Source organism: Rhamphochromis sp. 'chilingali' (genome assembly GCF_963969265.1).
Source record: "Rhamphochromis sp. 'chilingali' genome assembly, chromosome: 12".
Classification (NCBI taxonomy): Eukaryota; Metazoa; Chordata; class Actinopteri; order Cichliformes; family Cichlidae; genus Rhamphochromis; species Rhamphochromis sp. 'chilingali'.
Window position 1 is genome coordinate 16,814,574 of NC_137939.1, and position 72,089 is coordinate 16,886,662.

Consider the following 72,089-nt stretch of genomic DNA (forward strand, 5'->3'; position numbering starts at 1 on the left):
AGCAGGACAGAGTTCTTTTAAAGAAAGATTTACTTATATTCTCAAAAGTTAAGCATGACAGGCTTCTGTTTAAGAAGGAGACCTGTTTTATTGTGTTAATGTTGTCATTTTGAGCTAAAAATAAATGGCTAAATGATCATTTGTTTCACATGTGTTCATATCACAAAGAATACACATCTACTTAAATCAAATTCAAGTCAAATGGTTAAAAAAAGTCATTTCACACACACAAAAAAGAGCTAGAAAATTCACCACACTGGGAAGGGTGAAGACAACTGGGTCGCCCGGCCCTGGCCACGAGGTGTCCCTTATTTATTTTTCAGGGAGTTGGCAACCCTACATACACGTTATGGGTCTGTGAGCGCGAGGAGGCAGAAAAAGGGGAGTGGAAAGGTACAAGTTGTCATTGAGGAAAAACGGGAGCTGGAAGCATGTAAATATAATAATAACCACTGCAGCCAAGAAGAGAGCCTGACGAGCCCAGTTGTAAGTGAGCTATTAAGGCTCAACTGTACACCGTGTTCGTGTTTTCCTCCGAAAACAATAAGTTCCGTTGGAGCAGCCTTTCAACGCCTCTCTCTGTCTCTCGCAAGAAAAGTTGACCCACACGACAAAGTAAAGCTATTTTTCCGCTACGAGCCGACAGGGACCCCGCCGTATTAGTCAGAGGTCCCTTTACTACAGTTCGGAGTCGCGGACCTTCAGTAACAGTAATAAATCACACAGCAATAGTACATTCACGTTGTTGTAGAAAGCATGATAATATATTAAGTAATCCAAAGTATTCAGAATACGTTACTGTCATTGAGTAACGTAACGGAATACGTTACAGAATACATTTTGGGGCATGTATTCTGTATTCTGTAATGGAATACATTTTAAAAGTAACCTTCCCAACACTGGTTGTGGAGGATTAATTTTGCCTAATACTCCACACACATGGAGTGTGTGGTACAACAACTGTGAATGAATGTTTCTAAGTATACATTTAAAGTATACAACATTTTGGAATGAAATGACAATGTCTGCTGTTTTCTAGACTAAAGAAGGGCAGAATTGCTTTTATGTTCAATATAAAATGTAATTGTCTGTAAAATTAAATTAGTGTTTACCAGTGAATGATCACACTGAGTGAAATGCACATTCAATTCAATTCAATTCAATTTTATTTATATAGCGCCAAATCACAACAAAAGTCGCCTCAAGGCGCTTCATAGATACAGAGAAAAACCCAACAATCATATGACCCCCTATGAGCAAGCACTTTGGCAACAGTGGGAAGGAAAAACTCCCTTTTAACAGGAAGAAACCTCCGGCAGAACCAGGCTCAGGGAGGGGCGGCCATCTGCTGCGACTGGTTGGGGTGAGAGAAGGAAGACAGGATAAAAGACATGCTGTGGAAGAGAGACAGAGGTTAATAACAGATATGATTCAATGCAGAGAGGTCTATAAATACATAGTGAGCGAGAAAGGTGACTGGAAAGGAAAAACTCAATGCATCATGGGAATCCCCCGGCAGCCTACGTCTATTGCAGCATAACTAAGGGAGGATTCAGGGTCACCTGGTCCAGCCCTAACTATATGCTTTAGCAAAAAGGAAAGTTTTAAGCCTAACCTTAAAAGTAGAGATAGTGTCTGTCTCCCGAATCCAAACTGGAAGCTGGTTCCACAGAAGAGGGGCCTGAAAACTGAAGGCTCTCCCTCCCATTCTACTTTTAAATACCCTAGGAACAACAAGTAGGCCTGCAGAGCGAGAGCGAAGTGCTCTAATAGGGTGATATGGTACTACAAGGTCATTAAGATAAGATGGGGCCTGATTATTTAAGACCTTGTATGTGAGGAGCAGGATTTTGAATTCAATTCTGGATTTAACAGGAAGCCAATGAAGGGAAGCCAAAACAGGAGAAATATGCTCTCTCTTTCTAGTCCCTGTCGGGACTCTTGCTGCAGCATTTTGGATTAGCTGAAGGCTTTTCAGTGAGTTTTTTGGACATCCTGATAATAATGAATTACAGTAGTCCAGCCTGGAAGTAATAAATGCATGAACTAGTTTTTCAGCGTCACTCTGAGACAGGATATTTCTAATTTTAGAGATGTTGCGCAAATGGAAGAACACAGTCTTACATATTTGTTTAATATGTGCATTGAAGGACATGTCCTGGTCAAAAATGACTCCAAGGTTCCTCACAGCGTTACTGGAGGCCAAGGTAATGCCATCCAGAGTAAGAATCTGGTTAGATACCATATTTCTAGGCTTTTCAGGGCCGAGTACAATAACCTCAGTTTTATCTGAATTAAGAAGCAGAAAGTTAGCGGCCATCCAGGTCTTTATGTCTTTAAGACATTCCTGCAGTTTAACTAATTGGTGTGTGTTATCTGGCTTCATGGACAGATAGAGCTGGGTGTCATCTGCATAGCAGTGAAAATGTATGCTATGTCTTCTAATGATACTGCCTAAGGGAAGCATGTATAATGTAAACAGAATTGGTCCTAGCACTGAACCCTGTGGAACTCCATAATTAACCTCAGTGTGTGAAGAGGACTCTCCATTTACATGAACAAATTGGAGTCTATTAGATAGATATGATACAAACCACTGCAGTGCAGTACCTGTGATACCTACAGCATGTTCTAATCGCTCTAATAGGATATTATGGTCGACAGTATCGAATGCTGTACTAAGGTCTAGCAGGACAAGCACAGAGATAAGTCCACTGTCAGAGGCCATAAGAAGATCATTTGTAACCTTCACTAAAGCTGTTTCTGTGCTGTGATGAGCTCTGAAACCTGACTGAAACTCTTCAAATAATGAAGAGTGAATGCAGAAGTTGCAGTAAGTTGATGTAAGCTACAGTAACAGCAGACAGAGTTATTTTTATTTCAAGCTAACTTGAAAATAATAACAGGAAAGTGTTTAAACAGACATTATTAACACATTTATATATATTGACACAGTGGACCGGCATGACTATACAGGTTTTATCATGATACTCGGTTGGAACTCCAGCTTTAGGTCAACTTGGGTAATGCTTTTGTAAGGCTCCTTGGGTTAATGGTATTCTTCCTGGCAGATCCTCAAACTCTGTCAGGTTGGATAGAAGCGATTCAACAACTGTCAAAGATCCATCCCAAGACCATTGCAGCATTTTTAGCTGCATTCTTTTGGTCACTGGGTGCTCTGTAAAGTGAACTGCCATCTGTAAGTCTCCTGTATGGAACTGATTTTCTCATGGACTTTTCTTGCTTTTGCTTCATTCAGTCCCATTTCATATTGTCTCATACACATACCTGCCATAGCATAAAATCAGTTTGCTTTAATAAATGACATCATTTTCTGACCAAAGTCCAGAGTTTTTATTTCTGTCTGCTGCTATAATGTTGCCTACTAGGAAAATATCCAATTTAGCAATTCTTCTGCATGAGATTGATTTAACTTCACTTCAAAAATCCTTCCACCTGAATTCTGGACAGCATGCTGACAGGAATTGTGCAACCGACATCCTGCTGGTCACTGTGAAGCTGAGTTTGGTACACTCTACTTTATGTTTGTTGGTCAGCATTCAACCAAATGTGCATTTTCACATTTCATATTCATATTCAAGTGTGTATTTTATCTAATTACACAGCAAGAAATCATGGTTTGAAAGATTGTGTGCCTGTTATTATCAACTAGCAGGTACTGCCCCCTGGGTTTAGGTACTTCCTATCCATCTTTTTTCTGCAAAGATTAAATGTAAAACAACTGATATTCACAATTTTATAAGTCAGCAGGGAGATAGCTAGCTACTTTTCATCTAAGGATGATATAACATATTCAGACTGAAGTATTTCTAAAGAAAAAGAAAAGAAACACACACACACACGAAACAAATAAACAAAAAATACAGCTCTGTTATTACTTTGGACATAAAGATGGAAAACTAATTAGCAGCACTGTCATATTTTGAGGGTTAGTGAATTTGGACTAGCTGACATATAATGGTGTGCTACCTGGTGGCTGTCTACAGAGCTATGGTTAGGCTAATATAAACACATTAGCACAGGGAAGATGTAGATAGGGGACAAAACTTTAGCCTGGAAAGCATTTGAGAGTCATCTACAGCACAAGGTTAGTTGTTAATATGTTGCTGCACAACTCTCTATGACAAAGTCCTGGTGAACATGATGCCCGCATTGTGAGCCTGCACTGCAGTGTACACCATGAGCTTTTACTTAGCATAAAGTTGTGCTGTGATGAACAGTGCTGATAACAAATCAGAGAGGCTAAGAATGACCACTTGCCTTTCATAGGTCTTTTTCTACTAAAAAAAACAAGACACAAAGATTTACAACATGCTGGTACATCACCACTCAGTAAGCGGATTCATCATGCCCGTGTGCCACTGTTTATTAAACATCCTATGTATTCCTTTGCCTTATAAGAAGAGACAGAGAAAAGTCAAATCACTTCTCTTGCTTTACCGAAAATCTCACATGAAGCCATTCTGAGATCTGACTACATGCTGGGTTATAGCTTTATAGTCACTCATCTTTATCCTTGTCCATTTACAAGAAATAAGCAGGATATTCAGAATATTACCATGGTAACTGAGGCTATGCAAGTTCGTGTTTACTGGTTTATCTTTCGAGAGTGAGGGTGAGTCATTTTAAAGGATGGATATATAAAGAATAATTGTTTGGAATGCCATAGTCTCATCTAAAAGCCAATTTCCTGGATGCTAAGTATTTTTCCATTATTGCTATTTAATGTGGAAATAAAGTAAAAGCACATTGAACGTAAACCTGCATGTTACTGCTTGTGCATTCCATGTCCACACTGATAAGGATGGCTACTGTATTATTGTGGCTTACCACCCCCTAGTGGGCATAACTGTGAAAACAACAGATACCAGCAAAACCTGTAAGAGACACTCCCCACATAGCAAAATTGGTATGGCCTGGATCTGTCCCACACAATGTGCTTACACATGGCCCACATACTGCAAAGAATGACAGCCCTTTGGTGGCCCAGACCAGGTTTGCCAGAGGTAATCCACATATGGGCCAGCACAAGGCCAGTTGCAGACTGGCCCAGAACAAGTTCAGCTCTGGCCCCAGATGTCAGCCTAATATGTACCTTAATCAAGCCATGTAATAACAACATGTGCCGGAACATGATAGTGCAAAAGTAACATGACAAAACTCTGTTCAGACAGTGAATGGACTGATTCTTATATAGCGCTTTTCTGCTCTCCTGGAATACTCAAAGTTCTCTATACAACATGCCACACGCACCCAATCATACACTTTCTCTAAACTGAGTGCTTCTTAACTACATTCATACTCTTGACATGCAGACTGAAGGAGCCAGGGATCAAACCACTAACCTTCTGATCAGTAGGTGACCTGCTCTACCTCCTGTGATACAGCCACCCATTGCTTATTTCTTTCAAAAAAAAAAACAACAACATTACGCACCTATATCACAGTGTTATTAGAAAATAAACATTTTCTCTTTTGTTTTGAAAAAAAATGTACTGTGTCCATCTTAGACAAAACTATTATTCTTCATTACAGTTATATGCATGACATCTTAACATAAGCATAGAATAGGCATGTCAAGCATATGATAACCCTTTTTAAACTGAACACAGTCCAATCTTCCCTCTGAGATACTCAAACTTTTGTCTAGGCAGTGGTTTGGTTAACATGTCAGCCTTCATGTTTTCTGTACAGCAGTACTTCAGCTGGATTTGTCCATTTTGCACACATTCACGAATGTAGTGGTAACGAATGTCTATGTGCTTTGTTCTTGCATGATCGACTGGATTTTTTGCTCCTTGATTGTCCTCCAGGATCACTGTTGCTGTGGTCTCCATTCCAAGCTCAGTTAGTAGTCTTCTTAACCAAACTCCTTCTTGTGCAGCTTGGCTCAAAGCAATATACTCAGCCTCTGCAGTTGAAAGTGCAACTGTTGCTTGTTTCTATGCCAACTGACTGCACCTCCTGCAAGTAGAAAGCTGTTTCCAGTTGTAGAACGTCGATCGTCCTGATCACCTGTCCAATCAGCATCTGAATACCCAACCAAGGTTCCTGTTTCTGTCCTTTGATATTTGAGCCCCAGGTTTAGAGTTCCTTTCAAATATCTTAGGATTCTTTTCACAGCGGTCAGGTGTGTAGTGTTTGGGTTTGCATTGAACCTTGACACCACACTCACTGCTTGTGCAATATCTGGTCATGTGGCCATGGCAGCATGCAATAAACTTCCAACCATTGACTGATACATGCTTGGGTTTACAGGTTGACTGACATCATCACTCTTTCTTAATTTGACATTTGTGTCAGCTGGAGTTGCTGGATTGGCACTGTCCATTCCATACTTTTGTAGTATGTTTTCAATATACTGTCTCTGATGAAGCATAACATGGTTTTTGTCCTTGTCTTGGATCACTGAGATGCCCAGAATGTAGGATAGCTCACCCATGTCTTTAATTTTGTAGTGTTTCTTCAGAGTATCCTTTAAGGTCTTCATGCTCTCTGCTGATTCTGCAATCAAAATCAGATCATCAACATACACAGCCAATATTTCCAACTCCTGACCTGTTCTAACAAACACACACTGATCTGAAGTACTCTGTGTAAAACCAATACTTTTCATGAACTCTGTAAAAGCTTTGCTCCAGCAACGTGGAGACTGCTTCAGTCCATATATTGACTTGTTTAGTTTGCACACTAGATGTTCCTGCCCAGGTTTGATGTAACCCTCTGGCTGCTCCATGTAGATTTCCTCTTCCAGGTGTCCATTCAAGAATGCAGTCACAACATCCATTTGATGCACATTTAGATTGTTTTGCACAGCAAATGACAACAATGTACGAATTGAACCAAATCGTACAACTGGAGAGAATGTTTCATCATAGTCTGCACCATAAATCTGTGAATAGCCTTTGGCAACAAGTCTGCACTTGTATCTTTCCACTTGTCCATCACTGTGATGCTTAACTTTAAAGACCCACTTTGATCCAACTGCTTTGCGATCCTTTGGTAGATCCACTAAATCCCATGTGCCATTCTCTAGCAGTGACTCATATTCCAAATCAGCTGCTTCTTTCCACTCCTTTGCATTTGGACCTGACATAGCCTCTTCGAGTGTATTTGGTTCTGTGACACAACAGATGTTTGCATAATGATCAACTGTAGTTACATCAGCAAACTCCTCAAATCCATATCTCTTTGGAGGTCTTCTGATCCGCTGATCTCCTTTTGCAGCTTCACTGGCGACAGTCTCCTCAGTACTTGTTTGTCTTTCACCCGTGTGTAGTATCACCTCATTCCCCAAACCGAGATCTTTTTCACTTTGTTTGCATTTAAACTCTGTTTCATTGAAGACCACATCTCGTCGACTCAGTATTTTTCCTTTTTCCTCATCCCACAGCCAGGTAGCCTTTTGCATTGGTTGCATATCCCAGGAAACGAACTTTCACTGCCTTTTTGTCCAGCTTCTTTCTCTCTGTGTCTGAAACATGAGCATAAGCAATACAACCAAATACTTTCATAGGGCTAATGTCTGGGTTTTTTCCATACCATCTCTGATAGGGTGTTTCGTTCTTTAAAGCAGATGTTGGGAGCCTATTCTGTATGTAAGTTGCAGTAGCAACAGCTTCTGCCCAGAATATGTTTGGCAACTTTGCATGTGACAGCATGCTTCTAGCAGATTCCACTAGAGTTCTGTTTTTTCTCTCTGCAAACCAATTTTGCTGTGGTGTGTGTGGTACAGTCATTTCATGGTGGATGCCTTGAGCTTTCAAATATTCTTGAAACTCTTTAGATGTGTATTCCCCACCATTGTCAGTTCTGAGTCTTATTACTCCCTGTCCACATTCATTTGAGAAGGTTCTTTCAAACTCTTTGAACTTGCTCGGGACTTCCGTTTTTTCTCTTATGAAATACACTTTACAACATCTGGAGTAGTCATTAATGAAAGTTACAAAGGACTTTTTTCCTCCTAGTGACTCAGTTTGAAAAGGACCACAAACGTCACTATGCACTAATTGCAACTTGCGTTTTGTTCGTATTTCTCCCACTGATTTGTAAGGTTTTCCTGATAATTTGCCCTCAACACAAGCTTCACAAAAAATGTCCTCCTCTTAACTCCTTTTACCAAGTTTTTGACTTTTTTCAGATTTGTAGTGTGACCTAGGCGCTGATGCCACATACTTGCTGGAACTGAAGCAGTTGACACTCCATGACAGGTTGTGCAGTTTCCCTCAATATCCAGCTGATACAAGCCGTCACATCTTTGTGTTCCCATTCCATGGAGAGCTCCATTCTTTCCTCTTATGTAGCAATGAGTCCTTTTGAACTTCACTGTGTTTCCCTTCTTGGCAGCAGCTCCCACTGAGAAAAGGTTCATTGATAATTTGGGAACATACAGCACATCATACATTGTGGCATCTTTTCCATTACTAACTCTGAATGACATTTTCATTGTTATGTTGCCCAGACCTAAAGCCTCAACTACTCTGCCATCACCGAGTTTTACTGTTTGTGGTTCTGAAAACTCTTGGTAGTCCTGTAGAGCTTCTTTATTTCTTTATTTCTTTAGACCGATGTGTGTTCTCTGATCAATAATTACCCATCTCTGTTTGCTGATACTCCCTCTCGCACTTCTGTCCTCGAACATGACATAGATGTAGGTGACCACCCTCCGATCAAACAACACGCTTATCGTGTGAACCCTACCAAACGTGCACTTTTTCAGCAAGAAGTTTCCTACCTGCTGGGAAATGGTCTTGCTGTCCCTAGTTCGAGTGCCTGGAGTTCCCCATGCCTTCTTGTGCCGAAGGAAGACAAAACTCCACGTTTTTGTAGTGATTTTCGCAAGGTGAACAGTGTGACCAAACCCGACTCCTACCCTCTTCCCCGCATGGAAGATTGTGTGGATAGGGTTGGCTCCGCAAAGTTTGTCACCAAACTGGATTTATTAAAGGGTTATTGGAAAGTTCCCCTCACTCCGCGTGCATCTGAAATTTCTGCTTTTGTCACTCCTGATCACTTCCTCCAATACACCGTCATGCCTTTTGGCCTTCGAAATGCCCCTGCCACATTCCAACGCCTTATGCACATTGTCTTAGGTGGTGTCACAAACTGTGAAGTGTACTTAGACGACATTGTAGCCTATTCAGAGACTTGGTCAGATCACCTTGGAACACTCACGGAGATTTTTGAAAGATTAAAAGAGGCATCCCTTACCCTAAATCTTGCCAAATGTGACTTTGGTAAGGCCACTGTGACTTATCTAGGGAAGCAGGTGGGTCAGGGACAGGTGCGCCCCCTGCTGGCTAAAATCCAGGCTATCCTAGATTTCCCTGTGCCTCGCACTAGACGTGAGCTTCGCCGGTTCCTTGGTATGGCCGGCTATTATCGTGGCTTCTGTAAGAATTTTGCAGATGTAGTTGCACCTCTCACCAGTCTCACAAGTGTATCAAAACCATTCGTATGGTCCCCCACCTGCCAGAATGCTTTTGAGTCTGCCAAAGCTCTTCTCTGCAGCACACCAGTACTTGCCGCTCCTGTTTTCACACATCCGTTTAAACTTGAGGTGGATGCCAGCGCCAACGGTGCAGGTGCGGTACTGTTGCAGGAGGATAGGCAGGGTGTTGATCACCCAATTGGTTACTTTTCGAAAAAATTCAACTCCCACCAACAGAAATACAGCACCATTGAAAAAGAAGCTCTCTCCCTATTGCTTGCTCTACAGCATTTCGAGGTCTATGTCGGTTCCAGTTCAGCACCTGTCATTGTTTACACAGACCACAACCCCCTCGTGTTTTTGACCCGAATGCGAAATTCTAACCAAAGGCTCATGAGATGGTCCCTCTTAGTACAGGATTTCAATCTGGAGATCCATCACAAGAAAGGGACAGAGAATGTACTGGCAGATGCGCTGTCACGTGGTTTTCGGAACCCCTAAGCGCCAAACATCTTTAGGGGAGATGTTTGGTCTTGGGAAGGGGGGTGTTATGGCCCTGTCCATAATCTGTTTTGGTGGCTGTTGTTGTCTGTTCCTTTAAGTCTTTGCAGGTCCCGGAGTGGATGAGCTGACGGCTGCTGATTGGTCCCCTGGCCATGTGATCTTCTTCAAATCCCTCACCAGCAGTTGTCCCGGGGCAGCCACTGACAGCAGCAGCAGACCTGACCCTGGCCTCCAAAACTTGAGACTTTTGTGCTTGTGATTTGTGCGGCTTCTCTGAGTTTTGTATATAGTGTGTATATTAGCTTTCATTGTACATAGCACATTGTAAATAGCACTGCAACAGAAGGGGTGAGCTGCTGTATTGTTTTTCCTTGCACTGTTTTCTCCTGTTTATTTCAGTTAGGGAGTTAGGTGTAGCGCTTGTCTTTTGTTTGATGTTTGATTTCACATAGGGTTTTAGATAGCACCTCCTCCTGACTTAGCTTGTTTTGTTTGTTATTTTGGCCTTTGTTCACCCTGGAGCTTCATTTTTGCAGTGTAGATAATAAAACACGATTCACTAAGGAATTGGTTTCCCTCTGTGTATGGTTTTGGGGACCAGGGCGGGGCAGTCTTTTCAAACTTATGTTGCGTTCCTGTACCCCTAGACTGGGGCGTAACACATGTCATGTGTTTTGATGCTCCTGAATCAATTAACCATTCTTCTTGTTGTGCATCACTTTTACATGACTCATTTACAACAAAAGCTCCCTCATATGAGTCCTCTTTGTCCTATACACCATGCTTTTAGCCTTGTGGGCCTTGTATTTCTTTTTAATGCTTGGACAATCACGCTTGATATGTCCTTCCTTCCCACATTTGTAACATCTCCATGAGTCGGAGCTGTTTGCTCCCACTGTTTTTGATCCACTCTGTTCATTTCTATGCATCTGAGATGACATCGCTGATACACTACTGGACACAGTGGTGTTGTCAGTAAGCACTCGCTTTTGTTCCTCATTTATCAAGGCTTGTTGAACAAACTGTAATGTCAGACTGTCCATCTTTGTCTCCAAAGCAGTAACAACAGTTGCATAGCTGGGTGGCAAACTACCTAGAAGGGTGACAATTTGATCTTCCTCTTCAATTACAGAACCTATTGCCCCTAGCTGATCAGTAAGTTCCTTCATCCTCTTTAAATGATCATTGAGATGTTCTCCTTCCTTCATTTCACACCGGAAGTACTTCTTCTTCAGAAATAGCTTGTTAGCAACAGTATCTCTTTCAAACTGTGCTTTTAGCATCTCCCATGCTTCTTTGGGGGTCTTACAGTTTGTTATCAAGTACAATTGGGGTGTACTTACATTCAGTACCAGCACTGAAAATGCCTTTTCTTTCTTCCGTTCAAATTCAGCTCGTGCTTGGGCATTAGAATCAGCAGCTAACTGCTCTATCTCCTGTACCATAGTACCCACAGTCCTTTTGCCTTCAACAGGTGCTCCAGTTGAAATTTCCACGTTGCCCAATTCTCCGGTCCGCTCAGCTTGTCAATAAACAGTCTATCTTCCATTGGGAATCCCACAATTCTGTTTATGACTCCCAAAAGAAAACGTGTTAGCAGCTTCCCTTGGCGACCTCTGGGCCCATAACCTGATGTTTTTAACGAACACCTTTTATTGCTTTGCATTGCACAAACACACCAACAGAGGGCAATAATATCCCTTCAACATACATTGTAAAATTACTATTACAACAGGAATAAAACTTTCAACGGCTCCACTTACCAGAGTTTTGTGTGTGATGAGTCCTCTCAGGTTCTGTGCTTGATGTTCTCTGTACCATGAACGTTACTGTGTTTTTCCTCATCATGTAAATGATTTTCCCACTCATCCACCACAAGACAGGCCCCTCTGCTTAGCAGCTTGCCTGCTGTTTCTCTAGTTTTCCCTTGAGCACCTGCTCTCTCATAATAAACCCAGCTGTTGATTTTGGCAAAGCTGCACTTGGTTTTTTGCCTTATTGTTATTCTCTTCATGGCCAGTACAAGTTTTAGTTGCTGATAGAATGTCATTTGTCTTATCTGACATTACTCATTAATGAGAAATAAGAAGCAAAACAATATGTCAATCAAGTTAAATAATCTAGACTATATTGAGAATACCAGGCAAAGGGCAAAAGGTAATAGCAAAAATAACTAAAATCGAAACTGCAACCTTGTACAAATCAAATTTGCTGATTATTTTAAACAGCTTAAAACAACTGATGGGAGAAATGAAAAAAGGACATTTTAGTAACTTAAATTGGGATCAATCTGTAATCACAGGAGGGCTTAAGTAGAAGAAAATGGTTAATATCTCATACTGTTTAATTGTCGCAGTTTTGTCTTGGAGAAACGGAATAGTTAAAGATTTTTCTCTGTGTGGTCGCCTATTTAATCTTCAGACTGTAAGATGGCCCCACTTCATTCCAAATGGTAATGCTCAGCTATCAGTTTATTAAGGAGACACCATTTGAAGAAACTCATCACATATAAATGGTTTTGAGTAATAAAACACTGCAATGATGTAACATAACAGAGGCGAGTCTCAGGGTGGTGGTGGAAGTGAAGAAGATGAGGACTTGTGGTTCTCTGAGTGACAAGAATGAACTGACTGGGAGCGAGACTGAAAGGCAGAATAACAGAACAGAACTGAGATTTAAAGGACAAGGAATAGAGGCTTATTGATTCACAGAAGGCAGGCAAAAGCACTGTACCAGAGTGATGATGGCAGAGTTTCACATTATGGGAAAGACCAGGTGACAGAAAAGAAAGGATTATCAGCCTGAATGCCCAGGGATGCAAGCAAACGAGTGAAAAGACATATTCCTTATTTAACTTAACAAAAACTTTAATCCTGTAGGATGGGAGTATCCCTAACCGCAAGTCTACACTATCACAGTTACTGCTCATCGTTAGCGGTGATTTAGACCCAGTGTCTGTCTCTGTGTCCTTTTTGGGCAGTTAGCATAAATTAACTTTCATTTTAATAGTGACAGGGATAAAAACTGCATGTGTGGAGCCAAACCAGGCAAATATTAAAAAAAAAAAAAAAGCAAAACCAAAATAATCCTTAAAAATGTTTTTATGATTTTGCCCCAAAATATGGTTTTATAAAGGCTTTTCCACTAGAAGCTACACTTCTAGCACCAGCTTTGATGTCACATCTCCATTTCATTGTCTTTGCTTAGACCTCACATGGTCTAAGCAAAGTCAGGCTCTGAGCCACATCTCCAGGAGTGTGGCTCCGAGCCTGACTAGCAATGAAGCAATGGCTGAGTGTTTTTGCACTCCTGTCAATAAATATCTGTGGACTGTCCGCGAATACAAGTTACTCAGCTACCAAAATGACTTTCTCAAGCATTACATGCACTCTGAGTTCTAAGTGAACTGAATGAATAAAACATGGACCAAATTCCAGGTATTTAATATAGTCTGTTGCCAAAAAACAAAATATTTATTTTTTATATATGAAATCAACTGTGCTCTAAGAGCAGTCCCAGAGCAGAACAGATTTAGACTACTTAATTAGATTAGATTACAGTTCTATTTTGAATGTAGCGATTCTGACTGGCGTGGGTTGGTGTTCACAGGTGAGTCTTAAGACAAGGCAACCAGTTGTCTTATGAAAAAGTAGTATTTATCTATTTTTTTCAAATTTAAAAGTACAACTGCTGTGAAGAAAAGACTACTGAGACAGAAAAATAAGCAGGCAGACCATTGGAAATTCACACTTTGCTCTGCTCTGTCTTTGTGACACATGGAGTAAATGAGCAGATGGTTCTCTGTGTGTGGTGTTCTCACTGTAACGCACAGAGGAACCTTGTGATGGGGATACAGTTTATGATTTATACTGACTTTATTCAAGCTGGTTATCACAACACCCTGCATTGATATGTCATGCTACATAGATTTATGTAACTATTGTTTGTTCTTCTGCAGGCAAGTGAACCAAAACACACCTCTGGATGTTTTAGGACTCGAATGATAGAAAGCATCAGACCTTCCTTCCACAAACCTAAACTAAACTAACCTAAAAAGAACAAGCCAAATGTGCTTTTTAAGCAATCAAAACTTGTGCTGTGGCACCTTTTTTAATTCTATGAGTTATTTTTATCAGTATTCTCTCTCCCCAAGCATTCGCAGCAGATGGCCGCCCTTCGCTGAGCCTGGTTCTGCCAGAGGTTTCTTCCTGTTAAAGGGGAGTTTTTCCTTCCCACTTTTGCCAAAGTGCTTGGTCACAGGGGGTCATATCATTGTTGGGTTTTTCTCTGTATGTATTATTGTACGATCTACCTTACAATATAAAGCACCTTGAGGCAACTGTTGTTGTGATTTGACACTATATAAAGAAAATTTAATTGAATTAAAACTAGTGGTGATACTGTTTCCAAACCTTAATTGATGTGTGTTATTGTAGAGTTTTTACCTCACAGTATAAAGATGATGTGACTGTTAATGTGATTTGGCACTAAATAAATAACATTTAATTGACCAACATTGAATCTCTCTCACACACACACAAAATACTTGAGACATAAAATAATCAGCTGTTCAGCTTTTGTAATTAGAAGAAAAATGACATCTATGAATCAGTCCATAAAAAGATCATTATAAAAGAAAGAGAAAAAAAAAACAGTACCAAAAGAAAAAAAAGACAATATGAATTTATAAAGTTGTCAAAGATTGAGAACTGATTAAAGAGCACAACAAGCAGGATTGCATATATACATTTACATGACAGCCACACTCCTCAACATCAGCAGAGTACATAACAACAATGCTATCAGAGAAAAGACACAGACAGGAGGAGAGTTTGTTTGTGTAGAAAGGGCAGCATTCTTGTTATTCATTTCAAAATTAATGCAAAAATAAAAATATGAGTGCTGACATATTATAAATAAATAATGAATTTAATGTCAGTGAATAAAAATTAAATACAAGAGTTTTTATGCAACGCTGCTTTGGCACATTTACAGACAGTATTGTGATCATTAGATTCAAATCAGGGACATTTTTAAAAATATTGCATGTTGTGCTAATTGAGCATCACCCTCAACATCCCAGTGTTCAACTTACTCTGTAAAAGGCTCTGTCACACCAGCATCTAAAACAGCCAAATGTGGGAGTAAAGAGTCTCCACAGAGCAAGGGTGGTTCTAGTTCCTCAATCAGTGAGTTTCTACATCTACATAAAGGTACAGTGTGCAAAATATCACCACTAGATGTCAGTAGATTGCAGGAAATTGTAATCAAACTGCTGATCAGATGGAAAGTGTGATTTTTAAGACATTTGAGCCTAACATTAGCGAGCATAAGGTTAGCTTATAACCAGCTGCTATTGTTTAGCTGACTTGTTTTTACTTGATAAGTAATTTAAAGAATTTAAAAAAAATAGCATTGTGTATATTTATTTCAGTGTTTATTTAAGAATTAAACATTCTTTTTTTAATTAAATAACTTAAAAAATTATGGTGCCAAAGTCACTTCAATCAGGTAAATCTGCAGAACTTTTGTAATGGAACATTTGGCTTTGAGTTTAGATGCTTTGATTTCTAAATGTCTATATGGTATTAGAAGTCAGTATTGTAAGCATAGTTTGATCCACAAACTATATATTAACGATTAATGTAGTTTACTGGTCAAAAAAGTACATCCAATGTGGATGTAGCTGCATTATTTTTAATTACCACCAGGGGGTGACTCGTGTGGTTGCAAAAATAAGACTAGAACTCTGTGGGGAAAAGGGTTCTTTTCTGCCTGGATCTTGATATGATCACAATAATGACTTTTATGACTTTTATGCTTTAAACATTAATTTAACTTAAATTTAACTTTAACTTTTATTTATTAGCAGGGATGGGCATTTACATCAAAAATAGAACTTCATATTTACTGGTCTCCTTTTGACGATTCGTTGACAACTGCCAACCCCAATCTTCTTTCACATGATTGTGCATAGTTGTAGTAGACTTGCACCATGCTAACTTTACCTTGTGTTTGCCCTGGTCCACATTGATGTTTTAGAACATTTTGACAGAGTTTCTAAGTAGTGATGGGATTTCCAGCTCTTTTCGGCTCCGAACCGCGCCTAGCATCCTGGAGCACTTCTGTTGTGTTTTGTACATTTTTTGGAGTTTTTACGTGTTTTGGAGTTTGTACATGCTTTGTCTCTAGGTGCCACCGTAAATATACACAGCAAAATCTCCAGTGTTAAATTAACACTAGAGAGTGTCTATATGGGTCCACACCTCTGAGTGTTAAATACAACACTGTTGAGTGTTAAATTAACACTTTTGACAGTGTTATATGTTTAAAAGTAACCTAGTCAGTTTTGAAGATTAACAATGGCTAACACTGAGCAGTGCTGATTTTCTAACACTGGAAAATAACTCAAAATGTTAGAAATATTCCAGTGTTAGCAAACCAGCACTGCTCAGTGTTAGCCATTGTTAATCTTCAAAACTGACTAGGTTACTTTTAAACATATAACACTGTCAAAAGTGTTAATTTAACACTTTTCAGTGTTGTATTTAACACTCAGAGGTGTGGACCCATATAGACACTCTCTAGTGTTAATTTAACACTGGAAATTTTGCTTTTATTTATTCACTCCACATAAAATGTAACAAATAAATCATATAATACAAAAAACAACTATTCACATTTCAACTTTTAACTATTTAAATTTTCAGCTTTTTCCTTTTAAACAAATTTAAAGTGAAACAACACAAAACACTGCAAACCACAACACAATTAAATACAAATTAAAATATGAAAAAAAAGAAGATGCACATTCTCTGTCATATGGGCCTGCATGAATAAACTTTCTGAATCCTTTATCATCTGCAACTGAAAATAGTTGTGGATGATTACTACACCTTTCTAATGTGACGTTGTTGTCTCTTTCTCTCTCTCTCCCTCCTACTCTGTTCCTGTGCGAGTGTAACTACCGCCCCTCCCCCCTCTTCCCAGCACAAAGCACAAGGCTCCCGTGCGGAGTGAAGTGGGAAAAAAGTGCGAGAGAGAGGGTGAGAGAAAGAAAAAAAAACTTATGGCTAGTGATAAGGATCAAATGATCCGGCTCTAAGAGCCATTTCTTTCGCGACTGAAACATCACTAGTTCTAATCCACTAACGCCACCTTCTGGTTGTAGAGGTGCATTGCAAATTGAATGGTAAATGGACTGATTCTTATATTGCGCTTTTCTGCTCTTCCAGAGGACTCAACGAGCTTTATACAACATGCTACGTTTTTAAGTGCTTTCTAGCTAACATTCAGCTCCACATTCATACAATTTAGGATTTAGCAACTTGCCCAAGGATATTCGACATGCAGACTGGGGCAGCCGGGGAGTGAACCACCAACCCTCCAGTCAGTAGATGACCTGCTCTACCTCCTGAGCTACAGCGACCCCATGTGCTGGTAAAAACAAAGGATTTTAATAACTAATAAGTGCTTTTGCTTTAGGTTTCTAGCTTTCATGTTTTACAGGGATGATCAATTGTGCTTTTTGTGCCTAGACAAGTCAACAGGTTTTTGTGAAAAAGGTCTGTTGGTCATGGCACAAATTCTTGTGGCAAAGTTCATCATATCTGAATAGGTTACAGATTTTAAATGCTGCCGTTAACACACATTTTCATTTGTTTTAAATGGGCAGCCAAGCAATTTCCATGGGCAAGAAGCATTAAAGAAAATATTAATTAATTGGCAAACAGAGCAATAATCTCTATACAGAACTCTCTATTTCATCTGAAATACATCATAGTTTTGTCTTTCTTGTTTTATTTCAAACTAATCTTTATTATAAGACCATAAGTGGTGCAAATCTTCTTTATGCACGTCCAAGTAACTATATAGATATGCATGTGCTTTTCTAATGGAAAATACATTTGTGCTGCTATACTGGTGTGGTTATATTAATATATATAATATCCTGATAGTATACTGCACCTTCAGCTTCTTAGACATTTTATTGTGTTTTGAAATAAATCTGAACATTTAAGTGGCATTAATCATCAGGTTACCCTCAGTAACCTACACAGACCTAATGTTGTTTTAGAATTTACCACCAGTAATTAGAATATATCACTTAAAAAGGGCATTTGGGTTGTTGCTATGGCCCTTCAAACTGTGATTATCTTGTTTCCTTTATTTGCTCTTAAGTTGTAGCTAAGAGTAAATAAACTGCCTCCAGTCTGCCTGCAGTAAACTGATTTTGCCTGATAGATTTTAGAAAGAGAGAAAAAGAGCTCTGCGTCAGTGTATGTAACTCTCTGGTGACAAGGGCATAAAACTGTTTTTAGCACTCTGAACGTGAATGTGACCACAGCAGCCTTAATTCCCGTGAATAGAAACAAGTTTAAAACAACCAAAACTCAAACTGAGAAAGTAAACAGAAAGTACCTTGGACAGCAAGGTGACTATAATCACTGTAAGTGAGGATGGAGGATGATCAAGCATCTCTGAGGACACGCCCACTGAAGCAGCATTTTATTACTCTACTGTTTATTGTGTAGCTAATGGAGTGAAGGGAAAAAAATCAAGCATAGAGTAATTTCAGTAAAGTCATGAAGCTAAGGTTAGTTACTGACATGGCAGACCACAATGCTGGAATCCCTTCAGGACAAGACCTGTGGATAACTGTGGTGATAGCATTGCACAGATCTTTCTATCTGCTGTGACATATCTTAAAGTGATTTACCAATAACTGTCCAAATCCAAGTATCCAAAACCAGAAGAGATTTACCTAAGAAGACTGGAGGCTGTATTTAATCTTTAAGAAGTTCATTGAAGTAAAGAATTAAGGTTCTAAATAGTCTTACATTTCAAAACATCAAAAATGTGTTGTGCATTTGTTAATGTGGGATACTGAGTGAAGATTGATGAGAAAAATAAGGCAATATTTCCCTTTTGAATGTCTAAAAAGTGAGTGTAGGTATGAGCCTTTTACGACTTTTGGCTTTAAATGACTCAAGCAATATGAAGTTAATTTGGTTTTATTAATACTGGCTGTGGGATCTCGTAGAGTATAACATGCCATTGCTTTGTCTGTAGGAAAAAAAAACAAAATATGTAATTTTGTTCCAGTAATGTGGAAAATAACCGACCGGTATAAATGCTTTTTTTTTGTTCATACTGTAAACGCTTTGTATACCACAAAGGTCTGAGGTGTTTCATTGGTTCTTGAGGATTATTGAATTATGAAACACAAATGTCATGAACCTCACACTGTATGGAGTCAATTGAACTGATTATAGAGATCTGTAGAATTTTAGTACATAAAAAACTACATAAAAACCTGTGTGGCTTGGCCCTGCTACGAAACACTCACACCCACGCGTTCATAGCAGGGTTTTCTGTCAAGATAGCAGCATGTTAGACGTCATCACGTGCCATTGTAAGTCATGGTGTTTTTTGTGTGTGCATGAAGGCATTCTGGGGGTGTTTGTTACATACACATACACAAGATGATCCCTGCCATCATAGCCTGGCATGCAGGTTGACAATAACGCCGTCCTCAGGGAGATCTTTGACAGGAAGGTCGCTCAAGTGTTCCATGCTATGGTCGGTGTTCTCGCAGCTGCTTTGTGGTGACTCTGGGGGAGGCTGGTACAGGATACTGGCTACCAGGAAAAAGATGGTCCCCAAAACCTGAAACAGAGGAGGAATAAAGATGTGAAAGAGATCAAAATATGACAAATTTGCACAACTAATTCAAAGTTACTGACATACAGTCGGTCACTGGAATGTCAAAAAATTAGCTATAGCATAGTAAAGTGATATCATTTTAATTGAAGACGTTTAACAAAATATTACACTAATCACTAAAGAATTGTCTGCTATGCCTCCTCTGTGCCAATAAAATGAGTGGACAAAGCAAAAAATTAAGAATATTAATTAAACTAAAAAACAAACAAAAACAAAACTGAGAACACTGAAATGCTAATGTTGGTATAGTCAGAGGTTTATATACACTCATGGCTATGAATGTCAAGGAAAATTTGGCCTTTTAATGATTTCTTTAAACTGTTCTTTTTCTTTATTTAAGAGGATGATTCTGCAGCATACATATTTAAAGACTTTAAAAAACAGGAATTGGGTGGAATACATATACATAGATTCGCTTATTAAATCACGCAGTAAGTGTTGCTTACAATGTATTTGAACTTGTCAAGGCCAATACCTATTAATATCCTGTTAGTGATTTTGATTGATTGAAAAATAGAAACTGTTATGAATAGTATTGCATGCAAAGTATGTTTGTTTTAAACTTAGCTACTTGGTTATCTTGGAAAATATTTAGTAACCCTATCTGGTTTTATATTTCATTTAAAAAAAAAAACACTATAAAAAGATAAACGGTTAAAAGACATTTGGGAGTGAAAAAAATCCGTCAAACAACCTGTTCGCCTATGAATCATTAATACCTTATAGAGGATTCCAGCTACTAGTGTGTACTGGCTCATGGCTGAATTGTGATAAAGGTAGCAGGATCCCTGCTCGCCACACTTATCCTGCCACATTAAGCAGGATAGGTCAATCACTGAGCCAAAGGCTATGGGTCCTGGAATACCACCTGCGAGAAGAAAAAAGAGACAAAATGGCAGAACATAAAGCATTTTGATTTTGCATGGGCATCTGTGTAAAAGTTAATCTAAATAAAGAATGCACTTGGCCTACCAAGTGTGCGCACTACAATCCACTGGATACCAAGTCCAAAGGATCTCTGACTGTCAGGTACACACCTATGGAGGGCAGGGTTAGCCAGACATATTAGAATCAGAAACAGAATACTTTATTAATCGCTAAGGAAATTATGTGGTTAGAGTTGCTTAGAGAGAATAATAACAGTAGCACACTGAACTAAACAAATAATACAATAATTTATTAATTATCAATTTTATTTATAGAGTGTCTCAAGGTGCTTAAATGTATTATTAAAAATGTATTGTTTATTTTATTCACCAATTCAAATTATACTAGAATTTTGTTAAAGATAGACAGTTTAAGAAATACTTTGAAGCTTAGAGCTCAAATGAATGACATTAATAAATGAAACAGAGTGTGATACATATTTAGTACATTCAGAGGTTTAAGTGTGGCCACCTACCTGAGTGTGGCAGTGAGTGCTGGGATGCTACAAAGGAAGGTGAAGCTGATAATGATGAAAAGCAAGGAGAGGAAGGCTGGCATGTGATGGCAAGAGCTGCCACACTTCCCTGCCAGAGCGAAGCCTTCCTCATCCCATGACACATTACCCACCACACAGCTACATCCAGAGTACACCTAGAGGCGAAAACATAAGCCAGATATAAATGTATAATGTATAACTACTGAAACACACTTCAGTCTCTACATACAGTGGGCTATATAGTTATTGAACACGTTGCCAGTTTTCTAAGTTAATTTCTAAACATAATATTGACATGAAATTCTCCCCAAATGTTGATAACAACCCAACCAAATTACACATGCAAGAAATCAAACCATATAGATGTCCATAAATTAATATATGTGTGTAATAATGAGAATGGACACAGTCCATGAACATGCTTACTACTATGTATTTAATACTTCATACATAAGCCTTTGTAGGTGATGATGGCTTTAAGACACACCCTGTATGGAGAAACTGGTCACATGCATTGCTCAGGTGTGATTTTGTAGTTTTCGTTAACTTTATCTGTATTGTTATTTTAAGGTTGGAACTGACTCTTAAAGAGCACATTGTGACATTGTTTCCCTTTGTGTGTCCCCTCTATGTTGTCTTGCAGGTCCCTGGTAGGAACTGGACAATCTTTGCTTCTATCAACACCCGGCCTGTCTTCTCTTTCTTTTTGGGATATCTTCTGATGTATTACTTTAGGTAAATAAAACCTTATATTTACTCTATCATTCAAACACCTATCTGACTGCTGATAGCACACAAACCAAGGTTAGGTAAAGTATAATGTTAAGGTTCTTTTTGTAGGCAGGTGGATATTGGTTAGGCTTAGGCACCAAAGTTACTTTGACTAGTTCAGAGAAAGATTGTGGTTTGAGTAAAAATATAACAAGTTGGAACCCTTTTAACTGTTGCATCACAGGAACACTAAAGAGCATCTTGTGCACATCTCTGGGACACCAGTGGATTTGACTAAACAGCAGAGAATTTTTATCATAAAAATCAGAATAATCATTTATAAATATATTATGAAGTATATAAAATCTTGTATCTATCCATGTAATCAGTATGCAGTTATTCTCTTTTAAGTCTCTTCGAAGATATGATATAATCCTAAACATTGTACATAATTTCATATTTGCAATATTTTTTTTGCATCTCTGTCAATAAAATGCACTTTTTGCACTGCAGTAAGTGGCTCTGCTGCAAAATTCAGCTTTTATTCTAAAATGTATCAATGAAAGTGAGCCACAGAGGATTGTGCATTTTTCTGCTCCTGAGTTTGAAATAATTGTAAAATAACTCAATATTTCAAAACAGTCAGATTGCATCATTTCTGCAAAAGAAAAGATTTTAGCTTATCAGACACATGTGTATCACAAAGCCATCCCCTGTAAAAGCTCAGGCTTTCTGCTATTTCCCAATCTGTCTAAAAAATATGGTGTAATTTCCCCTGTGAGCAAAGTGTGAGCGATACCTGTTTGCCCGTTGAGAGTTGGGTGTGGTTAATGGAGGTGCAGCCAGCATGGCAAGGGGAGTAATACATCACACCGTCTGCCCCACACACTGGGTTGTAGAGCTCTCTGACACAACTACAGCCTGCATTACAGCCCACATCTAAGGAAGAGCTGCAGTTAGGAGGGAGAGAAAGAAGGACAGAAATGAGAGGAAACAAATGAGGGGAGAGCGTGATAGAACTGATGAGGATACATCACTAGAGCTCAGTATTAGAATGAACCACTGATTACTGTTCCAGTGATTGATGCTCACAATAAACAAAGCAAGTTAAATTGCAAAGTTTTTCCTTACACCGAGCCAAAAGAGAAAGCCACAAAGTCTAAACGTTTTCTAAACTCTTGGTTTCAGATTGTTGTTCTACTTTTTGTTCTATGTAAAAGGATAAATGTCATATAAACAGCTCTGTCTGCAAGCACAGAAGACTTCCAATCTGCTGATCAAACATTCTGTCAAGGCCAGTGAGAAGAAAGCTCGCTTACAGGAGCAATGTGCCCATTGATAAATGGGTGTGTGGAGATTAAGTAAAAAGAAACTGTTAACTACAACTAGTGTTTCTGCATGTACTGAAGCCGCACACATGCCCAGGGTACATTAGTCTTGGCCTTGTGTCCATCTGCAGAGTACAATACATCCTAAGTGGTAAAGCACAAATCCCCAATCTAATTAACCCTATAAGTTCAGAGTCATCATTGGAGTTAACCTGAACCTAAGAACACTTTGCAATCAGAAAATGTAATTTTACTTTTGATTAAACTGTTCTCCTAAGTCTTGGCAATCAAGGGACAAAGAAGATAATCATTCTAATGTATCTGCCTGACATCCTTCTCATTCAGATCAGTGATTATAATGGTTGGACTTGGATTTTTTTAAAAAAGGCCTATCAGAATGTCTGTGGACAATATCCCAATGCTTTGCAAAGGTATCTTACTTTCCTGGAACTAAAGCAATACTTATATTCACTGGGTGAGTAGGCAGCAAGTGCAAGAACATCTAAAATAATCTCTGATATGGCTGGATGGCACTGAGAAACATTGGCACTGAGAAACATTGTGGTAAAAGATATCCAAATGAAATATGATTGGATTTATATTTAATTCAATTTCAATTCAATTTTATTTATATAGTTGCAAATCATAGCAACAGTTGCCTCAAGGAAGGTGAATCCCTGCAAAAAAAGAGAGGAAACCCCATCAGACGACGCCCTAGGAGCAAGCACTCCATTAAGCAGGAAGGGAAAATCTCCCTTTTAACAGGAAGAAACCTCCAGCAGAAACAGGCTCAAGGAGGGGGAACCATCTGCCATGACTGGTTAGGGGTGGGAGGGGGAAGTTTTATGGATTTATCGTAACATTTAATATTATATTAAATGCTTTTGTTAATATTTAATAATTTAATATTTATTAAAAGCAGTAATACTATATAACAGCCTTTTATTTTAAGGTAGCAATTTTTGTTTCCTTCTTAAATCTAAAGGGTAGCTGGCTTATTCCACTGCACTGCAGCTCAACACAAACAAAGTCCCTGTTTACATTTACACTGATATAAAACTTTTCTGCTCATTTGAAGCTATAACATGACAGTGAACACAATTTACCACAGTGCACCAATACTTCAAGTGTGACTTAAAGTCCAAAGTAATTTCTGGCCAGATATAATTAATTTGGTATTTTCTGGCTTGTGTTCACATGACAGCAGTAAAGAGGAACCACGAGGGAGGAACTTCAGAGAAAACATTACCTAGCACAGAGACTGTGAGCTGAATGTAAAACTTACCTGGTCAGATCTGACAGACAGGTACATTAACCTCTTGTAGAATAAAACTAACAACAGTCAGAACCAATTTAACTTAAAGAAATCATAACTAAAATAACGAGTTCTATACACAGCTTACCTGTTTCTGAGGTACAGTTTACTTGGGCTGTCATACACATTTTTGTACAGGTCCAGTTGCTGTTTAGTCTTCAGACCAGACTGGTAAGGCACTGTGACACCAGCCATGGGCACATTGGGGCAGTGGATGACAAAGATGAAGATGGCGAGCAGACTGACCATGGCACACATCATGCAGAAGCGGATGATACCTCGACACCGCAGGTTCAACTTCTTTACAATGTAGCCACCCAAGAAGGTGCCCCCACCTCCTGCTGGTACCACCATATATCCTGAGAGAAAAAGAATAAAAGCATAACGGATCAATGTTGTTGATATATGAAAGAGTCCCATCTGTCCAAAAGAGGAGCAAGACCTCCAGACTTAAAGAGGCATAAAATGATCCCAAACCATGAACCATGTAATATTTATGTCATCTGTAGTTTTTTGGGGGTATCAGGGAGAAATGTGATCATGTTGTGCTGCTCGTTGTGGAGGAAAACTGATTGATGATAAGCATTGACAGCCCGGGATTAGTAAAGAGGTAGTGAGGGCAGCTATGAAGAGGATGAGTGGAAAGGCAGCCTGTGGAGGTATGCAGATATGAAGGAGAGAAAGCAGTGGACTTTTTTATTAGATTGTTTAACGCAATACTGGAGAGTGACAGGATGCCAGAAAAGTGAAGAAGAAGTGTGCGAGTACCAGTTTTCAGGAACAATGTGCAGAGCAGGTGATGTGCAAAACTGCAGTAATGCTGATGATGATCAATGAATAGCAGTAAGCAGCAGTAAACAGATTCATTTAAATGTCTGGGGTCAACCAACCAAAGCAACAAACAGTGGAAAAGAGAAGTGAAAAGGAAAGAGCAAGCAGCGTGGAGTAGGTGGAGATGAGTATCAGGGTGGATTTGTGACTGAGGATAGCAGCAAAATAGTGAAACGGTGGCACTGACAAAAGGGTGTGCAGACTGTGATCAGCTGACCTGTGCTGCAATTTCCATAGTCAGGGGTCTACGTGGATTTAGTCAACTGAATTCAACTAGATCTAAAGAGATCTTTCACTAGCTTTGTGGCCGATTTCCAGATATTACAAAAAGGGAGAAATGGTAAGTGAATCAAATCAGCATCATCAATTGATGTCTTCTAACCTTGATGTCAGCCAGCGACAACACCCTAGATCAGGGGTGTCGAATTCCAGGCCTCGAGGGCCGGTGTCCTGCAGGTTTTAGATCTCACCCTGGGTCAACACACCTGAATCACATGATTAGTTCATTACCAGGCTTCTGGAGAACTTCAACACATGTTGAGGAAGTAATTTAGCCATTTAAATCAGCTGTGTTGGATCAAGGACACATCTAAAACCTGCAGGACACTGGCCCTCGAGGCCTGGAGTTCGACACCTGTGCCCTAGATGCAACCAGTCCACCACAGTGCATCACTGTAAACTTTGGCAGTAATTAGTTTGTCTGGTATTTTCATGCACCTTTGAATAACACAAAATCATATACATCAATTTGGTTTGTACGACCTTTCAGAATTGTTTTTTTTCTACCTGGGAGATACAACAACTATACAGTTATCTCCAAGACACATTATGTGACAAACTACACAAAAACTATTGATGTGTTTGGTGACATTTGTTAGGCTGTTTGGATGCTGGAACGCCCTTCTGGATCATTCTGACCTACTTTAAACCCTGACAATACAGTTGACTTGAATGTTGGAAAGCTACCAATGCTGACACAGGTTTACTAGGTAATTAATAACTAGTTGGCTAACTGCCCTGTACTATAGACAGTAAGTGTTCTACATTTTGACCTGTGAATCATACACCGTGAGTATCATACCATTTTATATTACGTGATTAATATTCTGAATCACATTCTGCAGTAATTTAAAAGTAGAATGAAAAATATGCAGCTTTTATATTCAGATATGAGTTTGCCAAGAAAGATACTCAAAGTAATTACAAATGGCTTATTAAATTATGAGATTAAATCTAGAATTAATAGCTGACCTTGTTTACTAAATTCAGTATTTTACTTTGTGAGAAACTTGCAGTTATAGTTTCAGCAGAGGTGCTAATGTTAGCTAACATTTCCCAAAGGTAAGATTGGATTTGATCGCCAAAACCAAACGATCCCTCCATGATATCATTCTATCATTCTACAGCAGGTGACAGTAGTTTTCCCTTTATTGTCAAATTGCTCTTTAGCCTAGCATATTACATTCAGCAGAACAGTATTGTTCCTTGTTTCTCTTTAACATTGTTACTAGCATAAACTACTATCTGACCTATATGATATTTTGGATTTTTTTGTATTCATTTTGTATTCATGTAGAGGTTGTGCTGCATTTGTTGACCTTCTAGACTATGATTATCTAGTATCCTCTCTTACTAGCAGTTTATGTATAAACTGCTAGTAAGAAATCACCAGCATAGGAGGCACTAAGGGAACGGTCTATGATTGAACAAAAGCACCTAAAATTTCAAATTTTCACAAAAAAATAGATCCTCTCTTTTAGATCAGTGTTATTTCACAAGCTGTTGTGAAGATTTTCTAAGGTTCAATAAATAAAGTAATAAAATGAGTTAAATGCATAGCGAAAGTTGCCCATGTGATGGGCCTCTTTACTTTTCACTCACCAAACCATGTGGCAGCCTCTGATGCACTGAGACTGAACTGTGATTCCAAGAACTTTGGACCAAAAGTGGACATGCCAGCAATGAGGGTGGCCTCAGTAGCCCCAGCCAAGCACAGGAACAGGAAGGTGGGATTTTTTAGGAGAAGCAGCACAGATCTGGAAATACACAGTAAGAGAGAGAGGGTGAGAGTCAGGGGGCATCGATGTGTGAAGCCACTGTGACTGAACAAACCTGAGCTTCCTTTTTCATTAATGCACCCTGCTCTAATCGCAAGATGTTCTTAATATAGAGCAGATACACACTGCTGTAAATCCAAAGACATATAATCAAGTTACATAACGTATCATGTAACTCTCTGTAATCTCCACAGAGACAGAGTAATAGATGCGATCACAGTAAGCTCATAGTATATATGGTTGTGAAATGGAAAGGAGCAATACTGTCACTCATTTGTGCTGTTCTGCATTCATAGCTGCCTGTCGTTGCTTTAGGATGACAGTAAACTTATTAACATTAAGGTTTTCTGTGACATTTTAGAGGTGAATTTGCATGGTGAACTAATCCTTGCATAAGCCACACTGATAAACCTGAGCTACATAATGCCAATGAGAAACAGCAGTAAAACCAGTACCAATGGTAAGAGAGCCCACATGTGGTTTGAGATGTCTGTCTCCCAGAACAGCAACATGGGGCTTAGGTTGAAAGCACTGCAGGCTTCATTAAAAGTAATAATTGCTACATGTAACAAACTAAAAACTAAAACTAATTAATCTGTATTCTCTAAAGAAAACAATATGTTTCTGATTTATCTAACGCATGGTTCTTTTGTTAAGCCAACTAGCCACTTTTCATGTAAAGAAACAAGGAGATGCAAACAATAGTTTGCATTGGAAAAAAGTGGAGGCTCTTTGCAGCAACAAAACAGATTTTACATTAATCCTTTTAACAGTCTAGTTATTAGTTTTTAGCCATTTAGAACCACCATTCCCAAATGGGATTTGTTTGTTTATCAGGATGATTAAGCTAGAGGTTATGGATGCATTTGCAATATTCTTTTTTCTGTACCAGGGGTCGCTTAGAAATTATTAATCTTAGTGCTGATCAGTACATTCCTAAGTGAAACAAACTAATCAAGATACAGATATCCTTCGGGATCCTGCTTCTTAATCACAGCACTGTGAGGACAGAGGTTTTAGCCTTGGTAGAGGTTTGTAATAGTGAACAGTTATTTATTTAAGTGGTTAGTATATTTGGGCGTCATCAGTGTAAAAGTGGGAAGCTGTAATACAGAAGTGGACCCAGAGGTAAAGCATGTCACAGGTCAGTGAAGCAGTGTTAGAAGAATAGTTACCAATGGTGATGGAAACGTACAGCTCAGGGTAGTACTAAAAATACCAATACATTACTCCGGATGATGAGGCAAGTGAGATCTTGTGGTTAAATGCATCAAATGCAGCAGTGAGATCCAGTAATATGCATGCAGCAGATTCATCAGCATGAGAAATGGCAATGGAAATTATTCATACAGCATTTTTCATTACACATAAACTCAATGTGCTCAACATAAAAGATAAAAAACAAAACAATGAAGCAAACTGTACAAAGTAATAAAATGCAATTTAAAATAGAAACTAGACGAGGTCGTGAAAGCATTTATTTCTTGAAGCTCTCTACCTTGGCATGTCTTTAACTGATTTGCCAAACTGAGGGTCGGAGGCAGTGGTGTGGCTTCCATCCTTAAGCTGGTGGGCCTCAGACACACGCATGGTCACATACTCCTGAGAGCCTGCAGGAAGACACAGAAAAGTAAGAGTGAGGCTGTTTCGAAAATATATGGTATTTTACATACCAGAGTACCACCTAATGTATTAGTCAGTGTTTTTTTTAATGCCCTCGCTGTTATAAAGAAGACTGGCCATGGCCTTTGCTGGCACCTGGTAGTTGCCGTGGGTAGCCCAGGATGGGAAATGCCACCAGCAGAGCGGCTGCTCCTCCTGCTAAAAAGCCAATCCACCAAGCCCCAACCCAGTGAGGGTTCTCTGGCGTCATCTCAGGCCTGGAACATCACGCACATATGATTAAACACATTTATAGAATCAGAATCAGAATATTGTATTGATACCCGATAAATTATGTGCTCACAGTTGCTCCAAGACAGTAAGAATAGTACCTGACTAAACTAAATTAAATAATACAATATATTACAAAGTTACAAAATATAACAAAATAGCTCTAATATATACAAACAGCTAAAATATAACATTCCCAGTATATAACACTAATTAAATATATATGGTTGAAACTGAGATGCCTCTCTTATCAAACTGTAAAACGTTTCTTATTTTCTCTGTAGAGGATCTGCAATAAAGGTGTGCAACTGCTGCAGTGCGCACTTGTGCATTAGCTGGAGGAGTTGTATGAGAGATATGCACAGGCAGGAATGAACCACTTGACCTTTAAAGAGGCAGATCTCTAAAGCATCTTGTAATGAGACAGTATTGTTCTATTGTGTATATTTTTATTCTACATTCTCCCATTGTCTATTTCATATCACAATATTTGACTCTATTCCACATTCTGCATGTCAGCTTTTGTTTATTCCCAGTTTAGTAATCTGTAATTGGTTTTAGTGCATTGCATTCTAGTCAGTGGTTTTCTAAATCATTATTTTGGCCATTTTAGCCTTTATTTATGTATTGGAAATGACAGTAAGGTAACTAGGTGAGAGGATAAGGGGCACTCTCCCTAGTCTTGCCCTGTAGACTAGAACCCAGGCCCTTGCAGGCCTTACCTATGTGAGGTAAGCCATAGCAGTGCCCCGACTCAGTTCTATTCTATTATACTGATCTCATTTCTTTTTGAGTCAGTTATCCTTGTCCATGGTACCAACCAAAGCAGACTCACGTTAGATGGATCTCAGTGTACATGTTGAGGAAGTAACCACCCAGCAGGTAACCGGCTGCTGGACCCACAATGGCTGCTGTGTAGAAGATCCCTAAGGGGAGGGGGGGAAGACCATAGACACAGAGCAAGGGTGTGTCAGTACAATGACTCCAGCGTCTACCTCCTGTTTCCTACTTACTCTTCCTGTCCTACAGGTTAAAAGGGCCATTGTTCTTTATATGGGCTCTGCATCTAGAAAATTTCCTGTTGTGTTTGTGTGTTTTCATAAAAGCAATGTGCTCTGCTGTTATTTGAAAGAGAATGATAGCTAAATGCTGAAAAGGGGTCATGACAGGAGCCTAGAGGGTCAAATTTACAAGACTTGCAGTAGATGGCATCAGACAATGACAGTGCTCAATATGTACATTTGAGGCACATTAGCTGCGTTTACCAAACAAGCCCTTTTATCTATATCCAGTTCCTTCTTAATAGAGATTATACTGGATGGTTGCTGGTAATAAAATTATTCTGTGGAAGAGGGACAGAGACTGATAAAAGAAGGTAGACAGCTGGTGAAAGAAGTCGTGCTGTAACCGTGAGAGTATATATCTGTTCATGCACCTGCATTAGCATGTGATGCTCAAACAAAAGTCTACATTTACATTGAGCTAAACAACAGATATATTTGAGCCTGCACCTGCAAAAGAATTATTGCTAAAAGACACAGCTGGGATTGTGTTCAGTGCCTGCTGTTTGCATATGCATTCTCACTATTCTATTTAATCAAAGCTCTGTCAAAATAATTAATCTTCAGAGAGAGTTATCACTGTCCAGCTGACAAAATGAGCCAAGCAGCACATGAATCAGCACAACTATGGCCTTAAACCTTGTATCATTTAAAAAATGCGGGAATTTAACAAAGAGTCATCAGTTTAACAAAGATGATGGAAGATCAACATAGAGCTGCACAACTGATGGAACATATATCATTGTGATTTGATGTTTAATCAGTTGATTCATTTATGAAAAAAACTAAACAACAACCAATCAGTTAATAAGCTAATAAATTATTCAAATAATTTTTCAGAGAGAGTAGTGGTTTGAATTTTTATAAATTCTCAAATTTTGATGGTTTAATATATCTATTAAATAATCAATTTATTATCACAATTTCAGTCCCATATTTCTAAAATGACCAAGTCTCTCTAGAAAAACGTCTTGGCACTCATCTTGGCATGAACTCGCATGTCGTCCCCCCCCCCCCACCCCCCCCCCACCCCCCACAGATAGGAATAAGCACCTGTCTAAATGAATAAGCTGGCCACTGAAATATAAAATGTAGGTATGGTACATTACATTTTAGTTTCTGGTAAGCTACTACTGCTACTACTACTTTACTATTGTAATTAATAGTTATCCCCACTACCTAACAGTTGAAGCTATTATTTAACTGATGAATGACTTTCTGGGGTAATCCCAGGAATGCTGCATCTTTACTATTTTTTCAGGGACTATAATGTCAAATGCTTGGCATGAGATGAGAGAGGTGACAACAGTATGTTTTTTTTTAATTTTTTGGCATAAATTATCATCAATCATAAATAAATGAATAGGGTTATAGTAAATAATCAACTGCAAACAAAACAGATAAAGAAGAACAGTCTGCTTGCTGCCATTTCTGGTGACTGTTACTAGTAGGACTCACCTATATAAACTGGTGCATAGTTGGAGTTGACATTCTCATCCAGGTATGTGACCCCTAATGTGTAGAGAGGCGTAGCGCCCATACCATGCAAAAACTGGCCAAGCATGAACACAAAGCGATAGCTGGACAGTCCTCCTGCCTCTTTGTTCTGACATGGGCTGGTACGGTTAGTAGAGCACATTCCTGTTTGCTCGGGTAAACTGACCTGGTAGGGAGGTGTAGTAAAGTGAGGCAAGGCAAACATCAGAGAACCCAGTGCCATGATAAGTACTCCCCATCCCAGCCAACGGGGCTTGTGACCTGTACCGCCGAAGTAACTGACAAAGGCCAGGCAGACGCATGCAGCAATGTCATAGGAACTGGCGATGAGGCCAGCCTGGTAGCTGCGCAGATCAAAGCGTCGCTCGATTGAGGTGATCACTGTGTTAATGAAGCCATTGATTATCATCCCCTGGAGGAAAGAGGCCACACAAAGGAAGAACAACACCCACCGAGGAGTGTTGAACACTTGGATGTTTTTGGGGGTCAGAGCTCCCCAGCCACACAACTGATCTGTGTTAGTAGAGATTAACTTTAGCCCAATCTCTGCATTAGGTCTTGTTTCCCCCCCATATATTGGCCCAGGGAGTGCCGACGCCCCGGTGAAAATGAGTGGCTCATTAGTAATGGGACTGTCAGGGTTTCTGAGACCAGAGCCTATGGGGCTGCCTGTCTGGGAATCCACAGGACTAGGGGTGTCCAAAGAGGGGCCTCTGCTGAGAGGACAGTCCTGCAGGTCCAGGAGCTCCTGTTTGGAGCTAAAAGAGGCGTCGGCATTTAGCAAGACGGGCATCGCCCCTCTGAGGGGCACTGTGAGGATCCTGTGAAGTGGATTCTATGAACTGAGGCAATAAATCAATTACCTCAACAACAAAAAAAGGAAATCTGAAGTAATAAAGGGTCAAGAAGATATTGTGGTAAGGCCAGGTTCTTCTTGGAAATTATCTATTCTTGCTTTGTAGTTTGCACCTCATGTGTCCACGGCTCTTCGTGTGCTCCTTTTTATTTGCACAAGGTTGCATATGGTGTAAAGATGGCTTTGTTACTGTGATGAGTAATAGCATCCTGAGGAGAGAAAAGAAAAATTAGATAGATTAAATAAAGAAACAACCAACTTTTGTAAAGATTTAATGCATAAAGAAGTCATCATTAGAATTTATGTACAGGCCACAGACACTGTGACCTAGACCGATGCTTCATATTTTACCAAATGTATAAAAACACATACATACATATCTCTACATGGGCATTAAATAATTCCTGGCATTACCACCGCATTGTTTAAAGAACAGTTTTGCCTTTTAACATTATGCTGGTACAAAGACTCCTCTAACTGTGAGTCGATTGAAGCATTAGTATCAACTGAATGCAGGAATAGCTTCTGAGCATGATCTGATGATGCTAACCTCTGAATGTTGGTTTAGTAGCACATCAACAAGTTTACTCCACCTTTCTAAGTTGTCATTATTGTGTCACTTTTATGTATCGTCAGCCTTAACAAGTGAAAGATGAAAAGCCATTTTGTTCAAGTTGTGAAAAGATTTATAGAAAGAGAACTCTTTAAATCTAAATTTGATTGAGCAATAAAAACACACTCAATATCCTTGCCAACTCCTCAGATGATGACTGGTAAAACCAAAAGCCTCCTCGTTATGTAGTGACTGTACTTACCACTGTACCAGCGCTATGGAAAAGGAAAACGTGTTTCCCTGATCTCAACCAAGAATGAAGAATTGTGTTGCAATGTTCAAAAACACCTTGTTCATAAACTTCTACATACAGTTATGTAACTGTGCTAAAAATGTAAAAGAGAGCACTTCCCTCTATGCCAATACTGTAAAAATCTCTAAAATACTCGCTAAAAATCTTTTAAAAAAAACCCCAAAACATTTCTATTGCCAACACCTTTTAATCACCTTTTAATCTTTAAAATATTTACAACGTATCACACACAAAGCAGTTAAAATATAAATTAAATTAAATTATAAATAGAATCAGTTTACCCTCCTACCTCTATTCCTTCATATAACAGCCAACAGGACTGCTAACAGTTGTTAATCTGGGAAAATGAAAACATTTGACAGAGATGGAATAAGAGCGGCAAATAAAGATGAACAGTTACAGAGAGGTATATCCATGCTAGGTCCTAAGCCCATTTCTCAAAGCCTCTTATAACTGAAGGACTACATCAGCAAATTCCTACACAACAACCCCCGCCCCACATGATTGGAGTCCTGCAGGCAGCCTGCAGGGAGGAAAGGAGGGAAGTGTCACCAGCCCACATAGTCCACCTTTGAATTACTGCTCACCAATGAGCAGCAAAATTGTGAGCAAGGAGAAATATAGAAACAGTCATTTCAAATGTGGCTATAAATAATATTTGAATGTTGGTTAACAAGTTTTTGTGTTTTTTATATAGTTTTTCTTTATTTTAACAAGTGCACAAAGCTATTATTCACTTTATGTCTATGTAGGTTCTCAGTCATCCAGGTCATGGTAATCTAAGGAGCTTCCAAAGAAAAGTGACTGGACTTGTTTATGCTTCTTGAAGACAGTTCACCTTTCATCCGAGCTTCTTCAGTTCTAAGACTGAATGGTGGAGAGACCCAGGTTTTTAAGACCTATTGGAGCTTAAAAACGAATACCTTATCTGAATCTGAGGCAGAGGTGCTGTGCTGCCTCAGCTGCTACCAGGCAATTTGTCTTATTTCAGCCACGAAACATTCTGATAAACTCCCCATCACAGAATAGTTTACAGTTTTGTTTTGTTTTTTAATTTTATCACAATACAACTTAGTTGATTATATTTGTAAACCAACTGCTATTTTTTTTAACTTGCAAATTAAATCACTTTGATCACTTAAAATGTACTGGAGCCAATGTTTATGAGAGATTTGCTAGCCCTGGAAAATGTTAGTTCATATTAAAAAATAAAAAAGTCTAATGCAAAACGTACAGCTTTTAACAAAACGTGGACTTCTATGTATTTATTTACTGAAGTCAGAGGTAAAGCTATGCACTTAGTTTGCGGAGAAACAGGTTGATGTGTTTAAGGATTGCAATTTGAATTGCTATTACAAGATCAAACACACTGAGAAATCAAAAAACTTGACTAATGCAAAGTAGGAATGGATATCTGAAACTTTGTTAGCAAAATTTCAAATGCAAAAAGGACTTTTGATCAGTCTGAATGCTGAATGAACAGCACTATGACAAGGAGTAGTATGTCCATGCAGTTAGTGCATGCTTGAAAAGGCTTGGACTGAAATGGGCTAAAATGACCGGAGCTAAAAATTAACCACGTTGTTGATGTTATAAATAAAATAGTTAACTTAAGTAGGGCAAAAGCACTGAATAACAAACGGTTTGGTGCACATCGAGGATTATGAGACTGAACATACTGATGTAGGAAACAGGTCGCTTGGCCTGGGCAAACGGCTAAAAAGAGTATGGGGCCTCATATGCATACCATATAGCACATCTTAACCTTTGGTAAAATGGTATTCTTTTATATGATTCTTATATAGCACTTTTCTAATCTCCCGGAACACTCAAAGTACTTTATACAAAGAAAGCGCACACAAGCATTTTCATCTATGGTTTTCAGTGCTTCCTAGCTAACATTCACACACATTCATTCTCTGATGGATGGATCAGAGAGCAACTCGGGCTTAGTATCTTGCCCAAGGATACTTGTCATGCAGACTGGGGGAGCCAGGGATTAAACCACTAACCTTCCGATCAGTAGATGACCTGCTCTACCCCCTGAGCTACAGCCAATATCTTTGAGATCTGGTGTTTTCATTTCTGATACCACAGGTTATAATAGCCTGCTCAAATTCAGTGAGCCTTTTAAAATGTCCCTTCTCTAACAAATGTTTGTAAAGGCAGACATTGTTGATTTATTTTTTATAACACCTGTGGTAGCTGGACTGACAATACCTGAATTCAACAACTGAGATCTATTGTCTGATATTGTTTATAAAAGACAGAAAATAAGAAAAATGTATCCTCTTTAGGAGAGCACTGTCGAATTTCAGACAAAAACAAGTATACATGCACCAAGGCATATATAGGCAGCCCTATGGTTTAGAACATGTACATAAAATCCATAAATACTGTATAAATACTGTATTTATGTGTAGAAAGTAAAATACTGTTTCATTTTTGATTTAACAAATGACCACTTTTTTTTATCACTAAAACTCAAATGCCTAAAACCTGTCCACTTCAGCTCATTACTCTGCATTAACATGCCTTAATGTCTGTGAAGGTTCTCAGTCATCCAGGTCATCGTAGTCAAAGGAGCTTGCAAAGAAAAGCGTCTGGACTTCTTTAAGTTACTTGAAGACGTTTCACCTCTCATCCGAGAAGCTTCTTCAGTTCTAAGGTCAAATGGTGGAGAGTCCCAGATATAAACCTAGTGGGAGTAACCCCCCACAGAGGGACAAAAGGACCCCCTGATGATCCTCTAATCGCCTGAGCCAAGGTGGGAAACTGGGTGTGGGTCCCAATCAGCCAGAGTTTCGGGTGTGTTCATTGTGAAACCTGGCCCCACCTTATCATGCGAATTCCTGAGGTCAGATGGCCCAGGATGTGAGTGGGCATTAAGGCGTCTGGGAAGGGATCTCAAAACTGGATTATAGATGGCAGAGAGTTGGTGTCGTAAACCCCCGCCTCTGTTCAAAGATGGTCACTCACAGTGGACATAGATGGCTTCTTTCACTCCTCTTTCAAACCATCTGTCCTCTCTGTCCAAAATATGAACATTGGCATCCTCGAAAGAGTGTCCTTTATCCTTAAGATGCATCGATGCCATCTGACCTCAGGAATTCGCATGATAAGGTGGGGCCAGGTTTCACAATGAACACACCCGAAACTCTGGCTGATTGGGACCCACACCCCGTTTCACACCTTGGCTCAGGCGATTAGAGGATCATCAGGGGGTCCTTTTGTTCCTCTGTGGGGGGTTACTCCCACTAGGTTTATATCTGGGACTCTCCACCATTTGACCTTAGAACTGAAGAAGCTTCTCGGATGAGAGGTGAAACGTCTTCAAGTAACTTAAAGAAGTCCAGACACTTTTCTTTGCAAACTCCTTTGACAACATGCCTTGATGCAGAACATGAAAGGGTCCTGGCAAGCAAATCAACACAAAATGAATGGTACCAACCACACTGCTGCGAGCTGCTGTCTGTTCAGCTGATCGCCCATGAAAAGAACAAGTATAAGGTTTTGGAGGGAAGCCAGAGCGTAAAACCTTATTATGCCCAAATGAAACTCGGGCTTATTTCCCCATTGAGGTGGGGCTGAATTCCTCATAAGCAGAAGAATTTGAGGTTTTAGACTGTGAGTTTTAACTTTGATGTCTAAATTATCATCAGTGTTGAACTGTGCTATCAGAATGCTGTGATGCTGTGTTTAAGTTTTTTTGTTTGTGTTTAAGTTTTTTTGTTTGTGTGTTTAGGCTTAGGGTTTAGATTGGGGATATCACCAATTATGACTTAATTCCTCAGGATCAATATGCACCAGATTGCCAATACCTCTGTAAGACAGGGGTATGAACTTGCATGTGTTTATTTAGACTGTACATTATTTTTCATTTATTTATTTATTTACATTTGGGGTTTTTTTTTTTCAGATTTTGAAAATGCTATAAAAATGGTGGCCATGCATTAATCTAACTTGGGGAGGGCAATTCATTTTCCCAAAGGGGTCACATGAGGAACTAGGACTATTGAGGAGGGCTGCACCAATAAGCGTATAAACAGATAAAAATAATATTGAGCAAAACTGAGTTCAGCTTGTGGCCACTTAGAAAAATCAATTGCCCAGCCCTGATCTAATTCAAACCTTACACCTAACCCAACACGTTATTCCCACGATCCAATGGTTGTTAAGAGGTTAAAAGCTATCAGGAGAGGAAAGGAGGTGGGCCACTATCAGGTGATGATGAGACGACCAGAGGTGGGAGTGTTTTGAAAGTTGAACCAGGCCACACTGTTAACAATGCACTTACAGTGAGGTAACACTTTCCTGTCTCACTGTTTGTTTGTCTGAAGCCAGAAATGGAATAGTTCTCAATGGATAATTTTTTTCTCATGTAATTTCGATCCAATTCTCCATCACGCCTTTTCATTTCTGTTTTCAAAGCAAGATCAGAGTGGGGAGCTGCAATATTAATAACCAACAAGCTCTGCCTTACCTAATGGGTCCTTTATCTTCACAGTAGAAACTTATTTATTTTGGAATGGGAAGACTTTCCTCCTCTGTGATACACAAAGGCTTTTGAAGTATCAAGAGGAAGTCTCTCATGTGGTTATTATAACAGACTTAGATGAAGCCTAAACTGTCAATCTCACACAGAAACACCACCGGTGTTTGTATACACTGTTGTAATATCTCACTACAAAAGAAACAATAGAAACTTTAGCAGGTCGTTGCTCTGGTAAAACTGGAAGCAGAGAACAAACTGTGAGACTCACTGTGTCAGCTTTGAGAATAAGTAACCCTGTTTGAACCCACTGATGATGTAATTCCAGGAACTGCTCTTTGAATCTTAAAGTGGAAAAGCATTGAGTTACAGCAAATTGAGCTACAGCAGCACTGTGCGTTTGGCCTTGTTGAACTTTTGCATGTCAGGCTAATGTTACATCTTTTGTGGGCGATAACAACCCAAGAATTCTTGGTTTTGTTCTTCTATAAATAGCAGAGACAAATAGTCAGCTTGAAATTCAATCAAGTCTGAACTTGAAATTGTGAGTCCTTTTGCAATTTTTCAGTTTTTTGGTTGTTGTTGTTTTTTTTGTTTTTTTTTTAAAGAAAAACAGAGGTATTGGAAGCTCCTGTTTTTTGCTTATTGCTTCTTTGATGTGAACAAGACTTAAAGTGATACAACCATGAATGGCAACTTCAAGGTTTGAAAACATGAGGTAACATTTTAAAAATTATTTTTAATCCTTTTCCAGCTTAGCCAATATCCTATCTTGCAGGTCCATTGCTCTTGCACTCAACACCTTCAACGCACCAGTTGAAGATATTGAGAAATCCTACCAATGGCTGCACAAAGTTACAGAGGTACTGATCATGGTAGGACAGGAACAAGCTCTAAGCACAAGATCAGTAGAGGCTGGGGACTATCACACCAGGCAAGACCCCAGGTGTAGGCTGTGCAAAGAAGCTCCTGAGACAATCCAGCACATAACAGCAGGCCAGGGCATACATGGAACACCATAACCAAGTCGCTTTCAAAATATAGAGGAACATCTGTGCTGGGTATAACCTGGAAAGCTGAGGTCAAAATCAGATAAACCCGCTAGGGTGGTGGAGCTAACAAAACTAAGATCCCATGGACTTCCAGATACAGATAACTAACTGGTGATAGTAGTGGTGTACAAGCAAAGGTGATAGCAACATAAAGAAGAAGGAACACGAGAAGCTGGACAATTATTAAGGGCTGAGAGAGGAACTCAAGGCAGGACCTTATCTATTGCTGCTCCTAATCTCTGGAACAATCTGCCCCATCACATTAGAGAGGCCCCTTCAGTGTCCACTTTTAAAACCCATTTTTACTCCTTGGCACATGACACAGTATGACCCTGATTTTATTGTTTTAATCTAAAATCAGGGTCATATCTGATTTTAGAGTATTAACATGCTGATGGCATTGTATCTGACACATGTAAGTCAGTAAGATGGACATAAACCAAGTATAGCCTTAAAAATGAGAATATAATAGTAGTTATGTCTCAAACGTAACAAAGCAGAACACCCAACCTGATCATACAATATACCGTAGTGAGTAAGAGCTTTAAAATTTGTAATAAATCTCAGTGCTTCATGATAGACAGAATCCAGCATACATGTGTAAGCATATTAATCACATTACTACAATTAAGCAAGTGGAAACAAAAAATCATTTTCTTTATTCAAAGGTAAGACAGGACTTTATTCTAAAGTAAGTATCCAGTTTCAATTTAAAGTTTTTCACCAGTTGCTAAATGTGAGACAATTCTAATTTGTGAGTACGAGTTTTATCGTTGACTGTTCTACAAGGCCTTTGGCAATCAGGAAACAGAGAAAGTAGTCTTTGTAACTGAAAAGTATCAAAAGCTGTTTACAGGTCATGTATGTCTTTGCTTATTGTTGTATCTATTCTGTTGATATATATGTTAATCATTTCTTTGTACAATATTCAGTACTTACCAGCAAGGGATATCAACCTCTTCACGGCTGGTTTGGTACAGGCAGAATAGTGGAGGTGCACAAGTGTAACTGAGAACAGCGAAACTTACTGCATGCCATTCATGTGATTCTGGGGCACTGCTATTGGACATGCTGGCTCATTGTCACTGCCACTCAGTTACATGAGTTACATGTTAACACTGTTAAAAGGCACACTCCACATATTTTTTTCTGCAAACATATATAAATTGAATGCTTTGAAACTTGTATCATGAAAAGAGTAATTCTGATTACATTCAAACTGGCATATTGAATAAAGTGCTCCCCCCCCCCTCCATTCATGAGTTCTTATATTTTTGGGATATTTATCACACTAACACGGTTAAAATTGTCAAACTAATTTTGTTATTAGATAGATAATTGTTTGTTCATTTAGTTAAACTTAAAGTGTTGGTTAAAGTTTATTTATTTATTAGATAGATTCGATATTAGAAAGATAACATATAAAGTCTAGCTTTTAAATTATGATTTCACGTATTAGGCGAAAAAGAAAAATTATCAGACCCTGCCTGGCCTTAGCCCAGCCTTGGCGGAAAATCCCATTTGCTCCAGATCTCTGACCTCAGGTAAATGCTATTGCTGTCACTTCTTGGTAAGGGAAGGTTTGTTATAAAACTTTGGGCTGAAAGTTTTTTGACCGCTGTGTATTGGTGTTTTCAAAGCAGACACTACTACCAAACCTGAAGGTACTCATAAGCACACTCTAGACAATACTTCTTATTGACTCTAATTGAAAAGATAAACTTCATGTTTTACTTAGTATGAGCATCTAAGACCTCATTGAGAGGTTACTGAGGCCGCAGAAAAAGGAAACCACCGTCCATTTTCCCATTTTCTCAATTTTTGGTCTTAATATTTCCATTGAAAATTAAACAGACTGCAGAGTCTATCCATTTAACTGAGATGTCTGCAATGAATGCATGTAGAAATTAGTGCATATATTAATAGCCCAGCAAACTCCTTTCTTTTAGTCAGTAAGTGGTACAATAGTTGCTCATTTTACAGTAGGCAGGGTGATCTACCTCTGTGGAATCCCACTGTTACTGTGGGGAATTAATGCAATGGGACAGCACTGACCTGATAATGCCCTTCTGCTTGGCTGCAACTTCGAAAGCAAAAACACCAACAGTAGCATCATTGCTGTCTGCTGTCCTTCTCTTCCTCGCCTTTTTAACTCCATAGTCGTGACAATATGGGCTGATTATGGAGAACAAATATACAACTAGAAGTGCAGGTACACCAACTCTACCTCTACCTAAATTGAAGGTGGAAGAATATTTGCATGATATGCAAATTATCCTGTATTGATTTCCATCCATATACACATGGTTTGAAAGGGGAAATTTAGGGGGAAGTAAGTCCATGCAGTACACCAGTACACAGTGTGCTCATGGTAACATTTCAGAGAAAATAGGAACCTGATAACATCCAGCAGAGCAGCAGTGGAGCCTTTTACTCCAAGTCACAGTTATCATAAAAGGAGGATATGTATATTTATATACTACACAACCATTCTTAAACCTATATAAATATCCATTTTGTCCAGATCTCCGTCTTAGTGTTGCGTGACACAGTTGTGAATAAAGCAGTTTGTGTTTTCATTGATTCTGATTGGTTCTCTGACAACTGACTTGTTGAAATGCATTCTCCTTTAACAGCTTCACTTCCCCTACCTGATAAAATCACCTCTATTTCAGTTCAGCTATTTAATTATTGTAAGGGGAATACAATAAGTTACATATTTACATTAATTGTAACCTAAATTTGATCTATTCAGTAATGCCACTGTGGCATGCTTGTTTAAAGCTAAAAGCATGCCACTGTGGCATGCTTGTTTAAAGCTAAAAGCATCCACCTGCAGACATAGACACACACACAGTCATCATGTATGCGTCAACCTCCTGCCCCAGATCTCACAGTCATACTAGCATACGTGAACTTGCTGCCTCCTGTTGGTGAAAGAAGTGACCTAGAGAGTAAGTCAATACTGGGTATAAAAGGCAATTAAGAAGATGCCACCAAATCTGTTTGACTGTCTGCACTGCTTTGAAGTTCAACTTTTGACCTTAGCTAAACCTTTCAAGAAATGATGGAGGGTGCAGGAGGGAAAGTACCGCATTTGTACTGTGAACCACAAGAAAGGATGAACAGTCTCAGAAACAAACATGCCACACATAAACCTAATTACCAACTCTTAAGCCAGATAGAGAATAGAGATTAGAGAACTTCAATTATCCAAGCACTTGGCAATCATGGGACACAAGACCCCCCTTTTAAAAGAAAGACAGGCAGTCAACCACTAAAAATGACATAGGAGGTTAAAGGAAAATATCATACAGAAATAGACAACCAAAAACTCTGAAATGGTTTACCTGAAGGCCAAAAATATATATATATATTTTTTTTTTTCTCCAAAATCATTCACCTACAGCTGGAAAAAATGAAGACAGCTCTAAATGCTTTATATGTATTTAAAAGTAAACAGGCAAAGACACATGCTTAAATCAGTTGAAATGTCTAAAAAGACAAAGTTTCTGTTCTGTCTCTGTCGCTACTAAAAAACTCCTTCCTTTGACTCTACCTTACTGACGTTCATCTGTTAATATGTATTTGGGGAAAATATCAGTAAATCATGTATTTTCCAGGAATTTCTCTCTCACACCATTTCTCAGAACTAAATGACTGTTTACCACTGACTCATTATTTCCTGTTAAGAAATAATGTGGGTAACATTATGAAGTTGCCTGCTTCTCATTTCAAAGTTATATACTTTTTCATGGATTTTATTCTTTTTTGTCTTTCTTACTTCTGCTTCGTGTGGATCCAGTAATGAACTACTAACTGGTACATGTGTTATATTCTGCATAGGCAGATGTGTACATGCTAGCCCCTATTAGGATGTATCAGTTGAAAACTTCACTTTTGTGATACAATTAATTAAATTTGCTGTATTGTTTTGGACAAATACATTCATATACTATGCTACTAATACTAATATCTATGTTATAATTAGTTTTTTTAAAGAAACTACAAAGCAATTATGGTGAAGGGGGTGTGATAAAAATAAGACTAATGAGAGGCAAGAAGAGCCAGAAATAGAGATGGTAATTAATCCTCTGAGGTCTAAACTGTCATCTGCGATGACCCCAACCCAAGCTCTGAACACTTGCTGTGTCAATATGTGTGGAAGACAAGCAAAAAGTGCTTAAATACATATACAAAAAAATGTGTGTGTTAGTTACAATAATTACTTTTCTTGCCTCATAATAGCCAACACTTTGGAGAACAAAAATAACAAAAGTTTGATATTTTATCACGGGGTTAGGATTAAGGTCCTGATCTGGCCCCATCTGTTTCTGTGAACTGGGTCGGACAATCTTGTTAAATTAAGCTGCATTAGTTCTGCAACACGCTCATCAGCACAGAGGCTGAACTCCCTGTGAAACCGCTGTGCTGTTATTAAGCAAAATGTCATGTTCCACATTTGGTACACTCTATGACTTTACATTGTACATCATTCAAACTGCACTGTAAAACAGCTGTGTTAACAGATTAAATAACTGACACGAGGCATCAGCAAACAGCTTGTTTCTGTTGTGCTAACGTGTAAGAAACACAGACGTGCAGAGAAGGTGCAAGCTTTGATGAGAAGTGCTTATAGGTCTGTTGTGGTTTGGCAGAAACTAAGTCAGCAGTCAAAGCCTAGACACACACGAACATTATGACTTTACTTCTGATAAGCTCTGAACTAGAATGCAATGTTTTAAAATGTACAGAACAGTGTCCACATGAAAATAATGTCTACTGTGATACAAATCTGATCGGCTATCAAAGTGAAACTGAAAGGAGGAACATCTTAAAGCATGTGCCAAGGAATATTAACTTGACAACAAGTGATCTAATACTGGAGCTGTGTATAAAATCACATTCATAATTTCCTACACAAAGTGCCAGTAACTTCATAATACTCTTTCTGTCAGCTGGATCTTAACCAGGCAATATGCAGAATAGGGATTCCACATCAGAGCTATTCTGTCCTGTAATGAAGAGAAAAACCTTCATGTTGCAGAATTAAGATACTTAAGTAAAAGACTTGATATTTTAGGGAATATGCTTTCCTAAATATCACTAAACATTATATTATGTGACCTAGTATGCTGATTTTCAGCTCCATGTTTTTTTTCTAGGACTCTACTAGATACCCAGAAACACATTGTTTATAGTTCATTGTACGCCTTATTTATAGTATACTGGGCGAGTAATCAACCTTATCACTTCAGAAGTCTAAAAAAAGATTTGTGATGGAGGCTGCTAAATGGGAATTTAACCAAGAAATTGTCTACAAAACCTTTCCAAAATTTGGAAAGTTAGACATCTTTAACATATATCATTGGCTTTCTCAGTGGATGAACCTTTTGTCATCTGGATGACAAGCAGGCAGCACTTTAATTAGCACAAAGTCAAGAGGGAATTTCTCACATTAAAACTTTGGCAGTTCTACTAAGTTATTACTTTTGGCTCTTATCTATCTGCTGATTCCTAGAATCACCACATTATCAAGTCAAAATTAGAAGAAATGACTATGGGGACTGTACTAGGAACATGACAGATAACGTGCAACACACTTCTTGAGAGAGTGTGTCAGTAACAGTCTATTGAGCAACCAGACTGACAGCTTCCAAAAAGGTCTATGTGGTTAATTGTGGGGATCATTTAAAGGTCACAACCTACCTGAGTATCGCTGCTGATCATATCAATCCCTTCCTGGCCACAGTTTACTCAGCAACACTAACAGACGGATGGATAAATGCTATAAATGAAATGAAAAGTCCAACTGAGATGGTAACTGAAACTAATAGACATTCTAAGCTGTGATTGCCTGAGTTGCCTTTAATATAGTCTGAATTGTGTCATGTTTCAGTCAGCGGTATTCTTCATGGCCATTGGTAGCTGCTTAAATCGCTTTCCTCAAATTAAAAAAAAAAAAAATTAACACAGGATCTGCCCACTTTGTATCGCCAGCTGTCACTTGAAGTCATTGAACGTGTCTGATCACAACATCAGTGCTTGCTGCTCGCTGTGTGGATACTACTTTGGAGCAACATAATCCACAAGCAACATGCATATGTGTCACAGTGAGAGCAGGCAAAGGACAAACACACTCTCACAGTCGAAACAAGACTTAAGCAGAGAAATTAGCTCACATTTTTAAATTTTTCATGTGATTTGTCTTCATCCTATGTCATTCATCATAAAAAGTTTCATTGTGCATTCCTTCATATCATTATTATTGTTATTATTACTCTTGTTGTTGTTATTATTATTAAAAAGCTTCTTGGACTCAATAGGCAACGTAAAACGTAACAGTTTTTTTGTAGATTTCCCTACACCTTAATAAAGATTGTATGCATTAAAACATGACCCAATACACCTACACCAATCTGTCTTTGATAAAATAATCAAATTGCCTCCCTACGGACTTCCCGTGTTGCATGTCTGCATCACACGAGCTCTTGACTTGAAACGCACTCTTTCCGCCTGTACCGCAAGTGTGTGTGTGTGTGCGTGTGTTCGGATGTCTGGCTAAAGCAGATCTTGTAGCCTCACAGGAAACAAAGCGTAGGCGAATACACATAGGACTATAAATGGTGACTCACACTGTCTACACATGCTTCTAAGAAAGGCACTCAAGGCAAACAAACCCACCGGAAGATGCTTGTCTTGCAATAATCAGCCAAATCGGCGCATTTTTCATTAAATGAAAGACACGTGGGAGCGACGTATATGTGAGGGGAATGCTTTTTGATGGCTGACAATTCAAAAACGTATCCGCATTAATGATTTGCTGATTTATTTTGAATGATTGGCTCTGTAGACATTGAAAGCGCATCTATATATTACACTAGGCTATTTACTACAGTGCAGAATTCAGTGAGAGAGCATGTGAAGGATGAATGAGACCAAATGCGACTGATTAAAAAGCAATTTGTTCATTTTAGTTTATGGATTGCTCAAAAAACCCTAAAAAACAGACAATGTGTGGAATGTTCGCGTATTGCTATATGAACATGTTGTAGATTGCAAACTAAATGCATTTCTTGCCATCATTTTAGCTTCGGACATGTGGATACAGGGATATCACTGCTGCTGATGCTGAGCGGCAGTCCCCGCCATATAGTCGACACCGGTGTATGAAAATAGGCACGCTTACCTTGTAAATCAGCGCTTATTAGTTCACTTCTTCCCATATAATCTTCTGTCTACAGTCTCGTGTGCTGAAAAACTAGCTGCAGATGTGGTGCACTGACTGCAATGCTGCTGCTTAGCGATCCTCTTTTATGGAGGCAGCGGGATTTAATCGCGGTGTGGCCACTTTTAGTATGGAGGATGATCGGTGCCGCCATAAAAAATAAAATAAAATAAATTAATTAATAAATGAACAAATACACACATATGAGCAAAAATAGAGTATATTACGATTACGCATGCATGTTTATTCATTTCTTGTCTTTTTCCTTTTAGTATTAAATTGTGTTAGTCTGAATAAAATATCACTGTAAGATATGTATGTAAAAATTACAGTAAATAACTGTAAAATGGCAACGGTAAATTAACATTAAATCAAAAAGAGTAAATGATTGTAATATGTATATTAAATTTCTGTAAATTGAGAAACAGTGATTTGCATTTATTTTTACACTGCTAATTAGTTGAAAATATATTAATTTACAGTAATATGGCACATTGTCTTTGAAAACAACAGGAAAAATCTGTAACATTATCTACAATTTACGGTGGCCCCTAGAGACAAAGCACGTACAAACTCCAAAACACATGCAAACCCCAAAACACATGCAAATTCCAAAACACAACGGAAGTGCTCCAGGAACGCTAGGGGCACTGTTGAGCTTTTGTTACCTAGTAACTACACAAGCCAGGAAGTACCAATGACCGGATTTGGGCTGTATCCCAATTCAGGGTTTGCAGCCTTAAAGACCGCATTTTAAGGCCAATTACGTCACAGCGACACGACGAAGGCTGTCCCAATTCAAAGGCTGCTCAAAATGCGGCCCTCAAATGCGTCCTTAATTTCCCTGAATTTTAAGGATGGGCCCAACATATCCCAGATTTCATAACGCGGCGGTGGTGTGGATAAGCCGAAAAAAAACGGCGGAAGCGGAGCCACCGAAGAGTAAACTTTCAGAAGTAAGTACTGAATATTATGCCACTTATTTATGCGCAAATGTTTTTATAATGAAGAACATTAAAACATTACTGTTGGCCACATGTCGGGAAAGTTATGTGGCATTAGCGATGTTTGTACTAAATTGGTTTTAAAGCCTTTACTTTATACGCCGTTCAATAGTTTACTTTAATCTTACAGAGAATGTGATGATTTTATGGATAATTAAAGTCAGTCATGTATCCACAAACACAACAGGCTGAAAGTCAGTGATGCTGCTCAGTTTGCAGTCCTGAATATCACGGCAAAAGCAGGATCCACTGCACTGTTAATGTTAGCTATGTTATATTGCTGCCTCTGTTCGATGGTGTCGAGCCAAACGGACTTTAACGTGTGTTTGAGCGAGCTGACGGTTCACTCGTTAAGCTGAAAGAAAGATGCTTTAATCACAGGAGTCACACATGTGTCCACTGTACCATCTGGGAACTCTTCTTGTTTCGTAATAACACAAACACTAAATCCTCCTTCTCTTGTGCTGTTTTGTAGCAGTGTATACACCTGAGACTCCTGACTCACCTGTCTGTCTGTCCTGCACTCTCTCTCTGTTTCTTTCTCTCTGATTGTGTAATAAAAGTATGAACATGTATTTAGCATGAGGTTTCAACAGGTCAGAGATATACTAGGGAGCTTCACCGTGCAGAGCTCTAAAAGTTACAACTAAAATTTTAAAATGAACCCTAAAATTTACTGGCAATCAATGAAGAAGAGAAGCCAAAACTGGAGTAATGTGTGACCTCTTGTTTGTACTAGTTAAAAGTCTTGCCGCTGCATTCTGTACAGACTGAAGGCGATCCAGAGCTGATTTGTTGAGACACGTAAAAAGACCGTTACAATAATCCAAACGAGAAGAGATAAAAGCATGAATAATCATCTCAAGTTCTGCCTTTGACACCAGTAGTCTGAGTTTAGAGATGTTTCTTAAATGATAAAAACAGCTCCAGACAAGTTGTTTAGAGTGTTTCTCAAGAGACATTGAACTGTCAAATATAACACCCAAGTTTCTGAGACTGAAATGAAGGGTCTAAAAAACTGATATGCTGCCTAATTTCTGTGTGATCAGGTGCAATAATCAAAGTTTCTGTTTTATCTGCATTTAACTGAAGGAAATTGTCATTTAACCATTGTTTGATTTCTGACAGACAATTATTTAAACAAGACAATTTATAAAACTCAGAAGCTTTGAAAGAACAGTATAACTGAATGTCATCAGCATAGAGATGATAAGAAATATTATTGTAACGTCTGATAATTTGGCCTAGAGGGAGTATATACAGCAAAAAGAGAATAGGACCTAAAACAGATCCTTGAGGTACCCCAGAAGGCAGAACTGATGTTTCCGACAACACATGATTCATACAGACAGTAAAGGATCTCTCAGATAGATACGACATAAACCATTTTAAAACAACACCAGTAATCCCAAACAAGTCCTTCATCCTATTTATCATGATGCTGTGATCAACAGTATCAAAAGCAGAGCTGAGATCCAACATAACCAGAATGGTGTACTCTCCGGTGTCTGCTGCCATCAGAATGTCACTAGACACTTTAAGCAAAGCAGTTTCAGTAGAGTGCAATTTGCGGAAACCACACAGGAAAATGTCCAGAAAATTGTTCTTCTCCAAAAAGTTGTTAAGTTGTTCTGCAACTGTTTTTTCCAAGATCTTTGACACCAATGGCAATTTTGATATTGACCTGTAACTGCTTGGAAGAGATGGGTCCAAATTGGGTTTCTTTAACCAATAGCTTGTTTAAAATAGCTGGGAAAGAGAAGTATTAATTATTTCCAGAATACAGGGGTCAATAGAGTAAAACACACTAATGAAAAATGATGGAGGAAGTACATCAAGGTGGCTTGAAGTCAGTTTCATTCGACCAAGCAGAGCACTGATGTCCCGTAAGGTAACAGGAGTAAAAGAGGACCAGGTATGAAAGGTAAGCAACGTGTCAGTGTGATACTGAGAGGATGATGGAGAAATATTATAACCAACTACCCTGAAAATAACACCGTCTGTGTGCTTTTACAGTGTTTTTTAACCCTTTAATGCACATCATGAGTCACAAGTGATTATGTTTTAATCTTCCTTATCATTGCAAAGAGGACCCGGAGGACCCAGCCAGCACATCCTCGTGTCTGCTGACAGCTCTGGGGAGCCTGTTCAGCCACCACCTGCATCACCACCTGCAACCTCCATGCTGTTGTCTGCTTCCACAGCTGCCACGCTGTCATCTGGTTCCGCAGCTGCCTCACCTGGTCCTGCCTCACCTGGTCCTGCCTCGCCTGGTCCTGCCTCGTCTGGTCCTGCCTCGTCTGGTCCTGCCTCGTCTGGTCCTGCGGTTGCTACACTGCTGTCAGATCCAGCCTGGTCTGTTCCATCTTGCCGCTGCTGTCCACACGGCCGGCCCCCTGAACTTTTTTGGCTCATGTGCTTTCAACCTCCGGGTCAACCCCTTGAACTTTTCATGGACTCATGTCAAGATCTAGTTTGGTTTTGTTTTGATCTGTTTTCCTGTGTTCCTGGATTTTTGCTCCTTGTCTTTTGGTTGTTTCTGTTCCCCCTTCCTGGATGCCCTCCGGCCGCCCTGGCCTGGTGCTCTGTTTTGTTGTACTGTTTTCTGTTTAGGGCTGTTAGGAGCCAGCAGCATTGGGGGGGGGGGGGGGGGGGGTTGTCTCGGTTCTGGGTCAGTTTTGACCCAGTATTTTGAGTATGTTTTGGCTTATACTGTATTTGCATTATGGATTGTTTTTTGTTTCGCTGGTGCTTTGATTATTATGATAAATCTATGTTTTAGTTATTCTGGTGAGGGATTAGTTCTTAGGGTTGTGTCTCATGTAGAGCTGGGTGATAGAACGATAACGATATGTATCGCGATATAACTTTTTCTCAATAGAAAAATTAAACTATCGCGATAGACCTCGCCGCTCTTGTCCTCTTAAAAAAAAGAAAAGAAAAGAACAGCCAATCCAAATTACGTAGCGCAGAGCCGAACCAATCACAGCCGCAGCGTCACGTCATGTGACTTGTTACGTTCAGCACAAGTGCCAAGCCGCACATGTGTATTTGTTTGGGAAGCAGCCAGCCACCGTACCGCCCGGGTAATGGAGGAAATGAGTGTGCCGACTAGAAAAATCAACCGAGCGTGACCGAAGGTTACCGAAGAGAAAACAGATGATGGTTCCAATGCTGGAGAGATTGTCGAACAGAAGAGCCATAGAAGTTCCATAGTGTGAAGGTATTTCGGCTATTTCAAGTCTGACAAAAAACAGAGTAGCGCACACCGTAAATTGTGCTGAAAGCAAGTCTGGAAATACAATAAACTGGTGCATGCGCTACGTTCACACGTGCCCGGGTATTTTTGAAAACGCAGATTTTTCTATGCGTTTGCATCTTTCGTCCACACGTAAATGGCGTTTTTGGGCACTGAAAATGAAGCTTTTTGAAAACTCAGTTTTTGCATTTACGTGTGGACTAGAAAAACGGAGAAAACGCAGCGTCAAAGGTGTGCGCATTTTTTGACGTCACACTGTGCGCCACATTATTGTTTCGGTGAAATGAATTTCTACAATACTGTTACTGTTAATTCTACTCTCTGCAGTGTTTAAATGCTTACATATACACACAGTTACTGTCCCTCCACACATACGACTCGGTTCTGCTTCTATGCCCCAGCTTTGTTTACTTTTTCCCACCGAGGCTTCTAGACTTCTGATTGGCCAACATTTCTGCACGGTTAGGAATCTAGCGCCACCTGCTGCTTTGGCATGTTCATAGCAGCGTTTTCCTTCATTTCTCCCTTTATGTGTGGACGGGATTATTTTTTAAAACGAAAACGGAAAATCTCCGTTTTCAAAAATACCCGTGTACGTGTGGACGTAGCCTCAGTCTCTGACTGGAAGCGCTAATTCATCATTCGGCTTTTGTCAGACTAAAGTAACTGTTAAAACTGTTTGAAAAGCTAAGCTATACAACAAGGAGAGATTGAGAACTTCCTTTTAGTTCTCAGTTTGTTTGATATTGATAAAAGTTAGTCAATTTTGTCTGTTCTTCTGTAAAACAAACTAAGCTTTATTTTTAGAATTAATATTTTGTTTCTAAGTGGAATTGACAATTTAATAGTCTGTTTCGTTTGTTCTATTTTGAAACTTAAACGCTTTAGCGGCTGCCTTTTGTGTAGTTTGCAATATTTGCCTTTATTTATCTGAAAAAGTCTCATGTTCCTTAAGTACATCTTCCCTGTTGAACTTATTATGGGAAATAAATATTTAAATAAAAACAAGCTGCTGATTATTTCACATTTTACTTGTGAGCAACGGCACATTTAAATCTTACAAATATAGTTATTTGGCTTATATCGTGATAGATATCGTTATCGCCTGAAATGAAAAAAACATATCGTGATATGAAAAAATCTTATATCGCCCAGCTCTAGTCTCATGTTTAGTGTAGGTTTAGTTCAGTGTCTAGTCTGTCTCTCTCTGTCTAGTCCGTGTCTTAGTAAAGTGTGTCCTGTTTCCTGTTTTACTTTGAAGGTTCATGTTCATGTGTGATGTCAGCGTGTTCTGTTTTACTTCTCCCCTTGTCTCTTCGCCCTTATTACTTCCAGCTGTGTTCCCCACCTGTGTGTAATCTCCCTGTGTTCTTCTGTGTGTATTTAAGTCGTGTCTTCTGTTGATGTAGTTGCTGGTCCGTCTGTGAATTTACCGTACTTCATTCCATGTGTTCTCCCTGCTATCTACCTCCATATGCCTCTGCTGACTCTCCTTCATGTTTGCTGTTTTGTAGTTTAGCTTTGTTCCCAGTACAGTTTAGCTTTAGCCACACAGCTCATCCCACTCACCCTGACATTACAGTCCTGATCAAAAGTTTAAGACCATTTGAAAAATGCCATTTTTCAAATAGCAAAAAATCATATTTTGTATGGTTGGATCTTAAAAAGGTTCCAAGTAGAGCTTCAGCATGCAACAAGAAGAAATAGGAGTAAGGCAAAACATTTTTTGTGCATGGAATTTATTAAAAGCAACGCTTAAACTGAAGCATGCTGTTTTATAGCTGATAAAAAGTTTAGGACAACACCTCCAAAAAACAGAAATCAAAGTTCCAAACTTGAACTCGGTAATGAATAGGTCCGCTGTTATTGTTGATCACTTCATGCAAGCACTTCCATGAGGTGAGTGGGAACATTTCTCCAAGTGGTGAAGACGGCCACACGAAGGGCATCTACTGTCTGGAACTGTTGTCCATTCTTAGTTGGATTTAGATCAGGGGAACACGCAGGATGATCCAAAAGAGTGATGTTATTCTCCTGGAAGAAGTCCTTTGTCCTTTGGGCATTGTGAACTATAGCGTTGTCCTGTTGAAAAACCCAGTTGTTACCACACAGATGAGGGCCCTTAGTCATGAGAGATGCTCTCTGCAACATCTGGACATAGATGTCTGGACAGCAGCTTTTTGACACCCCTGCACCTCCTGAAGCTCCATTGTTCCACTGAAGGAAAAAGCACCCCATACCATTATGGCGCCCCCTCCACTGTGGCGCGTAGAAAACGTCTCAGGTGGGATCTGCTTGTCATGCCAGTAACGTTGGAAACCATCAGGACCATCAAGTTTACATTTTTTTGCAGGAGAAAAAAAAAAGGTTACATTTTGACTTATGCAGTTCAACAAGCCAACCATGTTCAAATAGGAATGTTTTTTGCTTTTGCCATCAGAACGTCATGACAGTGTGACTACCTGACAGAAAATGACAATGAATCCACATTTTTGCAAAGATTTGGCCTTTTAAAGGCATGTGGTCCTAAACTTTTGACCAGCTGTAAAACAGCCTGTCCCAGTTTAAGTTTATTAAATGTAAGCTAAATGTTTTGTCTCACTCCCATTTCTGCTTATTGCATGTTGTTGGAACCTTGTTAAGATCCAACCATGCTAAAGATGATTTTTTGCTATTGTTAAATCCTCCCAATTCTTTCGATCTTTGGGCTGAAGGAAGGACAGTACTCAGTGTATAGATGCTCAATCAACAATCTTTTATTCCATACAATTCAACACTTTATGAGCATAAACCATCCGGATGGGGAGACATGCATGAAGAGGGTCACAGCAAATCTCTTATAGCCCCTGATGGCCCCCACCTAGTCGTAAAAAACTAAACATTCACATTCTTTCTCTCTCTCAGTGAGCCTGAGTTATGACCTTGGCTTCCTTTGCAGTATGTTCTGTTCTTTTCTAATCAGACAAATAAGGCGATGACTCTCTGAAAACAGTATTTCTTATAACTCAGCAGTATAATAATAATAATAATAATAATAATAATAATAATAATAATAATAATAATAATAGATTGGATTTATATAGCGCTTTTCAAGGCACCCAAAGCGCTTTACAATACCACTATTCATTCACTCTCACATTCATACACTGGTGGAGGCAAGCTACAGTTGTAGCCACAGCTGCCCTGGGGCAGACTGACAGAAGCGAGGCTGCCATATCGCGCCAGTATAATGCATCATAAAACAATATCATTAATTCACAATAAATCAGCAGTCTAATGTAATACAAATCAGTTTAATAAGTGTAATAGTTATCACCTTCTTCTAAGTCAGGAGAATAATGCAAACCAAAACTATGATTTCACAATCTTTAATTAGGGGTCTAACGTGGCATAAGATAATATAATAATCTCACACTATTTTTCAAGTGATCGTAAACTTTTTTCGGGACTGTATTTAATAATCGATTAGTTCTATATCCGCATTGCAATGCATCACAATTGTAAATCGTTATACGATTAATTGTGTCAGCTCTATTGTCACGGACCCAGCTCTGGAGGACTCGGGGTCCGTGAGCAGAGTGGACTGTTGTTGGTGTTGTTGTTATTATTATTATTATTTTTGTTGTTGTCGTTGTTGTTGTTGTTATTATTTGGTGTATGTGTGTGCACTGTTCTGCCGTCTGGGGTTTTGTTCCATGTGTCTATGTATAGGGAGGTGTGTGTGTGTGTGTGTGTGTGTGTGTGTGTGTGTGTGTGTGTGTGTGTGTGTGTGTGTGTGTGTGTGTGTGTGTGTGTGAATAGTGGATAGCATGGAAAGCCAGAGCAGCAAGCACGGAGAGTGCAGACACACGGGAACGGAGAGCAGTAGACACAGACTTATCGGGGAGGAAGACACGAAACGGGAATCAGGGAAATGCACAGGGATTATTTGTGTGAATATTTGCTGCACTGTAAATAAACGCACTGTTTACTGCACAGAGTCCAGCATTTGGGTCTTCCTTTCCCCACATCCCCACGGTCTGCAGACCGTGACAATTTAAGATAAGATAGAACTTTATTAATCCCTCGGGTGGGTTCCTCTGGGAAATCCGATTTCCAAAAAAGCACAGCACCGACAGAAGTTACAGAGTTACAGAATATTATATATATATATATACACACACACACACACACACACACACACACACACACACACATATATAAATACAGAGACAAATATAAATAAAATATACAAAGGGGATAAATAGAATAAATAGGAATAAAAATAAAAAGTGAAGTGAATTGCACATTTCAAGTATTGAGGTCTATTGCACTGTTGACTATTTACAAAAAGTATTGCACAAGGTATTGTACAGTGAGGTGAAGAGGCACTACAGCTTAGTTGTTCCCCCCTCCTTTGTCCTCCTGTTTCCCCTCCCTCTCCCCTCCAGAGAGGAGTTAAACAGTTTGATGGCGTGTGGGACAAAGGAGTTTTTAAGTCTGTTAGTTCTTGTCTTGGGGAGAAGCAACCTGTCACTGAACAGACTCTTCTGGTTGTTAATGGCCGTGTGCAGAGGATGCCCAGCATTGTTCATAATGTCCAGCAGTTTCTTTAATGTCCTTTTCTCTGCCACTGTCACCAGAGTGTCCAGCTTCATGCCGACCACAGAGCTAGCCTTCCTGATCAGTATCAATTTGTTGATACATGTCTATTTGACCCACCACACTCTGACACCGGTGAACATCCAGGGAGTGGACATTGAGATAGTGGACTCTTATAGGTACCTGGGTGTTCACCTGAATAATAAACTGGACTGGAGCCACAACACTGATGCTCTTTACAGGAAGGGTCAGAGCAGTCTCTACCTGTTGAGGCGGCTGAGGTCATTTGGAGTCCAGGGAGCGCTTATAAAGACCTTCTATGACTCTGTGGTGGCATCTGTCATTTTTTACAGTGTGATATGAGACCGGGGATAGTTGTAACATTTTTGACATTTCTGTCTGTAATTTGGAGCTCGTTTAAGGTAGTGGATTCAAAATGTAATGCAAAGTATTTACATGTCTCTGCTATTAAATAGTGCAGCTATTTTCTCTGCAGCACAATTACTCATTGCATGGTATGGTCTCAAACACAAAGAGTGAAATGTTACAATTAACCCCATAGTCTGGGTTAGTTGTAACATATCCTGGGGTGAAATGTAACACAATGAAATAAGGGTACTGACAAAATATTAACATGTAATCTTTGTTTATTCAACACATGAATGCACTTAGAGCCATTTATGTAGCTGTGTGTGTGTGTGACAGAATGCAGAAATCTAGCTTTTGAACATATTCCAACCCCCCAAAAAAGACAAATTATGGAATTTTCTGCAACTGAATATTTCATTAATTTTCATTGGTCTTCCTTGAGTTTGGCCTCATTGGCTCAGTGGGCATTATAACCTACAGCTCTTGCACCAATTTTGAACATAACAATGAAGCTGAAAAAATGTAGTTGTTCACCAGCATCGCAATTCCATTACTTTTTATCATGGCTTACCTTGGTGTGGTTTGCAAAGTGCTTCAGAAAGATGAGGAAATCTGTTTCTTGCACCCATCCTGATTTATTTCCACTACCAATACTTCCTACTGGTCCATCTCTGACACAGTAGTCTGCATAATGTATGTGTGGGAACACAAACAGTGAAGTAATTGTGTTGCCAATGGCATTAACCGCATGTACAAAAGCGACCAGTGAACCTCTCTCTGCTGATGTCGTTGCCCCAACTTGTTTAATATAAGTTAAAGTAATAGTGTGGTAAGTTGTAACATACATTATTGTTACAACTAACCCAGAGTGTTGCTGTTACAGCTGACCCAGACTCCTATAGCCATGAACTAGCTAACATTACAGCCAACGGCTAAAACACTAGCACTAAAGACTTACACAGAATATATCCCCATAGACATACAAATAACATAATTTAAGTTTGTAAATAGTAACCATTGTCCTTAATGTAAATATGTAAGAAAAATTGTGTATGTTTCTGTTCCATGTCCTGTGTGCTGTTTGTTTGTATATTTGTCTTTTTGGCTGCTGTTACAACCAAATTCCCCCTTGTGGGACAATTAAAGGATTATTCTATTCTTCTATTCTATTTGTTTTTGAAATGGGTAGTTTGCTTTATTGTGCTTTGTATTTGCTTTCAGACTGCAAGGAAAGAACGCTAATCTACACCGAGCATCTGAAGAACAACATGCAAGTCCTCAAACACATTGGATCCAAAACCTGTTCCAGTCCCTCTGACACGATCAGAGACTGTTTTATATGGATACACCGTAATAAAATGGGAATGGTTGGTGATATTAAAGTCCTGTTTGTGGCACATTAGTATATGTGAGGGGGCAAACCCCTCAAGATGGGTGGTGACCATGGTGGCCATTTAGAAGTCGACCATCTTGGATACAACTTTTGTTTTTTCAATAGGAAGAGGGCCATGTGACACATCAAACTTATTGGTAATGTCACAAGAAAAACAATGGTGTGCTTGGTTTCAACGTAACTTTATTCTTTCATGAGTTATTTGCAAGTTTCTCTTTGTTCACAGCCATTGACATGTCGAAGAGGTTAACACGTGAGGAGCAGATCAAAATTATGTTGATATCTGGTGAACGCAGTAACCGGGTCATTGCAGCAGATTTCAATGCAAGACACCTTACGAAACCACCCATCTCCCATGCTACAGTTAGCAAACTGCTTGCTAAGTTTCGTGAAACTGGTTCAGTGTTGGATTTGCCAAAATGTGGACGCAAGAAAACTGTCACTAATGAAGAAACATCAGTGGCTGTCCTAGCTTCATTCAGCAAGAGCCCACAGCGTAGCACTAGTCGCATGTCACTGGAGAGTGGCATTAGTGGAACATCCCTTCGGCGGATATTAGCTACTCACAAATGGCACCCTTACAAACTCCAGATACTGCAGCATCTCAACGAGGATGACCCAGATCGGCACACAGAATTTGCAGAATGGGCAAAACAAAAATTGGAACAGGACCCTCAGTTTACGCAGAAGATTTTGTTCAGTGATGAGGCAAACTTTTATGTGGATGGTGAAGTTAACAAACAAAACCACTGCTATTGGTCTGACACTAACCCACATTGGATGGATCCCTCCAAGACTGTTGGAACAACAAAAGTGATGGTTTGGTGTAGTATATGGGGTACAACGATAGTAGGTCCATTCTTCATCAATGGAAACCTCAAGGCCACTGGATATTTGAAATTGCTACATGATGATGTGTTTCCCTCTTTATGCACTGAAGCTGGCATGTTCCCTGAGTTTTCCAGCAAGATGGTGCACCACCACATTATGGGTGCCAGGTCCGAGCATTCCTAGATGAACAGTTTCCTGGAAAGTGGATTGGTCGTCGTGGGCCAGTTGAATGGCCCCCAAGGTCTCCCAATCTGACCCGCTTGGACTTTTATCTTTGGGGTCATCTGAAGGCAATTGTCTATGGTGTGAAGATACGAGATGTGCAGCACCTGAAACTACAGATACTGGATGCTTATGCTGGCATTTCTCCTGCGGTGTTGCTATCAGTGTGTGAAGAGTGGGAGAAGAGGGTTGCATTGACAATCCAACACAATGGGCAGCACATTGAACACATTTTATAAGTGGTCAGAAACTTGTAAATAACTCATGAAAGAATAAAGTTACGTTGAAACCAAGCACACCATTGTTTTTCTTGTGACATTACCAATAAGTTTGATGTGTCACATGGCCCTCTTCCTATTGAAAAAACAAAAGTTGTATCCAAGATGGCCGACTTCTAAATGCCCACCATGGTCACCACCCATCTTGAGGAGTTTGCTCCCTCACATATGGTGAGGGGGCAAGACATGTGGTCTTTGGTCGGCTTTGCTTTGCTTGCCAGTGTGTGGACAACCTGATTACCCCACATACATATTTTATGAGTCTTTTTTTACTCAGAAGTACCACTGCAGGACTTGGTTGTGCATTAGCAACAAAAAGTTTAATTTGAGCCTGAGAGGGTTAAGGCTTGTGCACACCTGTTCAAATAAATTGTTTTTAAATTAGCATAACAGTTTTTCGTGATTGCTTTGAGCTGCTTAAAGAAACTGGAACCCACTTAGTTTTCATCATCACTATCTCAGCAGAGCAAAAGACACATCTTGGAAATGTGTTAACCATTTCTCACTGGATTGACAGTGAGAGTCAGTTAACACAGATGTCATTCAAGCAGTCCAAACCCCACTGTTTTAGCTATGGTACCCAAACAGAAATCACTTATTTCTAACTATTAGAAACTACCTAGATCAGCAGTTCCCAACCTTTTTTGCACCACGGACTGGTTTACAATACTTCACAGACCTTTAAGGTGCCACAGATAAATACAACAAAATAAAACCAGTGCCGGTACCAAAAAAAAGAAAATTTTATTTATAACACACGGGAAAAGACCCAGGGAAACAGTTAATCATGAAAACAATAAAAAATAACGATAAAAAATGATAAAATCCTGAAAACTATAAATTTCACACCTGAGCCTCAGCTCTCGCAGCCTGGTATCAAACGACTTACGAACCGGTACCAGGGGGTTAGGGACCGCTGACCTAGATCAGTATGAAAACAATGAGCACCTATTTGACACTCCTTCATACAAATCTTCACTTAGCAGTCGTCTGCAGGCCTTCAAACATGCCACATCGTTGTAGTTTTTTACCAGCATGTATGGAGGTGTAAGGCAGATGAGAGTGAGTATCAAAAGTGGCAATTTCTTATATTGTAATAGATTTTATTTTGGTTTACATGTATAATGTGTAATACAGTGATATGCAAAAGTTTGGGCACTCTTGTTAATTTTCATGATTTTTCTTTATAAATCATTGGTTATTTGGATCAGCAATTTCATTTAAATATATCATATACCAGATGAACACAATGATATGCTGTGGACTGGTGAAACTAAAATGGAGTTATCTGGACATAAAAGGAGGTGGTATGCATGGCGGAAACAGAACACAGCAGTCCAAGAGAAAGACTTGCTACCCACAGTAAAATTTGGTGGCGGTTCCATCATGCTGTGGGGCTGTGTGTCCAGTGCAGGTACTGGGAAACTTCTTAAAGTTGAGGGTCACATGGTTTCCAGTCAATATCAGCAGATTCTTGAGAACAATGTTCAAGAATCAGTCACAAAGTTGAAGTTGCGCTGGGGCTAGATATTTCAACAAAACAAGACCCTAAACACTGCTCAAAATCTACTAAGGCATCTATGCAGAGGAACAACTACAGTGTTCTGGAATGGCCATCTCAGTGCCCAATTCAATTCAATTCAATTTTATTTATGTAGTGCCAAATCACAACAAAAGTCGCCTCAAGGCGCTTCATAGATACAGAGAAAAACCCAACCCAACAATCATATGACCCCCTATGAGCAAGCACTTTGGCGACAGTGGGAAGGAAAAACTCCCTTTTAACAGGAAGAAACCTCCAGCTGAACCAGGCTCAGGGAGGGGCGGCCATCTGCTGCGACCGGTTGGGGTGAGAGAAGGCTCTATGGTGTGTCTTAAAGCGGGCCGTCCATGCTCAGAAACCATCAAACCTGACTGATCTGGAGATGTTTCGTAAAGACGAATGGTCCAAAACACCTTCTACCAGAATCCAGACTCTCATTGGAAGCTATAGGAAGGCTTTAGAGCCTGTTATTTCTGCAAAAGGAGGATCTACTAAACATTGATGTAATTTTTCTGTTGGGTGCCCAGATTTATGCACCTCCCTAATTTATTTGAAGTAACTATTGCACACTTTCTGTAAATCCTATAAACTTTATTTCACTTCTCAAATAGCATTGTGTTTGTCTGCTATATGATATATTTAAATGACATTGCTGATCCAAACAGTACGGAAGAGGATTAGGGCCACCGGAAAATTAGACATAGGCACGTCTTTTTTTCTTCTTTTCCAGAATTCTGAGATTAAAGTCGAAATTCTGACCTTCTTTTTTTTTTTTTCAGAATTTTGGAAATGAAGAAAAAAAACATGAACCCACTCCCCCACTCTAATTTAAACTGAGCTAATATTCTTCCTGAAGTAGTAAAATGCCCAAGTTTTAAAATTTGATATGTTATAACAAAATATGATAACTAACAAATAAAATGTTATTATCTAATATGGGTTTATAAGCTTTACAAATTACAACATTCTCTTTTGTCTGACCTTGGGTTTTCTTATCAATTGATTTTGTTTGAAAAACCCATACAAAATAACCTTCCCTTTTTCACAGTAATTATGTGATGGAATAAACTGATCTTGCCCAGAATATAAGTCACTTAAAATAACTGAGAGAATTTGATGAACCATCAGTTCAAATAGTTCACAGGAGTTTAATTAAATAGCTCTAAAAAAAAAAGAAAAAGAAAAAGTTTCTCACCAATTTGCAATTCATCAGAAACTTATGTTGTGCCTTTGTGTAATCAACGTCTCCTAACAGATGTTTCAGCATGGCCACTGCGTACTCTGTGACCACTAGAGCATGCTATTACTGCTACTCACACTTGTGTCTGGAGCTTAATGCTCATACATAAGCATTTTCTATTTAGGTAAGCCATTTGGAAAAACATCCTATTTTTCTACAGTCAGCAGATGTGATTAGTAAATGTTCTATTAATAATGATATTCCAATGAAAACTTTGACTCACCCCTGAATGAGTCATAAATGGGGAGTAGCCTTTTTAATTTTTTTAAGATGACACATGAATTTACTGTCAGTTTGATTCTCAAAAACATGTGCATCATATTACCAGCTTTCTGCCTTGTTTTGGTTTGCCTGATGAAGTCACACTTCTCTGCCGACATTCTTTCTGATAGTGTATTACAGATCTGGTGAACACCCGACAAGTGTCCACAGTGTATTATGGCTGCTTTGAAATAAATTAAATTTGATAGACCAGCCTTATTCTGAAAAGCCTCACTGTAAAAGCCAGAGAAGTGCAGAAGATAAATAAAGAATGTTGGGATGAAAAGCAGAGGTTGTACACTCACCCATCCAAATCATTCAATTCAGGTATTCTGATCACTTCCATGGCCACAGGTATATAAAATCAAGTTCCCTACCACAGGGTTAGAGGCGGTGTACACCCTGAAGAGGTCACCAATCTGCATGCAGTGCTGCATTGACTGACTCTTTATGACCACTAGAGTGCGATGTTCTCCAGCATTTGGCATCTAACCGTCCCTCTGTTATGTCAGGATGGTGTACAGTACATATACCCAAGGGACCAAATGAAAACCTGAATGAAAACCAGTGAGAATTCACTGATTAGAAACAGTTTTTCCTATCATCAACCTCATCTTCAGTCATTTTTTTGCGATTTCTTTGTGATTCTTCTCAGGTGTCTGGGCTCTTTTCTAACTGTTTTTGCTGCACTGCTACTGTAGTGACTATGCTTGTAGAAATGCTTTTTTCTAAAGCCTATATATACAATCATCCGGATATAGAGGATATATATATGGTAAATGGTAAATGGCCTGCATTTGTATAGCGCTTTTCTAGTCCCTAAGGACCCCAAAGCGCTTCACACTACATTCAGTCATTCACCCATTCATACACATACACATATATGGAGAGACCGCCCGCATATAGACACGCACACACACGAGTGTGTATATAATGTAACATGACAAGATCCAATAAAAATAGAAAAATCAGAAAAATAGATGCAATAAAGAACCAACAACTTGAGAGAAATAACATAATAAAAAAATAAATGAGTTAGTAACCACAAGTTACAAGGTGGGTACAGGCTGATAAGTTTCTGTTTTGTGCAGAGACCATCAGACTCAGGCCAAAGTGTAATTAAATCCAGCTCAAAAGCTCACCTTGTGCATTATCGAGTGTCATTGCCATGTGAATACAAGTATGCAGAATGTTTGTGTGTGTGTGTGTGTGCGTGTGTGTGTGTGGGTGTAGGTGGGTGGGGAAGGGGGGGGCAGACTGGACAAATAAGTTACTTCATTTGTCCAGTAAGAAACTGCTGCCTGGTTAACCATGATTAATACCCACTGAACAGTTATCTGCGGTTTGGGCTGTGAGGCGCCAGGTCTACTGTTGTGAACCAGCATGGTATCTTCATTAATCAAAGCTGGAGCTGCTGTCTAGTTAGCATTCATCATAAATTGTATGATGATATTCAGATGATTCAGTGTGTGTGTGTGTGTGTGTGTGTGTGTGTGTGTGTGTGTGTGTGTGTGTGTGTGTGTGTGGGTAGGTGGTTGGGTGTGGCGAATGTGTATACCAAGCTGGCCTGGATGGGGTGGGGGGTTGGAGGCTGAAAGTACCAGAAAAATCAATGCATGCGGAGAAAGGCTGTTCTCAGCAGTAAGGTGTCCGGAGCTCGGTAACCGAGTCTTTCTCTGCAGAATTAATGAGAGGGCTTTTCATGGCCATAGAGATCTGTCGACTTCCATCCCAACAGTGGCCTAACAACGGAGGAGATGGTGATGTAGAGCCAGGGACTTGGACGACATTATAAAGGCCAAACAAAAGACAGAGTAGCAGGAGGCTGCTCAAACACAAACGAGGGACTTAAAAAAAAAGCTCCCCCCTGCAAAAGAACATGTGCCAAACACTCAACCACATAACACAGATATAGAAATGTACATAAGAGGCACCATGCTCTTACTATATATTAACAAGACACAAGCATTTCTTTGGCTATATGTTTGGGATCATTTTAGATTTCATTGTCATTCTTTTTTTTTACACTTATTTTTTTTGCTTGTTTGTTTTTTTGGGGCCATAGCATATGTTCTTAGTGTTCAGTGGGATATACAAACTTCTTCAATAATTTAAAAAAAGATTTGCTTTCTCTGCACACATTTGGTTTGCAGAGACACTCAAACTAGGCCTCCCCTTCTTTGTCCTGTTGTTTGACTCCAGTGGGGACTGATTTACAAGGCTGAACTTCATGTTGTATTCTTTAAGATCTGAAACTAACTAGTTAGACCCAGTTCATCAGTAAAGTGGACAATGAGGTTTAAGCTCAACTGTGCAGAGATTGATTTTCTAGACTTCCCTATAGCTGAACTTTTTTGAATACACGAAAGGAACTTCAACACTGTCTTTTCTTTTCAGACTTGGAAGCCAATCTTTTATATGTCATTTTTATTTTGTGATCATTTGATTAAATTTCTCTGTTGTCATAGGGTGCCATAGGGTGAGAGGCAGGGTACACCCCAGACCGATTACTGGCAAATTTAGAATTGCCTGTTATTCTAACTGTATGCATATGTTTCAAGGGGAAGCTGGAGTGCCGCGAGGGAGCCTGTGCAGACACAGGGAATACATGCAAACTCCACCAGGAAAGAAATTTGAACCCAGGAGTTTCCTACTGTGAGCCATCGGTGCCTTTGAGCCAACAAAACAGATTTGATCCATTTGAGTATAGACACTGGACCTGTGGGTGTGTCCTGTGGTATCTGCCACCAGTATGTTGCTGTGTTCCTTCGAATCACCCCCCACCCCCCTATCCATCACCTGTGGCTTGTCATGTGCTCTGATGTTGTGATGTGGACATTAATGTGCTCTCTGTGCAGAGGAGTTTTTTTTTGTTTCCTGTTCTCATGCTGTCCTCCCATAGGTTGCCCAGCGTGTGAAGAGGTCTCTTTTTTTTCCTCTTGTACTTTTCCCAATGTTGTGTAATTTTTTCAGTGTTATTCTCCCAACGCTGCCGATCTCCGACTGTATTCCCTTGTGTTGTCTTGTTGTTGTGTGTGTAAGTCGGGGGGGGGGTCCTATTCCTCTGTGGGGCAACCTGCATATGGCCAATAAAGCATTCATTCATTCATTCATCATTGCTCATCATTGCTCATCGTTGCTAGCTCATCATTAGGCTGTTCAAAATTTTACAGCTACATGTCAGGTTCCTCAAGCTGTTATTGAGTATCTCTTGTGGTAAAAATGTCTCCATGGAGAGGAGTGCTTTGTCTGCACCAGTGCTAAAATTAGTGATAAATGCTACAATAACATAGACAGCACGGTGGCACGGTGGTTAGCACTGTTGCCGCACAGCAAGAAGGTCCTGAGTTCAATTCCACCATCATGCTGGGGTCTTTCTGTGTGGAGTTTGCATGTTCTCCCCGTGTTTGCGTGGGTTCCCTCCGGGTACTCCGGCTTCCTCCCACTGTCCAAAGACATGCAACTTGTGGGGATAGGTTAATTGGATAATCCAAATTGTCACTAGGTGTGAGTGCGAATGGCTGTCTGTCCCTGTGTGCTGGCCCTGCGACAGACTGGCGACCTGTCCAGGGTGTACCCCGCCTCTCACCCTATGACAGCTGGGATGGGCTCCAGCGCCGCCCCCCCCCCCCCCCGCGACCCTGAAAAGGATAAGCGGAAGTAAATGGGTGGATGGATGCTACAATAACCGGAGTGTGAATGCATGCCACTGTTGATAAGCTCCTGGTGGATGTGTACTGTATCATCTTAAAAAGATGGTTATGTTGCCCTTAAGTGGTCCAAACAATACAGCATAAAAATACACATAAACATGATTACTTTATTTGTGGTAATACTTATATTGGTGCTCAAGGGAAAAGAAAGTGTAGAGCTTTTCTCTTTTTCTTTTTGTTTTTATCAAGGTCAGGATTAGGGCTGGGCCATATCATATCGTTTACGGTAATACCGGTATAATGTCGGGCAATGATAAGAAAATGAAATATTGCGATAGAATATGGGTAAAACGCGCATGCAGTGTTTTATTACGCACATGGAGGAAAAAGTGTGCCGGCGACGGAAAATGAGAAGGGCAAAAGCGGATGTTGAATGAAACGGATGAACCAGAATTGGTTTGTAAAAATGCTGCAACTTTACTGGTGTGGAACTGGTTAAGCTTTCGTCCGTCAGATACACAACAAAGAACTATTTTTGGTAGAGCATGCTAGCGGGCCGTCGTTATTACAGTGTTTTTTGGAAAATATGGCACACTTAAAATCAATCCTTTGATTTTTCTGAAAATCGACAGTGCCCCTTATAATCCCGTGTGCCTTATGTATGAATTCTGGTTGTGTTTACTGACCTCGAAAAAACGACTTTATGTGGTACACGGTGCTCGAAAATTTGTCAAATGTTTTAGTACGACTTTGCTAAGCTACGAAGCTGCACCGCTTGATGGATTGTCGGAGCATTACGGCTATCGTAGGCAGGCGCCTCGCGGAGTGATACGTACTTTGCTTCAACATAATATTACCGTATTGTGTGTGTATAACCTCTTTTTAAGTTTTGTGGATATTATACATGGTTATGCTGAGGATATGTCAGCCAATTTCCACTGGAAATGCCTTTTGGTTAAACTGTCAGCAAGGAATTTGCATTTGCACTGTTAAATTTTTATATAACTTTAATGCACATAAAAAAAAGCTGCTTGTTTAAGTGAAAATACATTGATGTGGTTTTTTTTGCACTAATAAAGTTGTGGAGATGTAAAGTATTTTGTCTAGTGTCAATTATATCGTCAGTTATATCGTTATCGCAAATTTTCAAATGTATATCATGATAAATATTTTTCGTCATATCGCCCTGCTCTAGTCAGGATATGAATACATTTTCCATCTTTCCAGTCAACGGCATACATACAGACACACGAACACAAACACACACACAATGTAGTCAGTAATAATCAGTCGTCACATCTTGGTTTCAACACTGACTGAAGGCAGCTCTCTTTACAGCTTAGGCTTTATTGTAACAGTTGGAAGTCCATTCAGGTTATTGCGCTGTATAAAGAAAAGCAAGCTGGAGAAAACTTTACAATATTTCTTTATGAGGAGCAGGCACTCATGTGCATTACATGGCGTGGATAATGTGCCGTGTAAAAGTGAAGGATTACCTACAGTTGAGTGATGCAATGCTCCACAAATAATCCTGTTCAGTGTTGATGAATATCCCAGTCTCGATCAGTCCTGGGCATCCATCTGCTTTATTGGGCAGCTGTTGGTACAGCAGACCACCGTAATAATATATACAGTATTAAAAGTAAAGAGCAATTTTTTTTAGAGGCAAAGTAGTTGAAGTCATTTTTACAGGATGACTTGTCCTCTTGGTCCTGATTGCATTCGATGTGTGGGCATCGTTCACTTTGATTAGCGGAGATATCACAGAAAGTTCAGGTTCAGGTACTTCTCCATGTTGAGCACTAGAGGGCCCACTCATCTCTCTCTGCTGTGTTGTCCTCAGTTTGAAACCACCGGTATGACATATTAGTTGTCCCTCTGAAAAATGCCAACAACTTCTCCCTGTTCCTAGTAATTAAAAGCCTATTACTCAACCTGCAGTATGTATTTGTGCAGGCTGTTTATATCTTTGCTATATTTCTTGACTGTTAACTAGGTATTATTGCTTTTACATTGATCTTGGTGACAGATAACAGCAATAGAACTCTAAATGCAGAAGGGAGCTGAAGACAATTAGCCGAGCTTGTTGTGCCTTCAGACAGTACAAAGCATGGGGAGCCTTGCTTGAAAAAAAGGGTTTTGTTTTTATTGTTTGTTTTTATTCACCACCTTTCAAAATAAAAGTAGCATAAATGACAAAGAAGAACGACAAAGCACAAAAGACCTATAAAATGAGAAGGGAAGTTCAAAGATAAAAATAATTTTTATTTACTTGCTGGTATTACATATCTGTTTTTATTTTCCCTGTTTATCAAAATACTAGAATTAAATAAATGCTTAACGGTGTTGGATAAAACTACAGCAAATAATTGCTACTATTTAAAAAATGTGCATTTTTGTCGACATCACAACATCACGATTGCTTTTGTCCTCAGCAAATTGGTACTGTGTCCTTTAGCTTGCATGCAAGAGACCAACTGGTTTGCAAATAGTCACTAAGTAACCACCAGTGTAATTGTTTACATCATTTTGCATCACAGTTGCAAACTGATGTGGAGAGAGTTTGCCTTCAGAGTAAAAGTTGTGCTTTACCCATTAATTCAAAAATTTCAAAAGCCACAACTTTTCCTTTGATGGTGAAGAGTCATATTTGGTAAATGGCCTGTATTTGTATAGCGCTTTTACTAGTCCCTAAGGACCCCAAAGCGCTTTACACATCCAGTCATCCACCCATTCACACACACACATTTACACACTGGTGATGGCAACCTACATTGTAGCTACAGCCACCCTGGGACGCACTGACAGAGGCGAGGCTGCCGGACACTGGTGCCACTGGGCCCTCTGACCACCACCAGTAGCCAACAGGTGAAGTGTCTTGCCCAAGGACACAACGACCAAGACTGTCCAAGCCGGGGGGTTCGAACCGGCAACCTTCCGATTACAAGGCAAACTCCCAACTCTTGAGCCACAATCGCCCGTGGCAATTTGTGTCATACTCGTCACAGTTTCATCACTGCTCAGCAAGTAGCTGGAAAGTGTTTGCAAACAAGCCTGTCTCCATGCAATCTATGGGCATATGTTAGGGACAGAAGCAATCACAGGGGGGGTTTCAGCACAGCAGTGTATGCCTCTTTATGACTTCTTCACCAAGGTACATTCAGCAACCTCCTGCAACTACTCACAATTGGCCAGGGAAGACACATCCTTCTCTAACCATTGTTTGCCAGGGGTCACGAACTACTGATTAGTAGGCTTGAATGTCTGGGGCCTAAGTCAAATTGTTGACTTTTTTTGGGATAGAGTAGGCTCAATGATGATTGTATTGGTGTGACCAAAACAATTCCATATTTTTAATCCCCTCGAAGTGGGTGTGTTTTTATGAGGGTGCAACAGTTGCTATCATGCTCAGAACAAAAGTCCAAAATAGACATTTGCAAGTAGCTTCAAGATCTCATGACCATACAATGCCAATTTTGTGAACAGCAGGCAAGGTGTTAGAACTTTTTGTTCCCATTATTATGCTCTTGATTTCAAACACCCTTCTAATATGTTTATGGCTTCTCAAAAGTTATTAAAGCCTATTTAAGTTAGTTTATTTTATTGCAAAAAAAAAAAAAAAGAATGACAAAAGTCCTGTCTTGCACACTTTAGCAATTTTGTGTGTGTTCCATATATTGAACCAAACATAATTTACTTTAAACTGCTGTGTTTTAGAGTTCAGAGTGCTAAAAACAGTGCAGAAAGAGTATGTTTCAAAAATCTGTACAGCCAGGCACATTAACCAAGTCACTCTCCTTCATTCTTCCTTCACCTCCTTTCTGTTGTAGAGGTGAGACTCTCCTTGACCTCCGAGTCACACAGCACATGCTGCACAGGGTTAGTTGCACTTGGCTGGAGCCGTGATTCTCACAGAGACCAGGTGAAAGAGAAAAGGTTGTAGGTTTGATCTTCACACAACCACATCAGGAGCAATTCTGAAGCACTCTTCATAAGTAAAACAATCTTTCCAATTGCAGATAAGAGTATCTGCCAACTTTCTTAAATGTAAAACGTAAGCCACGTATCAGACTGATGGATCAGAGGTTTAACAGGCTTTATTGGCAGAGAATTACGAATGAGATCTGACAACAGACTCCTAATGAAGACATCCTGGGATGAGCCCAATGAGACAGAGCTCACAGAGAGGACATTGATCAGAACCACCAGACTGAAGACAGACATTTACAGAGACTGGGAATGCAAGAGGAAAGAATGGAGGAATTCAGTCGGTTGATTCAGTCTGATGACTTCATTCAGTTTGTACAATATCTGCGCGTAAGATCTGTCAACTCCCTGCTCGGTCTGGTCCTCTGTGTGTGTATGTGTGGTGGAAAGGAGGAGGTTATCCTTAAACTTATTAGAGCAGGTGCAGTCCATTGAAAATCCATTCGGTGTTGCTGTCACAGCGATTCTCTTCCATTGAATTAAGAGGGGTCAATCCCACAAATCAAGAGATTACCCTGCAGGGAGATAGAGGACTAAGTGCTCAGTGGTATACACACCAATACACACATTCTCTGTGATGTAGGTCTGTGCATGCGTGTAGACTCTGAGTAATAGTAGTATTTAGTTTTATGCTTAAATTAAGGTATTTAATTTAAAAAAAAAGCAACCAATGTGTTTAAAAGTAGAAAATGTACTGCATGCATAAAAAGGTTCTCAGTAGGCTCATTTTGTTACAGCATCTCTCAAACACACTCTGACACACACACAAACACAGCAAACCCACTCGTGTGTGACCATGCGGCGGTTGCTCTGTAGCGGTGCTGGCAGGAGGAGAAGTGGTTGTGGTTGTGCTGAGTAGAAAGATCTTGAGTTTGGGGACCTTGGCATTCATCACACACTCACACACATACGCTGCAGTAGCCCTGCGGCTCAGTCTGCTTTAATTATTACACGGCCAGCTAATCAATAACAAAGAGGCTAATCCTATTTCATCCCTTCATATTCATTTATGATTTAAACTAACAGTGCCGAGATTCTCATCAAACTGGGTGCGTCTGCATATTTTATAGATGCTGCTGTACATGAAAGCTGAGGAAAGGTGTGTTTCTGTCCACTTGGTTCTTTAGTCTGCGCTTGAAAAACCCAGGTGTAAACATCAAAAAATGTCAGAAATTGCTGTATAAATATACAAAAATTTACAAAGGAAACAGATGGAAATGTCCACTGATACTCTATAGCTATTTTCCCCATTAATTATTACTGTACAGAGGTAAACATTTAAATAACTGTCCAATCACCCAAACTGGTTTAAGTTGCCGTGTCCAGGGAATGGCTGCTTTGAGTGACAGGTGGGTGCTTCACACCAGCTTCATTATTCAAGCCCAGAGGCTGTTTTATTATTTGTTTTTAGATGTAATGATCAGCAAATAACTCCAACACAGCACAACCAGACTTGCCCATGTGTGCAGTCAGACATTAATGACATTCAATTTGTCAGCTTTCTAAGCTTACACATTCACAGGACATTGCACATTAAGTACCCTTCATAATGATAGTTTTAAATAATATTCTTATGTAAATGCAGAGGAAATATTTTCTTCAGCCCCTTTAGCCCGCGTCTATTTATTTAATTTCCCACCTGGAAGTAACAGTTTCACAACTTTAGGGCAAAGTAAAAAAAATGTTGGCTCACTGGAGCATACTAAATTACACTATATTTAGTATGAATTGTATATTTTTTGGTATTCTCCATATTGCATATGTTTTTTTTTTTTATAAATTAATAAATGCATATTTTATTTGTCATATACACAGTACAAGTGAAATGTTTGTACCCAACCTGCGGACACTTTTTAACTTTTTAACCCCCAATTAACAGCGAGGAGTGAAATTACACTTGTTTCTTCTCAGTATAATCATTTTAATGTGAGTTCCACGATTAGCGTGATGACCAAATATATAGTTAGGTGAGAATATCCTTTTTTTTTATTTTATATTGTGACTTTGTGTCCTTGATATATTAATGAGTCTCTGGTTTATGCCTTTTTTAGTTGTCTGTGTTTTGATTCATGTATTTGTAATTGACTGCATTGTCCTGCTGCTGTTTCATCTTCCTGTGTTTTCATCTGTATTTATTAATTCATTTATGTTAAAGTGTTTCCTTGTTTCAGTTATGCTTGTTCATTTCCTGTTTTACCTTGATAATTAGTTGTCTGTTTTGTCTTGTTTTGGTTTTCACATCCTTCCGTATGATCTTGATTGTCTTCACTTGTTTGTTATTAGTCTCCTGCATCCAGTGCTCCATCGGTTCCCGTCTATAGTCCCGTCCCTCTCTTTCTCTTGTTGACTGCTTATGTCTGCTTTGTGTCAGTGTTATTTCTTGCCTTGTTCCATTTTATGCTCTTTATTTTAAAGTCCTATTGTCCAAACCCAAAAAGTGTCCCCATTTATATATTATTTCTTATCAAACAATAAAACTATTATAAAATTGTTTTCATCCGACTGGAAAAAAATGCTTAGGAAAATTGCATCTAAAAATATGTCTTCCAATTGTTTCCATCGAAACATGACAATATTACATGTTATTAAAAAGGATGGTCTGAAACACTGTGCGTAAACAGGTCAGAGGGATCTTCAAGGAATAGTGACCCTGTTTTTCAAGCTAATGACTTGATTTTAAACCTGAATCATCAATAAGGTGTGCATTCATACCTGCTGTTCTCTAATCTGGACTCTAACCTATTCCAAAGCAGGTTAGATTTACAGCATAAGTTACCATGGCAATGTACTCCGGTAAAAAGCTTATTACCAGAAAAGCCAGAGTTAACGCCTCAGGATTGTAATATATTGACTCATATTATTTTTCATGTTGATTTCTTATTTTAGACTTATTAGTTACTAAATGTTATTACTAATTTAAAAAAGTCCATCTGTATTATATTGACTCTAGATAACTGCTATGGTCTGTGTGGCAGTGCATGCCCAAATATACTGGATATACTGTATTGTATTGCATCTTCTCCTCCCACATACCCTCCTCAGTTCACTCTGTTATTGAACTCAATTACAGAAAGCAGCCACTGTTCCAGACTGTAGCATCTCAGAGGACTGCAATACCGTCTGTCTCAGCATCGCGTGCTTCCTAGACTATTTCTACTGCTTCCTCCGATGCACTCA

The 72,089-nt window shown here is 39.4% G+C and overlaps 1 protein-coding gene across 4 annotated transcripts; it reads right to left on the bottom strand.

Moving 5' to 3' along the window:
- Positions 1-16,499: 16,499 nt before the first annotated feature.
- On the bottom strand, positions 16,500-46,392 carry slco4a1 (solute carrier organic anion transporter family, member 4A1). Of its 4 annotated transcripts, none has more exons than XM_080898190.1 (13): positions 46,253-46,392; positions 33,809-33,856; positions 31,759-32,862; positions 30,075-30,165; positions 29,105-29,226; positions 28,845-28,956; positions 27,171-27,325; positions 24,547-24,817; positions 22,615-22,765; positions 21,084-21,259; positions 20,654-20,718; positions 20,401-20,549; positions 16,500-19,624 (listed from the first exon to the last, which is right to left on the bottom strand). In XM_080898190.1, the coding sequence occupies exons 3-13, from the start codon at positions 32,588-32,590 to the stop codon at positions 19,454-19,456; spliced, it is 2,295 nt and encodes a 764-aa protein (XP_080754316.1). In that variant the 5' UTR covers positions 32,591-32,862; positions 33,809-33,856; positions 46,253-46,392; the 3' UTR covers positions 16,500-19,453. The 4 variants fall into 4 exon arrangements, with proteins under 4 accessions (XP_080754316.1, XP_080754318.1, XP_080754317.1 ...); XM_080898192.1 differs by lacking the exon at positions 33,809-33,856 and adding an exon at positions 44,773-44,829 and having other exon boundaries at positions 46,253-46,314; XM_080898191.1 differs by lacking the exon at positions 33,809-33,856 and having other exon boundaries at positions 46,253-46,381.
- Between the last annotated feature and the right edge of the window lie 25,697 nt (positions 46,393-72,089).

Coding starts and splice junctions, on each gene's coding strand:
- slco4a1 (XM_080898190.1), bottom strand. CDS start 32,590: ATGCCCGTCTTGCTAAATGCCGACGCCTCTTTTAGCTCCAAACAGGAG. Junction 29,227..30,074: donor TACACTGAGATCCATCTAAC/GTGAGTCTGCTT, acceptor GTGATGTTCCAG/GCCTGAGATGACGCCAGAGA. Junction 24,818..27,170: donor AGAGGCTGCCACATGGTTTG/GTGAGTGAAAAG, acceptor TTTTTCTCTCAG/GATATATGGTGGTACCAGCA.